General features: G+C 42.4%; 1 long non-coding RNA gene across 1 annotated transcript; it reads left to right on the plus strand.

Moving 5' to 3' along the window:
• Window positions 1-7,713: 7,713 nt before the first annotated feature.
• Window positions 7,714-34,011, plus strand: LOC134947752 (uncharacterized). Its single transcript, XR_010182747.1, has 3 exons — window positions 7,714-7,805; window positions 29,991-30,061; window positions 33,934-34,011. It is a non-coding gene; the product is annotated as an uncharacterized LOC134947752 (long non-coding RNA).
• Window positions 34,012-72,089: the final 38,078 nt, after the last annotated feature.

Raw genomic sequence — 72,089 nt, forward strand, 5'->3', positions numbered from 1 at the left:
TGGGTCATTTTACTGAACTTTTGCTTTTTTGCTTTTACACGCTCTCTACTATGACACTGGCGGACGACGTTGATGGCATTTCATCGCCTCAGCCATGATTATTGGCAGCAGCTTCAGCACTAGGTGGAAGTGGATCTAGATCTTTCCCTATTTTACCCTACACATTTTTGTTCTACATTTTTTAATGTGTGGAATTATATGCCAGTAATATTATTATATCAATAGCAATGGCCTACTGCACTGTACTACTATATACTGCTCACAACAATGCAGCACAGATATGGATACTTGAAGTGACACAGAGCTGCAAGATACAGCAATGGCCTACTGTTCTGCACAACTATATACTGTTGGTCACCAAAATGCTGCACTATACTACTATATATACTGCTCACAACAATGCAGCACAGATATGGATACTTGAAGTGACACGGAGCTGCAAGATACAGCAATGGCCTACTGTTCTGTACTACTATATATACTGGTGGTCACCAAAATGCTGCACTGTACTACTATATATACTGGTGGTCACCAAAATGCTGCACTGTACTACTATATATACTGATGGTCCCCAAAATGCTGCATTGTACTACTATATATACTGCTCACAACAATGCAGCACAGATATGGATACTTGAAGTGACACGGAGCTTCAAGATACAGCAATGGCCTACTGTACAACTATATACTGTTGGTCACCAAAATGCTGCACTGTACTACTATATATATACTGATCACAACAATGCAGCACAGATATGGATACTTGAAGTGACACGGAGCTGCAAGATACAGCAATAGCCTACTGTACTGTACAACTATACACTGTTGGTCACCAAAATGCTGCACTGTACTACTATATATACTGGTGGTCACCAAAATCCTGCACTGTACTACTATATAGACTGGTGGTCACCAAAATGCTTCACTGCACTACTATATATACTGCTCACAACAATGCAGCACATATATGGATACTTGAACTGACACGGAGCTGCAAGATATAGCAATGGCCTACTGTACTGTACAACTATATACTGGTGGTCACCAAAATGCTGCACTGTACTACTATATATACTGCTCACAACAATGCAGCATATATATGGATACTTGAAGTGACACGGAGCTGCAAGATACAGCAATGGCCTACTGTACTGTACAACTATATACTGTTGGTCATCAAAATGCTGCACTATACTACTATATATACTGCTCACAATAATGCAGCACAGATATGGATACTTGAAGTGACACCGCGGAGCTGCAAGATACAGCAGTGGCCTACTGTACTTTACAACTATATACTGTTGGTCACCAAAATGCTGCACCGTACTACTATATATACTGGTGGTCACCAAAATACTGCACTGTACTACTATATATACTGCTCACAACAATGCAGCACAGATATGGATACTTGAAGCGACACGGAGCTGCAAGATACAGCAATGGCCTACTGTACTGTACAACTATATACTGTTGGTCACCAAAATGCTGCACTGTACTACTATAATTATATACTGGTGGTCCCCACAAAGCAGCACATTGAGCACAGATATTTGCAGCACACTGAGCACAGATATGGAGCTTTTCAGGCAGATAACGTAGATATTTGCAGCACACTGAGCACAGATATGGAGCGTTTTCAGGCAGAGAACCTAGATATTTGCAGCACACTGAGCACAGATATTTGCAGCACACTGAGCACAGATATTTGCAGCACACTGAGCACAGATATGGAGCTTTTCAGGCAGAGAACATAGCCACGTCCTCTCCGGTCAATCTCCAATGCATGAGTGAAAATGGCGGCGATGCGCGGCTCTTTATATGGAATACAAATCTCGCGAGAATACAACAGCAGGATGATGACGTTCGGCCTCGTTCGGGTTAACCGAACAAGGCGGGAAGATTCGAGGCTGCCTCGAACCCGTTTAAAATAGGTGAAGTTCGGGGGGGGGGTTTCGGATCTCAACGAACCGAACCCGCTCATGTCTACTTAAAAATAAGCTTTCCCTATACCATATATCAGTCCTCTGTGAATGGTTCCTGCAGGTCAGTGATGCTCTCCATCCATATGTGACACTATGACGTGTGTTTTCATATAGGTGTAGAAAACCATGGAGGTATATGGGGAATGGGGCCTACCAATTTTCTCATTCTCAGGCCCCACAATTTCTGATGGCAGACCTATACATATGTACATGCAACTCTGTTCCAATATTTATAAAAATGTGATGAGCATACAATTATAGTATAAACAAATATATTTACTGTATAAATAGATACTTGAAACTATAATTGTGTCTGAGGAGATCTTCATTCACTTTCAAAATAATGGTTGTGAAATACTGATTTACAGGACTTTTTTAACAATCTCTTGCATTCTTCAGATGCAACCTAACATCCTTTATCAATGCAAATTTGACTGTGTAACACATTTTTGGATGAAATTGTTTCTAAAACACCAACAGTTTACTCATAATAATGTAGACTTCATCTGACTTCAGGCTACTTGAAATGTGCATAGACCACAATCATAAACATATGTGAAATTGATATGAACTCCTAATAAATACTCCCATGGGTGTTATGGAGCTGGTGGAGTTACACTAAAAATAATTATTTGATCTGATCATCACGTCCAGGCAACCAGACATAACTCGGGCTTACGGTTATTTGGTCGACAAAACTTAGGTCAACAGTCATTAGGTCAACCACTATTGGTCAACATGCTTTAGGTCAACATGGTCAAAAGGTCAACATGGTCATTAGGTCGACATAAACAAGGTCGACATGGAAAAGGTTTGACAAGAGTTTTCCATATTTTTTGAACTTTTTCATATTTTGCGATCCACATGGTCTACGATTGGGAACAGTAACCCATGTCGACCTTTTCCCATGTCGACCTTGTTCAGTCAACCTAATGACCATGTTGAACTTTTGAACATGTTGACCTAATGCATGTCGACCAATAGTGGTTGACCTAATGACTGACGACCTAAATCTTGTCGACCGAATGACCCATACCCCATAACTGGTAGGTAAAACCAGTAGCATAACTACCATAGGTGCCGGGGATATGGCTGCTATGGGGCCAAGGCTGTCACAGGGGCCCGGGGCACACCGCACCCCTGCACCAAGTAATTCATGCTGCAGCACTTTGTTCTCCTCTCCTGAGGCTCTGCCTGTGTATATTTGTAGCAGAGCATAGTGAGGAGGAGCCCTGGCTGGAAGGAATAGCGGTGACACCAGAGCCAGTAAAGATGTAGCAGTGGTCGGGAGGCAGTCAGCTTTTTCTTGTGCAGTTACCGGGTGTCTGGCTGCTAGGTGCCATGCAGCTTTTTCCCCAGAACCGGCCACAGTAGTCTTGGGCCAGGGCATGGCCTTGCAAGTGGTGCACGTGGATGTTCCTTCCCTGAACTCCTAGCGTGGCTCCCCATTTGCCGCCACATGCCTGTTGATACTCACCGTATCGGAAGGATAAGGGCCGCAGAGTTAGGAGACATAGCCTGCACCCCTGCAGTTTGCAGCTTTTACGTCCCTGAAAACTGCGGCCTCAACTTACCACCACAAACCAGAGGGGGTACTTGCTCAGGTGCGGTGCCTCCCACTTGCCCTTATCAGTGCCCAGAGACCATACCCTTTAATAGCAGATGAGTCCCCCTGATCCTCTACACCAGCTTTCTGATGCAGACTACTCAGCAGAAGTGGCACTATCCCCATCTGCCAGTAGTAGCCTGCAGGTAGATCTTCTATTAGCCCAGTCACTCAGGCATGTCCTGGCTGTGGTTAGTGCCTTCCTCTCCCAACTCCCTGGCAGAGCCTCCTCTTTGGCAATATTTTACCCGCTGGCCCACTTCCAAATACGCTTACTGTGCAAATGCCTGCTGTCACCTGGGTTGGGATTGCACCCCTGTATTCTGCTGTAGTGGGCCTCTGTGGTGAGGGATTTTTGGCAGGCCCCTGTCCTCTGTTCCATTCTGTTTTTGAAAGTGCTCCCCAGTTATATTTTTAAATTGTGGCCCCAGACTCTGCCTGACCCTGGGCCTTGCCAACTCTATACCCACTGATCCAGTGCTTCCTGTTAGGCTTTGTGTCTCTGCTGAGAGGTCTTACTGTACCCGATAAAGCCTGGTGCCTGTTGCCGGCAGTATCACTCCCATACTTTGGTGTACAGTATGACCATGTTCCACTCCTTGCATAGCCTCAGTAATAATATGTGACATTGGGCCTAAGTCAGTGAGGATCAGCAGTGGCTTCTAGCTTTGTGAAGGAGGAGGGCTACTGCTGGCAATGCTGCCGGGTGTCTCCCTCCTTGTCCCCTTCACCACCTGGGCACCGGCATCTGTTCACAGACGCTGGGACCCGGCGCATGTGCAGTAGCAGTGACGGTACTGCGCATGTGCAAAACCACGGCTTCTATGGACTGCATCGGCTGCAGCTCATAGATACTGGCTAGGGCTGATAAGGCAGGGAGCTGGCTGCCCTATTGCAGTTTAGCCTGGCAGACTGCCTTTTATGTCTGTGACTGACAGATAGGACTTCCAATAGTAAGTCACTGCCAGTCACAGTGAGGCCAGTGCAGTCTCACAGACTGCATCTGGCTTAAGTGACAGTGAGCTGGGTGGTGGATTTCATCTGGGGCGGGCTGCAGGCCTGCAGGCCATAGGTAAAAATCGCATATATATATATACATATATATTAGTATAACTGACACCCCACTCTCCATACTTTCTAGTCCTGCACGCTACTCTATCAGAACCCTCACCCTCTGCTTTCCAGCTCCTCCCCCTTCATTCTTGCAGAGTGCTGTGGGGGGCCTTTCAAAATTTTGCTATGGGGCCCACAAAGATCTAGTTACGCCCTTGGGTAAGGCCTTCAGTTTCTCTGTGCCTTGAGGTCTACATTTATTTTTTCCAATATTTTTGTACTAAACTTGGTAGGCATTATTACTCTAGAACACAGGTTCTCAAACTCGGTCTTCAGGACCCCACACAGTGCATGTTTTGCAGGTCTCCTCACGAATCACAAGTGAAATAATTAGTTCCACTGGTGGACCTTTTAAAATGTGTCTGTGAGTAATTAATACACCTCTGCACCTGCTGGGTTACCTGCAAAACATGCACTGTGGGGGTCCTGAGGACCGAGTTTGAGAACCTCTGCTCTAGAACCACACAGTAATGTTCCTTGATATAAAAACATTTAAACTCTTCTTGCTCACAATCTCGGATACAATGTTGTGAACAACCTTTAAATGTAACATCATAGATTACAAAGATAACAATAGATCATTTTAGGTTTCTCAGTCAATTACAGCATTAGTTATTGGAAATTACTCTATTGAGTAAAACATATCCTTGTGTTTCTTTTTGGGGTTGTTTTTTTTTTTTTTATAAACTCGTCAGCTTTTTGCAGCAAGCATCTTGACAATCCATAAGAGATGCTGTGAAGTTTCTTACCTTTCAATTAAATATCAAGTGTGAGATTTCAAGGAGAAGAACTATCTTTGTAATCTGGCAGCCAACATAGGGGGTACTCCTTTTTTTGCGATTGAATCTAAACACCAAAGTTCTATGATAAATATGAACTTGTGTTCATACAGACATAGACATACTAGTAGAATTTCTATACTGCCTATCAAAACTTAAATAGTCATGATGAATTTGTTTTTAATGACATCCTGTCACTGTTAATGATGCAAATGCAGTTGTTTGTACACTGCTATGTAATATGTGCTACTAGCTGTTATCCCCTGCATTGGCTTGTGTTTTTTTCCTCTCTGTTTTCTCATGTGTCTCCCATTCCCTGTGCCTGCCATACACTGGCCCCTTGTTTTCTTACTTTACTGCCCTCTGTATCTTTTTCACTCTTGCTCTTTATTGCCACTTAAACTCCTTCTCTCCTGCCTATTGTTGCTCCTCAGTCTCTTTTTCTTTTGCTCCTCAGTCTCTTTCTCTACTTCCCCTCACTGGCCCTCAGTGTCTTTATCACCTGACTTTCAATGTTTTTCCTTCTGCCTCTCTGTTCTATCCTGACCCTCATTGCCCCTTAGTTCCTTTCTCTCCTTCCACTAGTTGAAATGCAGTGTCTTTCTGAGAAAGTTTCTTTTCTGCCCATGAGAGTCTTTCCCTCATGCCCCTCATTGCCTTTCTATCCTGCCCTTCTGTAATGTCCTCCCTTGGAGAGAAGCAAAGTGACAGATGGTTGCAGTGAATAGAATAGGATGTTTATTGTGGGGAATACAGGTGGCAGAGGAGTGCAGATTAATTTGTGGTACAGATTAACACTTGACAAAGCAGGACCGGGTTAAGCATGGTGGAGGCCCCGGGCAATGAAGTTGTGGGGGCCCCCACTACAGTAGATGACAGATCCCTGAGCCCACCATTACACACACACACACACACACACACACACACACACACACACACACACACACACACACACACACAGACCCATGCTGCACACAACACACACACACACATGCACAAACATACATCCATGCAGCAGACAACACACACACACAACAAAAACACAGATGTACTCACACACACACATGCGCGCATGCTACCTGTCTGTCCAGTGGTGCAGCGAATGCCGGAGTCAGGGCCCCCACACCCAGGAGCTTAGTAGTCCCCCCCCTGATGAGGTGTTCCTTGCACAGCATTTAATAGTCTTGCAGGAGACTGCATTGAAATACCGCAAGACTATGAAATGCTGTGCAAGGAACACCTCCTCGGCGGCTCTGTTAATGAACAGCTGAGCTGAGCCGCCGGGAGGTGGGAGACTACCACGCTCCGCCCCTCCCTTAATCCGGCACTGTTCACGAGAGCAGGAATACTTGATGATACAGATGAACACTGACAAAGCAGAATTTACAAGAGCAGATTGTTATGCAGAGACTTGAAAATACAGTTGGACACTGGAGAGCCTGGATATGAGCTTACCAAGATACACAGTGGGTGGGCAACAGTCTTCTCTAGGATAAGCAGGCACAGGAATCAAAAACTGACATAGAAGCATACTCCATTGCTTAGTAATAAACATGGGAGGTAATAAGACTTGATGGATCCAGAAACATGTGTGCAGGCATAAAAAGAACCAGTAACATTCTCACATGTCAGAACAGAAAATATTAATGACCCAGCAATGACTGCTGATCCCAAACAGATGCTAGCACACAGATGTAGTCCATACTTGCTAATTAAGTAATCATTCACCAGGCACCAGATCTCCTAGAAGGTCTAAAGAGCAGCAGCTCTGACAGGAACCTGAACTGGAACACATTTCAGAATGATTTGCTGACCCCTGATTGTGAGAAAACATATAGCAGGAACACACTAAAAAAACAGACACTACTAACCCCCTTACTGCACCTCAATCTCTTTCTGTCCTTCTTCTTATTGACCATCAGTGTCTTTTTCTCCTGCCCTTTAGTGTAATTTTCTCCTCAATTTCATCATTTTACACTCCTGACCCATGTTGTTCCTCAGTGTCTTCCTCTACTTTCCATCATTGCCTCCAATGTTTTACTCTCATGATCCTCATTGTTTCTTAGTGTCTTTCTTTACAGCCCCTTGTTGCTCCTAAGTCTCCTTCTTTCCTGCCCCTGCTGACCCCCAGAATATGTATCTCCTGCCCCTCTTTTTCTTCATCCTCTTTTTCTCTTCTACATACTTTTAACTCTAGTCCTCCTCTGTGGGCAGATCATCTTCAGATGCCATGGCACCAGTGACTAGTCAACAGCATAGCATCAATGGCCAGGCGGATGCATGTCTATGCCAACAAGGAACACACACATGCAGCAGTAGGTAGGTGACAGCGTGCATTTTCAGAAGCTCAGCATCAAGTATACATTCTATTCATGGAAGGTCCATCATGCTCGAGCATGCATCATGATTAATTCATTTTTTATCCAAGGTAATCTTTATTATAAACATTAATAAAGCTATATTGTAGTAATTCAGGTAAATTGGTATTTCTGATTTGTTAATGTTTAGCTAATGGAGTTCAGTGTTTGTTTTAGAAATAGGAAAAGGTGTATTGTACAATGGTATATATTTTTTTTTCCTTGTGATCATGTATCTTAGCTACTGTATTGATATCTTTGGAGATGGAATACCTAATGTAAATAACATAGTGGAATTGATATGTGGTCATTGCTACACAATAGCTTCTTAATCCATTCTCCAAGTCGCAGGTGTTGTGGATATTGGGGGTCATTCTGAGTTGATTGTAGCTGTGCTAGCCCACCCCGCATGTCAGTGCTGCACTCCCCCCCCTCGCAGAAATGCAAAAGCATCGCACAACGGTGATGCTTTTGCAATTGAGGAGTAACTCCCAGCCAGTGCAGCTCCTGCGGCTGGCTGGGAAAACCTCTTCTCTGCCCGGGTCGCAGCGGCTGCGTGTGACATCACGCAGCCGCCGCAGCCTGCCCCCTCCCCAATGGTCCGGCCATGCCTGCGTTGGCTGGACCTCTCCCCCTAAACGGCATCTTAACGCCGCCGTCCAGCCGGCTCCCGCCCAGCGACCGCCTCTGCCTGTCAATCAGGCAGAGGCGATCGCTAGGCAACGACGGCCTTCGGGCATCTGGCATGCGCTGGCGCACTGCAGGGCCAGCGCATGCGCAGTACTGACCCGATCGTACTGTTGCTATAAACTGCAACGTGTGATTGGGTCAGAATGACCCCCATTGTGTAATAATTTTGGTAATTTCTGTAGTCATGGAATAGAATTGGATAATTATACAGTATTACTATATATTGTAGAGATAATATGTCTTCGATCCTAATGGGCTTATATATATTGTTTTGTAGTTTAATAGTTTTCATAATACATTGTGCATAAATGGATATTATGTAATGGAGATATGGCCGGCTACAGAGTAAGCCAACCAAGATGGGGTCAAGCATGCACCTCCTCCCTCCAAGCCATGTGCTTACACTTTCCCACGATACATTAACTTTAAGTCTGAATCTGTACATTGGTCTTTATTACTTCTCTGTTTCATAGATTATGATGGGATTCTATAGGTGTTTAGATTAGGGGTGTGCACTTTTCATGTTTTGTGTTTTGGTTTTAGAGCTGCATCTTTCTTCGTGTTTTGGATCTGGATTGGTTTTCCCAATACCACCCTTGCGGGTTGTGATTTTGGTTTTGGATCTGTATTTTTTGGGAACAAAGCATAAAAACAGCTAAAATCACAGAATGATTTTTTTTTTGTTCCTATGCTATTATTAACCTCAATAACATAAATTTTTCACTCTTTTCCTGTTTATTCGGAACACCTCACAGTATTGTTTTTAGGCCAAAAGGTTGCATCGAGGTAGCTGGATGACTATGCTTAGCGACACAAGTGGGCGACATAAACACGTGGCTCATCTAGGAGTGGCACTGCAGTGTCAGACAGGATGGCAGTTTGAAAAACTAGGCCACAAATATTACATAATGCAAAGAAAAAAAAGAGGTGCAAGATGGAATTGTCCTTGGGACCTCACACCCACCCTCAGAGCCGGCCCTAACCAATATGATGCCCTAGGCAAGATTTTTGCTGGTGCCCCCTTGCACCACCACTAGTTCCGCCTCTGATCCTGCAACCCTTTCCCAGCACCATCACCCCCCACCCATAGCAGTCCTTTTTTTTTTTTTTTCATTTTCCTACCCCCTGTAATTTAAATAAGAACAGTGTGCACATTCAGTGCACAGCCCAAAAATGTATGTGTTTTTGCTGGCAAGGGGCATGCCCGCACAATTGTACCCCCAATTCAAATTATGCCTCACAGTAGTGCAATTTTATTCACAATTTATCATGCGATAGTGTCCCTTATTCACATTACATCACACAGTAGTACCACTTTACCTTATATATGTTACTCCTCACAGTAGTGCCCCTCATTCACATAACATCATACTGAATTGCTCCTTATTCACATTACACCACACCATATTGCTCTTTATTCTCATGACACCACACCATATTGCTCCTTATTCACTTTACACCGCACCATATTGCTCTTTATTCACATCAGACCACACAGCACCTTATACACATAATGCCACACACTGGTAATGCATTTATACACATAATACCACACAGTAATGCCCCTTACACATATGACACACATTATTAATGTCCTTATAAACATAATGCGCCTTACACATTATGCCAACCCTTATTAATGCCCTTATACACATAATTTCCCTTACACATATGCCGTACATTCTTAATGCCCTTATACACATAATGACACACATAATGTCCCTTACACATATGCCGCACATTATTTTTGCCCTTATACACATAATGACACATATAGTTCCTGGCTTGAGTCAACTGGCAGCTCTGCTAACGTCGGGTGCCTATTTTTTATGAAAATGCATCTTATTTACATTGTTATGTGGCTAGGATGCACAAGCAGTTTTAGCTGATTAAAATGATATGTGGCATGCCTATATACTGTGTGCGACTGTAGCTGTATCTGCATACGAAATGCTACACACAGAATATAGGCATGCTGCATATCATTTTAATCAGCAGAAGCTGCTTGTGCCCCTAGGCATACCAGATGCCCTAGGCAATTGCCTAGTTTGCCTATGCCTAAGGCCGGCTCTGCCCACCCTTACGTTGTATAAACAGGACACACACATTTTAACAAACTAACTATTTCAGCACTAGGGTCTGCCAAATGGCTGTGGCTGAAATGATTGGTTCGTTTGGACCCCACAAAACAAGCTGGCAATGCTCCAAAGAGCATATAATGCAAAGAAAAGAGGTGCAAGCTTGAATTGTCCTTGGGCCCTCACACCCACCCTTATGTTGTATGAACAGAACACACACACTTTAACAAACCAGTCATTTCAGCGCCAGGGTCTGCCACAAGACTGTGCTGCAGGTGACATATAAGGGAGGATGTTCCTAGGTGGTTTACATCCTTACCGCTACTTATTACACCTTTACATAAGGTACATTTGGCAAGACAGTAGTTGTCCGGATTTGGATAGAAATTATTCCGCACCGAAGAGGTGGATTTTTTCATCCCACAGACAACAACTGTCTTCCCTGGTGCTTGATTTAAACAAACCACATCACCATCAGAATCCTCCTTGTCAACTTCCTCCTCAGTGCCAGCTACACCCATATCCTCATCCTGGTGTATTTCAACAGTGACATTTTCAATTTGAATATCAGAAACTGGACTGTGGGTGCTCCTTCCAGCACTTGCAGAGAGCGTGCAAATGGTGTCCGTTTAGTGTTGGGAAGGTCAGGCATCGCAACCGCCAACACACTTGGACTCACTTGGACTCTCCTTGGGGATTTGTGATACCATCTTAGAATGCACAGTTCTTTGCTGTGCTTTTGCCAGCTTAACTGTTTTAATTTTTCTAGCAGGAGGATGAGGGCTTCCATCGTCATGTGAAGCTGAACCACTAGTCATGAACATAGGCCAGGGCCTTAGCCATTCCTTGCCACTCTTTTGGGGTCATTTTACTGAACTTTGGCTTTTTGGATTTTACATGCCTTCTACTATGACATTGGGCATTGGCCATGGCAGATGACGTTGATGGCATTTCATCGTCTATGTCATGACTAGTGGCAGCAGTTTTATCCTCCAAATTTTTATTCTCCATTCTTTTTCTGGAGTTATATAACAATATGCAGCACAGGAGAGCGTACATCTACACCACACAGGGCAAACCCTGTAAAAACTATTTGGATTAAATATTAATAACCCCTTTATTTGGAGTAAATAATATACAGCACAGGACAGCACCACTGGACTTATACGGCAGTACCGCTGGAATTTTACAGCTGTACCAGTGAACTTATACGGCTGTACCACTGGACTTATACGGCAGTACCTCTAGACTTATACTGCTGTACTGCTGGACTTTTACGCCAGTACCACTGGACTTATATGGCTGTACCACTGGACTTATATGGCTGTACCGCTGGACTTATGTGTCTGTACCACTGAACTTATGCGGCTGTACTGCTGGACTAGACAAGACACCACCAATGGACTAATGCAGCACAAGGCATCACCACTAGACTGGACTTATACAGCAGCACCACTGGACTTATGGCAGCACAGGACACCACCACTGGACTGATGCAGCACAAGACACCACCACTGGACTGATGCAGCACAAGACAGTACCACTGGAATGATACAAAAGAGCAGGTCACCACCCCATGCGCCACACCACTTTCCCGCACAAACACTGAGGACACACTTCCTCTCGCTACACTCTCCAGGACTGGAGTGAAGATGATGGGGCGGGAGGCACAAAATATACAAATGCCGGATCTCGCAAGAATTCGACACCAGGATGATGACGTTTTGCTTCATACTGGGAACCAAGTCTGGTGGGAAAACCCAAACCGGATTGGGGGTGTTCTGTGGGGTTTGGGTTTCCAAAATCCGAACCCGCTCATCTCCAGTTTAGATAAGGTATATGTAAATGAATCGATTGTTATTTGTCAATCTGTTATACTGTATGTTGAATAGTTACTTAAATGGTTAAATATATGCAATGTTGTACTATACATTTGTACTATGTGAAGTTTGATTATACAGGAATTGCACACACATACACACATAAAACATACTGTATTAGACATATTGTATTGTATTTTATGTTGTAATATTACCATATTTTATATAACTACATATATGTCATTATTTTTGAATACTGATTATTGAAAAAATATATTTTTAATGAGAATTATGTCTTGCGTGCTATACATTCCAGATACAGGTTGAGTATCTCTTATCCAAAATGCTTGGGACCAGAGGTATTTTGGATATCAGATTTTTCCGTATTTTGGAATAATTGTGTACCATAATGAGATATCATGGCGATGGGACCTAAATCTAAGCACAGAATGCATTTATGTTACATATACACCTTATACAGACAGCCTGATGGTCATTTTAGCCAATATTTTTTATAACTTTGTGCATTAAACAAAGTGTGTGTATATTCACACAATTCATTTATGTTTCATATACACCTTATACACACAGCCTGATGGTCATTTAATACAATATTTTTAATAACTTTGTGTATTAAACAAAGTTTGTGTACATTGAGTCATCAAAAAACAAAGGTTTCACTATCTCACTCTCACTCAAAAAAGTCCGTATTTCGGAATATTCCGTATTTCGGAATATTTGGATATGGGATACTCAACCTGTACTGTAAGAAAAGAATATTCCCTGCAGTATTTGTACAGGTATATTTCCATGTTACAGTATAACCTTGTAAGTTCGTTATCAATGGTTTAAGGGTACAGATGTGTCCACATTCACCTATACTCTAGGCAAGTTCGGGTCCTTTTAACTTAGCCGTGGCAAGTATCCTTTTTCTTCAAATTTGTGTCTTATTCGCACTGCTGAAACAACAAGAATTTACAACTTTGTACGAGTTAGTCATACCAAAAGTCACAACCTAGCATCTCTGTTACACTATAAGCGTCTTTCTACAGTATGTGACTATGAAGTGACAAATATTTAGGGAGAAAGTACACTGTGTTACCCTTTTTGGAGTGTATCACTCACACAAAATGTCTTGTGCCATATAGCGTAAAGACACTTGGTGTATGAGAACATATCTGTACATAATTAGTTATTAATGACAATGACATTAGTAAATGATCATTATAGAATATTTGTTCAAAATTATGATATTAATTAGAGATGAGCGGCTTCGGTTCTCTGAGAACCGAACCCTACCGAACTCCAAGTGTCAAACACGTGTCTGAGCCAGGCTCAGTTGTTCCCGCCTGACTCGGAAAACCCGAACGAGGCAAAACGTCATCATCCCACTGTCGGATTCTTGCGAGATTCGGATTCCATATAAAGAGCCGCTTGTTGCCGCCATTTTCACTTGTGCATTGTAGAGGGTACAGAGAGGACGTGGCTACGTTCTCTCAGTGTCAAATCTCAGTATCAGTGCTCAGTATCAGTGCTTTTGTGCTGCTCAGTAATACTAGAACAGTGTCTCTCTTGTACTGCATCTTGCTGCTGTAGGGTGCTCTGGTAGTAGTGTCCTGTGACTGCATCGGTCATCATCATTCCAGTCACAGTGGTATCTGCGGGGTGACAACTCCATAGTGCTTTTGTGCTGCTCAGTAATACTAACCAATCTGTCTAAAATTAATTAAACAAAAGAGAGCGCATAGAGAATATATACCAATTTATTATTGGATAAAACACTTAAAATGTATTTATACTAATGATTTAAAACATGAATGAATGAAACCGCACAAAAGGAAACCACTGAACTAACAATGATATAAGCTTGTAATCCCAAATGATTGTGGGAAAGAAAACGTTCTCAATGTAGCTGAGAGAGGTAATGCTCAATGTCCCACCATGCAGGTGATAACTAATGAGCAAGACAATAGAACCGTAGCAGGTCCACTTGATCCTCTTGAAAAATAAGTAACATATGTAGCAATGCAGTAAGAATGTAACCGATTGCTCCCACAGCAAGTGGGTAGGCTACAACCCCCCGCCGCTATCCGACAGTGTGGTATCTCACCGCTGCAGATGAAGAGAGTGGTGGTCCGCTTCCAGAGCTCCTGGGCAATGCGGTGACACGGGCGCGGCGGTCAGATGCGGACAGCGTCCCAGCAAGGGAGAAGGGGGGGAACCCACACCACGGCTGGAGCTGGTAACTGGAGGTGGTGGTAAAGTGCTGGATCAGCGCTGCGGCTGTAAAGTGCAGTAGTCAGGGCTCACAGAGATGCGGTTAACGTCCCTTATCCTTAACGTGTTTCTCCGACGTAGGGCAAGTCGGTTTCATCAGTGTCTCTCTTGTGCTGTATCTTGCTGTTGTAGGGTGCTGTGGTAGTAGTGTCCTGTGACTGCATCGGTCATCATCATTCCAGTCACAGTGGTATCTGGGGAGTGACAATTCCAGAGTGCTTTTGTGCTGCTCAATAATACTAGTACAGTGTCTTATGCTGCATCGTTCTGCTCAGTGTCAGTTCTCCGTAGTATCATCAGTGCTCAGTATCATCAGTGCTCAGTATCACTGCTCATTGTCTTGTGGTGCTCAGTATTACTACATTACTAATACTAGTACAGTGTCTTGTGCTAATCGTGCTGCTCAGTGTCAGTTCTCAGTAGTATCATCATTGCTCAGTATCATCAGTGCTCAGGATCATCAGTGCTCAGTATCACTGCTCATTGTCCTGTGGGCTCAGTATTACTACATTACTAATACTAGTACAGTGTCTTGTGCTAATCGTGCTGCTCATTGGGGGTCATTCCGAGTTGTTCACTCGCTAGCTGCTTTTAGCAGCATGGCACATGCTAGGCCGCCGCCCTCTGGGAGTGTATCTTAGCTTAGCAGAATTGCGAACGAAAGATTAGCAGAATTGCTACTAAATGATTCTTTGCAGTTTCTGAGTAGCTCCGGACCTACTCACAGATTGCGATCAGCTCAGTCCGTTTAGTTCCTGGTTTGATGTCAAAAACATGCCCTACGTTCGGCCAGCCACTCCCGCATTTCTCCAGACACTCCCGCGTTTTTCCCTGACACGCCTGCGGTTTTTTGCAAACGCCGGGAAAAAGCTGAGTTACCACCCAGAAATGCCCCTTTCCTATCAATCATTTACCGATCAGCAGTGCGACTGAAAAGCGCCGCAAAATCCACAGCAAATCTGCTAAGTTTTTAGTTAAATAACTAAGCGCATGCGCAGTTTGCAACAAATCGCAGTATAGCGAAAATAGGCAACGAGTGAACAACTCAGAAATGACCCCCTGTGTCAGTTCTCCAAAGTATCATCAGTGCTCAGTTTCATCAGTGCTCAGTATCATCTGTGCTCAGTATCATCAGTGCTCAGTATCACTGCTCATCATCTTGTGGTGCTCAGTAATACTACGTTACTAATACTAGTACAGTGTCTTGTGCTAATCGTGCTGATCAGTGTCAGTTCTCCACAGTATCATCAGTGCTCAGTATCATCAGTGCTCAGTATCACTGCTCATTGTCTTGTGGTGCTCAGTAATACTACATTACTAATACTAGTACAGTGTCTTGTGCTAATCGTGCTGCTCAGTGTCAGTTCTTCATAGTATCATCAGTGCTCAGTATTATCAGTGCTCAGTGTCATCAGTGGTCAGTATAATCAGTGCTCAGTATCACTGCTCATTGTCTTGTGGTGCTCAGTAATACTACATTACTAATACTAGTACAGTGTCTTGTGCTAATCATGCTGCTCAGTGTCAGTTCTCTGTAGTATCATCAGTGCTCAGTATCATCTGTGCTCAGTATCATTGCTCATTGTCTTGTGTTGCTCAGCAATAGTACATTACTAATACTAGTACAGTGTTTTGTGCTAATCGTGCTGCTCATTGTCAGTTCTCCGTAGTATCATCAGTGCTCAGTATCACTGCTCATTGTCTTGTGGTGCTCACTAATACTACATTACTAATACTAGTACAGTGTCTTGGGCTAATTGTGCTGCTCAGTGTCAGTTCTCCGTAGTATCATCAGTGCTCAGTATCATCAGTGCTCAGTATTACTGCTCATTGTCTTGTGGTGCTCACTAATACTACATTACTAATACTAGTACAGTGTCTTATGCTAATTGTGCTGCTCAGTGTCAGTTCTCCGTAGTATCATCAGTGCTCAGTATCATCAGTGCTCAGTATTACTGCTCATTGTCTTGTGGTGCTCACTAATACTACATTACTAATACTAGTACAGTGTCTTGTGCTAATCATGCTGCTCAGTGTCAGTTCTCCGTAGTATCATCAGTGCTCAGTATCATCAGTGCTCAGTATCACTGTTCATTGTCTTGTGGTGCTTAGTAATACTACATTACTAATACTAGTACAGTGTCTTGTGCTAATCATGCTGCTCAGTGTCAGTTCTCCGTACTATCAGTACTCAGTATCATCAATGCTCAGTATCATCAGTGCTCAGTATCACTGCTCATTGTCTTGTGGTGCTCAGTAAGGGTGCTGTGATAGTGTCCTGTCACTGTGCATAGGTCATCATCATTCCAGTCACAGAGGTATCTAGTATCTATCTAGTGGTATCTAATTCCAGACATTACTGCCGTCTAATTCCAGATATATTACTGGCATATAATTACACACATTAAGAAATGGAGAACAAAAATTTGGAGGGTAAAATAGGGAAAGATCAAGATCCACTTCCACCTAGTGCTGAAGCTGCTGCCACTAGTCATAGCAGAGACGATTCAATGCCATCAATGTCATCTGCCAAGGCCAATGCCCAATGTCATATTAGAGAGCATGTAAAATCCAAAAAGCAAAAGTTCAGTAAAATGACCTAAAATCTAAATTAAAATCATCTGAGGAGAAGCGTAAACTTGCCAATATGCCATTTACGACACGGAGTGGCATGGAACGGCTAAGGCCCTCTCCTATGTTCCTCATGACTAGTGGTTCAGCTTCACATGAGGATGGAAGCACTCATCCTCCCGCTAGAAAAATTAAAAGAGTTAAGCTGGCAAAATCACAGCAAAGAACTGTGCGTTCTTCTAAATCACAAATCCCCAAGGAGAGTCCAATTGTGTCGGTTGCGATGCCTGACCTTCCCAACACTGGACGGGAAGAGGTGGCTCCTTCCACAATTTGCATGCCCCCTGCAAGTGCTGGAAGGAGCACCCACAGTCCAGTTCCTGATATTCAAATTGAAGATGTCACTGTTGAAGTACACCAGGATGAGGATATGGGTGTTGCTAGCGCTGAGGAGGAAATAGACAAGGAGGATTCTGATGGTGAGGTGGTTTGTTTAAGTCAAGCACCCGGGGAGACACCTGTTGTCCGTGGGATGAATAAGGTCATTGACATGCCTGGTCATATTAAAAAAAATATCACCTCTTCGGTGTGGAATTATTCCAACAGAAATGGGGACAACAGGTGTCAAGCCGTGTGTTGCCTTTGTCAAGCTGTAATAAGTAGGGGTAAGGATGTTAACCACCTAGGAACATCCTCTCTTATACGTCACCTGGAGTGCACTCATCAGAAGTCATTGACACGTTCAAAAAATTTGGGTAACAGCGGAAGCAGTCCACTGACAACTAAATCCCTTCTTCCTCTTGTACCCAAGCTCCTGCAAACCACCCCACCAACTCCCTCAATGTCAATTTCCTCCTTAGACAGGAACGCCAATAGTCCTGCAGGCCATGTCACTGGCAAGTCTGATGAGTCCTCTCCTAACTGGGATTCCTCAGATGGATCCTTGAGTGGAACATCTACTGCTGCTGTTGCTGCTGGCGCTGCTGTTGTTGCTGCTGGGAGTCGATTGTCATCCCAAAGGGGATGTCAGAAGACCACTTGTACTACTTCCAGTAAGCAATTGACTGTCCAACAGTCCTTTGCGAGGAAGTTGAAATATCACAGCAGTCATCCTGTTGCAAAGCAGATAACTCAGGCCTTGACAATTATGTTGGTGTTAGACGTGCATCTGGTATCCACCATTAGTTCACAGAGAATTAGAGAATTGCTAGAGGTAGTGTATCCCCGGTACAAAATCCCATCTATGTTCCATTTCTCTAGACAGGCGATACCGAGAATGTACACAGACGTCAGAAAAAGTGTCCTCAGTTTCCTAAAAAATGCAATTGCACCCACTGTCCACTTAACCACGGACATGTGGACAAGTGGAGCAGGGCAGACTAAGGACTATATGACTGTGACAGCCCACTAGGTAGATGTATTGCCTCCCGCAGCAACAACAGCGGCGGCACCAGTAGAAGCATCTCGCAAATGCCAACTCGTTCCTAGGCAGGCTACGCTTTGTATCACCACTTTCCATAAGAGGCACACAGCTGACAACCTCTTACGGAAACTGAAGGAACATCATCGCAGAATCGCTTACCCCAATTGGACTCTCCTGGGGATTTGTGATATCGGACAACACCACCAATATTGTGCGTGCATTACATGTGGGCAAATTCCAGCATGTCCAATGTTTTGCACATACAATTAATTTAGTGGTGCAGAATTTTTTGGAAAATGAAAGAGGCATGCAGGAGATGCTGTCTGTGGCCCAAAAATTGCTGGCCACTCTCGGCATTCAACCACCGCGTGCCGAAGACTGGAGCACCAGCAAACACTCCTGAACATGCCCTGCCATCAGCTGAAGCAAGAGGTGGTAACGAGGTGGAATTCAACCCTCTATATGCTTCAGAGGATGGAGGAGAAGCAAAAGGCCATTCAAGCCTATACATCTGCCTATGATATAGGTAAAGGAGGGGGAATGCACCTGACTCAAGCGCAGTGGAGAATGATTTCCATGTTGTGCAAGGTTCTCCAACCCTTTGAACTTGCCACACGTGAAGTGAGTTCAGACACTGCCAGCCTAAGTCAGGTCATTCCCCTCATCAGGCTTTTGCAGAAGCAGCTGGAAAGATTGAAGGAGGAGCTAAAACTGAGCTATTCCGCTAGGCATGTGGGACTTGTGGATGGAGCCCTTTATTCGCTTAACCAGGATTCATGGGTGGTCAATCTGTTGAAATCAGAGCACTACATTTTGGCCACCGTGCTCGATCCTAGGTTTAAAGCCTTCATTGTATCTCTCTTTCTGGCAGACACAAGTCTGCAGATGTTCAAAGACCTGCTGGTGAGACAATTGTCAAATTAAGCGGAACGTGACCCGCCAACAGCTCCTCCTTCATTTTCTACCACCACTGGAGCTGCCAGGGAAGGGATAAAATTTCCAAAACCACCCGCTGGCGGTGATGCAGGGCAGTCAGGAGCAAGTGCTGACATCTGGTCTGGACTGAAGGACCTGCCAACGATTACTGACATGTCTACTGTCACTGCATATGATTCTGTCACCATTGAAAGAATGGTGGAGGATTATATGAGTGACAGCATCCAAGTAGGCATGTCAGACAGTCCGTACCGATACTGGCAGGAAAAAGAGGCAATTTGGAGGCCCTTGCACAAACTGGCTTTATTTTACCTAAGTTGCCCCCCCCCCCCCCCCTCCAGTGTGTACTCCGAAAGAGTGTTTAGTTAAGCCGGTCACCTTGTCAGCGATCGGCGTAGGAGGTTACTTCCAGAATATGTGGAAAAGATGATGTTCATCAAAATTAATTATAAATTCCTCCATGGATGGTGGATTCCAGTGGGGACGAATTAATACTCTGTGAGGAGGAGGATGTACACAGTGAAAGGGGTGAGGAATCGGAGGATGATGATGAGGTCGACATCTTGCCTCTGTAGATCCAGTTTGTGCAAGGAGAGATTGATTGTTTCTTTTTTGATGGGGGCCCCAACTAACCAGTCATTTCAGCCACAGTCGTGTGGCAGACCCTGTGGCTGAAAAGATGTGTTTCTTAAAGTGTGCATGTCCTGTTTATACAACATAAGGGTGGGTGGGAGGGCCCAAGGACAATTCCATCTTGCACCTCTTTTTTTATTTATCTTTGCATCATGTGCTGTTTGGGGACTACTTTTTAAGTGCCATCCTGTTTGACACTGCAGTGCCAGGTGTTTGTGCCGCCCACTTGGGTCGCTTAGCTTAGTCATCCAGCGACCTTGGTGCAAATTTTATGACTAAAAATAATATTGTGAGGTGTGAGGTGTTCAGAATAGACTGGAAATGAGTGGAAATTATGGTTATTGAGGTTAATAATATTATAGGATCAAAATTACCCCCTAATTCTATGATTTTAGCTGTTTTTGAGGTTTTTTTAAAAAAAAAAACACCTGAATCCAAAATGCATCTGAATCCAACAAAAATCCAAAAGGGTGGTTTTGCACAAACGCGTTTGAATCCAAAACCAAAATACAAAACACGAAAAATGCCTGCTGCACATCTGTAATATTAATAGTGGTAAGGAAGACATTAAGCATATAGAAGGATATTGGGGCTAATTCAGAGTTGATCGCAGCAGCAAATTTGTTAGCAGTTGGGCAAAACCAATGTGGTCATTCCGAGTTGTTCGCTCGCTAGCAGTTATTAGCAGCCGTGCAAATGCTATGCCGCCACCCATTGGGAGTGTATTTTAGGTAAACAGAAGTGCGAACGAAAGTATTGCAGAGCGGCTACAAAAAATGTTTGTGCAGTTTCTGAGTAGCTCAGAACCGACTCAGTGTTTGCGATCACTTCAGACTATTCAGATCCTGTTTTGATGTCACAAACATGCCCTGCGTTAGCCAAGCCATGCCTGTGTTTTTCCTGGCACGCCTGCATTTTAACGAACACTCCCTGGAAACGGTCAGTTGACACCCAGAAATGCCGAGTTCATGTCAATCACTCTGCGGTCAGCAGTGCGACTGAAACGCTTCACTAGACCCTGTGTGAAACTACATCGGCCGTTGTAATAGTACGTCCCACGTGCGCATTGCGCCGCATACGCATGCGCAGAAGTGCAGGTTTTTTGCCTCATCGCAGTACAGCGAACGAATGCAGCTAGTGATCAACTCAGAATGACCCCCCATGTGCACTGCAGGGGGGAGGGGGGCAGATATTACATGTGCAGAGAGAGTAAGATATGAGTAAGGTGTGTTCAAACTGAAATCTAAATTGCAGTGTAAAAATAAAGCTGGCAGTATTTACTCTGCACAGAAACAAAATAACTAGAGATGTGCACCGGATATTTTTTGTGTTTTGTGTTTTGGTTTTGGATTCGGTTCCGCGGCCGTGTTTTGGATCTGACGCGTTTTGGCAAAATCTCCCTTAAAATTTTTTGTTGGATTTCGGGTGTTTTTTTTCAAAAACCCCTCAAAAACAGCTTAAATCATAGAATTTTGGGGTAATTTTGATCCTATAGTATTATTAACCTCAATAACCATAATTTCCACTCATTTCCAGTCTATTCTGAACACCTCACACCTCACAATACTATTTTTAGTCCTAAAATTTGCACCAAAGTTGCTGGATGACTAAGCTAAGCGACTCAAGAGGGCGGCACAAACACCTGGCCCATCTAGGAGTGGCACTGCAGTGTCAGACAGGATGGCACTTAAAACATTTGGCCCCAAACAGCACATGATGCAAAGAAAAGAGAAAAAGAGGTGCACTGTGGTTGCTGGATGGCTAAGCTAAGTGACACAAACACCTCAATATCACAGGAATTATTTGTTCTAATCAATGGTATTATTGGTCCAAATCACTGGAAGAAAATGACAAAATCACAGGAATTATTCATTCTAATCAATGGAATTATTGGTCCAAATCACTGGAAGAAAATGACAAAATCATAGGAATTATTCGTTCTAATCAATGGTATTATTGGTCCAAATCACTGGAAGAAAATGACAAAATCACTGGAATCATTTGGCAAGATCACTGTAATTAATGATTAATTATAAATCACTGATATTAATTGGTAAAATCTCGCTATCGCCTGCCTAGTGAAGTGGAACCTAGATGGCATTTGGTACCAGGGACACACTACCTCAAGAAATTCTCTAAGTCCCTGTGAACTAACAGTGGATACCGGACACACGTCTAACACCAACACAGCTGCCAAGGCCTGAGTTATCCGCTTTGCAACAGGATGACTGCTGTGATATTTCATCTTCCTCGCAAAGGACTGTTGGACAATCAATTGCTTACTGGAAGTAGTACAAGTGGTCTTCCGACTTCCCCTCTGGGATGACGATCGACTCCCAGCAGCAACAACAGCAGCACCAGCAGCAGTAGGCGTTACACTCAAGGATCCATCGTTGGAATCCCAGTTAGGAGAGGACTCATCAGACTTGCCAGTGACATGGCCTGCAGGACTATTGGTGTTCCTGTCTAAGGAGGAAATTGACACTGAGGGAGATGGTGGTGTGGTTTGCAGGAGCTTGGGTACAAGAGGAAGGGATTTAGTTGTCAGTGGACTGCTTCCGCTGTCACCCAAAGTTTTGGAACTTGTCAATCACTTCTGATGAATGCGCTCCAGGTGACGTATAAGGGAGGATGTTCCTAGGGGGTTAACGTCCTTGCCCCTACTTATTACAGCTTGACAAAGGCCACACGGCTTGACACCTGTTGTCCGCATTTCTGTTAAAATAATTCCACACCGAAGAGGTGATTTTTTTGTAATATGACCAGGCATGTCAATGGCCGTACTCATCCCATGGACAACACGTGTCTCCCCGGGTGCCTGACTTAAACAAACCACCTCACCATCAGAATCCTCCTTGTCAATTTCCTCCTCAGCGCCAGCAACACCCATATCCTCATCCTTCAACAGTGACATCTTCAATTTGACTATCAGGAACTGGACTGTGGGTGCTCCTTCCAGCACTTGCAGGGGGTGTGCAAATGGTGGAAGGAGCCACCTCTTCCCGTCCAATGTTGGGAAGGTCAGGCATCGCAACCGCCGACACAATTAGACTCTCCTTGGGGATTTGTGATTTAGAAGAACGCACAGTTCTTTGCTGTGCTTTTGCCATCTTAACTCTTTTCAGTTTTCTAGCGGGAGGATGAGTGCTTCCATCCTCATGTGAAGCTGAACCACTAGCCACGAACATAGGCCAGGGCCTTAGCCGTTCCTTGCCACTCCGTGTCGTAAATGGCATATTGGCAAGTTTACGCTTCTCCTCAGACGCTTTTAATTTAGATTTTTGGGTCATTTTACTGAACTTTAGTTTTTTGGATTTTACATGCTCTCTACTATGACATTGGGCATTGGCCTTGGCAGACAACGTTGATGGCATTGAATCGTCTCTGTCATGACTAGTGGAAGCAGCTTCAGCACTAGGTGAAAGTGGATCTTGATCTTTCCCTATTTCACCCTCTACATTTTTGTTCTCCATTTTTTAATGTGTGGAATTATATGCCAGTAATATTATTATATCAATAGCAATGGCCTACTGTACTGTACTGTACAACTATATACTGTTGGTCACCAAAATGCTGCATTGTACTACTATATATACTGCTCACAACAATGCAGCACAGATATGGATACTTGCAGTGACACGGAGCTGCAAGATACAACAATGGACTACTGTACTGTACAACTATATACTGTTGGTCACAAAAATGATGCACTGTACTACTATATATACTGCTCACAACAATGCAGCACAGATATGGACACTTGCAGTGACACGGAGCTGCAAGATACAGCAATGGACTACTGTACTGTACAACTATATACTGTTGGTCACCAAAATGCTGCACTGTACTACTATATATACTGCTCACAACAATGCAGCACAGATATGGATGGATACTTGCAGTGACACGGAGCTGCAAGATACAGCAATGGACTACTGTACTGTACAACTATATACTGTTGGTCAGTAAAATGCTGCACTTTACTACTATATATACTGCTCACAACAATGCAGCACAGATATGGATGGAAACTTGCAGTGACACGGAGCTGCAAGAAACAGCAATGGACTACTGTACTGTACAACTATATACTGTTGGTCACCAAAATGCTACACTGTTCTACTTTATATAATATATATATATATATATATATATATACTGGTCACACAACAATGCAGCAGATATTGAGCACTGATGATCAGGATACTGTCTAGAACTGAGTCTGACACGGAGCTGCAAGATACAGCAATGGCCTACTGTACTGTACTATAATTATATACTGGTGGTCCCCACAATGCAGCACACTGATCAGATATTTGCAGCACACTGAGCACAGATATGGATCTTTTCAGGCAGAGAACGTAGATATTTGCAGCACACTGAGCACAGATATGGATGGATACTTGCAGTGACACGGAGCTGCAAGATACAGCAATGGACTACTGTACTGTACAACTATATACTGTTGGTCACCAAAAATGCTGCACTGTACTACTATATATACTGCTCACAACAATGCAGCACAGATATGGATGGAAACTTGCAGTGACACGGAGCTGCAAGAAACATCAATGGACTACTGTACTGTACAACTATATACTGTTGGTCACCAAAATGCTACACTGTTCTACTTTATATAATATATATATATATATATATATATACTGGTCACACAACAATGCAGCAGATATTGAGCACTGATGATCAGGATACTGTCTAGAACTGAGTCTGACACGGAGCTGCAAGATACAGCAATGGCCTACTGTACTGTACTATAATTATATACTGGTGGTCCCCACAATGCAGCACACTGATCAGATATTTGCAGCACACTGAGCACAGATATGGATCTTTTCAGGCAGAGAACGTAGATATTTGCAGCACACTGAGCACAGATATGGATGGATACTTGTAGTGACACGGAGCTGCAAGATACAGCAATGGACTACTGTACTGTACAACTATATACTGTTGGTCACCAAAAATGCTGCACTGTACTACTATATATACTGCTCACAACAATGCAGCACAGATATGGATGGAAACTTGCAGTGACATGGAGCTGCAAGAAACAGCAATGGACTACTGTACTGTACAACTATATACTGTTGGTCACCAAAATGCTACACTGTTCTACTTTATATAATAAATATATATATATATATATATATATATATTTATATATATATACTGGTCACACAACAATGCAGCAGATATTGAGCACTTATGATCAGGATACTGTCTAGAACTGAGTCTGACACGGAGCTGCAAGATACAGCAATGGCCTACTGCACTGTACTATAATTATATACTGGTGTTTCCCACAATGCAGCACACTGATCAGATATTTGCAGCACACTGAGCACAGATATGGAGCTTTTCAGGCAGAGAACGTAGATATTTGCAGCACACTGAGCACAGATATGGAGCGTTTTCAGGCAGAGAACGTAGATATTTGCAGCACACTGAGCACATATATTTGCAGCACACTGAGCACAGATATTTGCAGCACACTGAGCACAGATATGGAGCTTTTCAGGGAGAGAACGTATCCACGTCCTCTCTGTTCAATCTCCAATGCACGAGTGAAAATGACGGCGATGTGCGGCTCTTTATATGGAATACGAATCTTGCGAGAATCCGACAGCGGGATGATGACGTTCGGCCTCGTTCGGGTTAACCGAGCAAGGCGGGAAGATCCGAGGCTGCCTCGGACCCGTGTAAAATAGGTGAAGTTCGGGGGGGTTCGGATCTCAACGAACCGAACCCGCTCATCTCTGAAAATAACCGACCCAAATCTAACTCTCTCTGCAAATGTTATATCTGCCACACCTGCAGTGCACATGGGAGGTAATTCAGAGTAGATCGCAGCATCAAATTTTTTTGCAGTTGGGCAAAACCATGGGGGTAATTGGTAATTTAGAGTTGATTGCAGCAGCAAATTTGTCAGCAGTTGGGAAAAACCATGTGCACTGCAGGTGTGGCAGATATAACATTTGCAGAGAGATTTAGATTTGGGTGGGTTATTTTGTTTCTGTGCAGGGTAAATACTTTTTTACACTCCAATTTAGATTTCAGTTTGTACACATCCCACCCAAATCTAACTCTCTCTGCACATGTTATATCTGCCCCCCCTGAAGTGCACATGGTTTTGCCCAACTGCTAACAAATTTTCAGCAGTGATCAGGTCTGAATTACCCTCATGGTTTTGCCCAACTGCTAACAAATTTACTGCTGTGTTCAACTCTGAATTACCCACCTTGTTCAATAGCATTATCTGGTTTGGGGCTATTTCTGAGTGGGGAGGAAATCAGGAAATAAAGGCCCTCATTCCGAGTTGTTCGCTCGCAAGCTGCTTTTAGCAGATTTACTCACGCTAAGCCGCCGCCTACTGGGAGTGAATCTTAGCTTCTTAAAATTGCGAACGACGTATTCGCAATATTGCGATTATACCTCTCTTAGCAGTTTCTGAGTAGCTCCAGACTTACTCGGCATCTGCGATCAGTTCAGTGCTTGTCGTTCCTGGTTTGACGTCACAAACACACCCAGCGTTCGCCCAGACACTCCTCCGTTTCTCCAGCCACTCCCGCGTTTTTCCCAGAAACGGTAGCGTTTTTCCGCACACACCCATAAAACGGCCAGTTTCCGCCCAGTAACACCCACTTCCTGTCAATCACACTACGATCACCAGAACGATGAAAAAGCCGTGAGTAAAATTCCTACCTGCATAGCAAATTTACTTGGCGCAGTCGCACTGCGGACATAGCGCATGCGCACTAAGCGGAAAATCGCTGCGATGCGAAAAAAAATTACCGAGCGAACAACTCGGAATGACCCCCAAAGTGCAGATTTGCACCTTGGCAAAATCATGTTGAACTACAGTTGGGGGCAGGTTTAAAATACTCAGATTTTGTGTTGGGAGTGAAGTGTTGTAGCTGAACTGTACATGACAGTATAAAAATTATGCTGTGCAACATTTGTGGGCTATATTTAAAACCATGCCGTATTTGCCCAGTATGCAAAAAACATAAATTTACAGTAGTTAAACGCCTCGCATAACAACATAGTGAGGATTTACTGTTTTATCGCTTTGTTACCAACTGAGTCAGTTCTATGTCTATATTGTGGGAACTGTAAAGCCGCAGACCTTTTTGTCAATTACAGTATGTGTGCAAAGCAAATCATTTATCCAAATGTAATGAAGTAGAAAAAAGTATACTTTTAAGTGTTCGCATTAATCTAGACTGTCTGTAAGCCCATATTCATGTATTTTATAAGTACACTTTTAAGATTGTTTAAATGCTCTCCCTGATTTTTTCTAGTAATTATAATATAACTGAGTTCAAACTGAACACAATGCATTCCTTGTAACACTTAATCCATGTTCTCTTTGCCAAATTACTGTAGCTGAAGCTATACCAAATACAAAATGGCCATACAGAAAAAAACATTTGTGTGTATTGATTGTTCAGTATTCTTTTGATGTGGTTCAGTATGGTTTACCAATGGTTGGGATGCCAGACGTCAGTATACCGACAACGGCATGCTGGTCATCATTATGCCGGATAGCTGCACTCCCCACAGGTTCTATTCCCACTCTATGGGGGAGATTCAAATGTTTGAAAAGTTAGTTGGGAGTCTGTTTTTTCTTAACTAATAGGAAAAAACAGACTCCCAACTGACTTTTCAAACATTTGAATCTCCCCCAATGGGTGTCATAGACACCAACAAGTGGGAATGACCCTTGTGAGGTGGGATTACAGCTATCGGTATTGTCAGCAGTCGGGATTCCGGCATCGGTATCCTGACCGCCGGAATCCCGACTGTCAGCAAATTAACCGCATCCCATTTGATGTTTCTTCAATTTCCATCTGTAAGTAATTTTGTGTGAGATCTATTGTAAAGTGGTGTCCTGACAAAGTTGTCCCCAGTCTTTGGTAGTGGATACTGTACCAGACATAGTGCTGGATTAATCATTATTGTACAGACTTGACATACAGTATATGAATGTTTTCAATTTTCCTGTTCATCAGCACTATAAGTGTGGCCCATTAAATCCATTCTCTGGGTGACAGATATCCTGAATCTTTCTTCCTCTGCTCTGCCTTAACTCTTGGTTAAATTGTATATGGTATATTCCAAGCTTTGTAAAAATTTCACAGTATCTTTTTTATGTGGTATACTACGATGCTAGTTTTCAGTTCTTTGAGATTTCAGATCTCATTTTAAACATTTGATTTATCTCTGAATAGTAGTATACTTATTTGATACTGTAGATGTTGACTTCTGCAATGTTTTAATAGACTGACAGTTAACTTTATTTTTCTTTAGTCGCTCGCAGTGAAGCAAAATCAGTCTGCTATTTTGTATTACATATGTATTTACTTTCTATTTTTTTTTCCACGTCACTTTAAATTTTATTAGAGGAAACACATTTTCTCCAGTACAGTATCTGTAAACTGAGGTTCTTTATGGCATGGAATTTCAACAAATCATGTGTAATACACCCCTACTGTAATAACAAACAAAAAAAAACCACCATTTTATTTTTGATAATAGCATGTACAGCATTAAAAAAATTAAATCCCCCCAAAAATGAGCAATGACATATTATAAAACACGATTTAGATCCAATACGTTTTGTTGAGCCATGTCCACCTATTCTGGTAATCCAACATTTGTCCACTTCAACGAAAATGCATGTTCTGTTTATGAGTGTCATGAAAGCTTTATGACAGTGTCATGGACAAGTTTCAAAAGCTTCATGCGATTCATGCATATTGCGAAGTGAAGCACATCTCTTGCTCCTAGCATGGGCTGGTGTAAGTGAGATAGTAATGAAGACAGACACGGCACCAGCCTAAAATCTTTGGATTGAACTGGTATCCACTTGCATAGGCACATACCCCCATATTAATCGAATGGCTACCCACATCAGCATAATGTGGTAAATCTAGCTGCTGTGGCTTCCTACACTTTGTGTGTATCTTAGACCAGATACACATCTAAATGACCAGCAAGCTTGCTGATGGTCGAGATGAATTTCCTTTGTCCCATACCATCAGAGACTGCCGTTGCACACTGGGTGATTTAATGAACCACAGAATGAGCTCTCATTCCGTCCTTCATTACACTGCAGTGGGTCACACACAATATCTTCTGACTGGCCATGCTGAACAGCTGAACGGCTGAAGATACTGTATGCATGATTTGTAATTCCAATATGACAAATTGTGCCAAAATTGTTCTAGTATGTACCCATCTTAAGAGTCAGCACCATTGTGTCTAAGTAATAATTGATGGAATCTATAGTTTTCTGTTTGTACCATATTTCCTATACATGGCACTTAAAATAAAAATATATGTATACTTTTTTCACACATACTATAAGCAAAAACCCAGTAAATGTAGCTAGTTTAAGATTAAAGATAACACAAATGTTTCCCTTTGTACATATCTGAGAAATATTCAATACTGGTTAATGGAAAACTTAGTTCTCTGCATTGTTAAAATCCATTGCATTTATGCCATTTGTAAAAGTTTGGTTCCCTTTTGTCAGTTCTAGGGCCTTGGTAAGCAGGATCACAAGAAAATAAATCCATTTGCATTATAAACTAAACAAAAAAAGAAGTAATTCAAAGTGCATAAATAGATGTGTACTAATGTCTAACTAAAGATTATGCTTGTTTAGTAAATGTATCCTCTCTCTTGTTCACCAGGGTGCCGATGTATACAGTTTAATGGATTCATTCATGTTTGTACAATAGAGACAGCAAAAAACATCTGCATAGTAAGCTTTACTAAAGATATATTCCATTCACTAAAGTTTCATTACTTAATAATTAAATAAAAATTTACAGTACTTAGCTTCCAAAACAGCAATCACATATTTTAAGATACAACTATTATGTTAGCCTGTCTTTCATTGTATATGGTAAATAATATGATATACAAAAATTTTATATAGTAGTTGCAAGCATTCCGCAGAAATACTGTATACTTGTGAATTGGAGAAGATATACACCTGTATGCAGCATTTAGAAGGCAGGTAGTCAGTTTCTGTGACATATTATTGTTCTCTACAGTTAGATTGCCAAGACATTGGGGGTCATTCTGACCTGAACGCTCGATGCTGTTCATCGCAGCACAGCGATCAGGTCAGAAATGCGCATGTAAGAAAAAACAAAACAATTTGTGTTTCCTAATGCACACTGAGAAATAATACTACACAATTATCAGATAATACGGAGATCTTATTTGCGTATATCTCAGATATAGGGTTAAGCCCCCAGGCCGTTCGGCAAGGCGTCTCCGTCACTGGAGGTCCCTAATACTAGGTATGGGTCCGGGGTGCAGGACCCCATCACGTCGGCACAGGTTGGCTACCCCAGGTCAGCACACAGGTGAAAGTTAATAAGGGTTAATAAGAAGCACATAAGTGCTTACACAGAATTACCCCTCCCTTTTAGCACCTGAGTGAGTTAGGGGTGTCTCCAGGTAAGCTGGCTCTCAGATTCTGTAGGAGCCATTATCATGCGGCCTTACATTGGGCATTCAGACCCAGACATACAGTATATGTAATTATTTATGGGGTGGGTGTGGGGTGCGGTGGCCCCTGTGTCGGTATGGCTGGGCGGCTTCAGGTCGGCACACCCTAACACTTTATTAACACTTATAATTTTCCCTATCACTTTGTATATATTTTTGTATTTTAATCACACTTCACTTATATAGAACTTATGTGCTTCTTATTAACCCTCAGTAACTTTCACCTGTGTGCTGACCTGGGGTAGCCGACCTGTGCCGACGTGATGGGGTCCTGCACCCTTGACCCATACCTAGTATTAGGGACCCCCAGTGACGGAGATGCCTTGCCGAACGGCCTGGGGGCTTAACCCTATATCTGCAGATATACGCAACAAAGATCTCCTTATTATCTGATTATTATGTAGTATTATTTCTCACTCAGTGTGCATTAGGGAACACAAATTGTTTTTTCTTTCACAGAATTACCCCTCCCTTTTAGCACCTGAGTGACATCACAATCTGATTGAGCAGCTTGCCATTTTGTGCATTGTATTTAGAGAGGCATGGATGGGTCAGCATTAGGAGGGATTGCTGACTCCAGAGTGCCATTGGAGAAGTTAGGGGTGTCTCCAGGTAAACTGGCTCTCAGATTCTGTAGGAGCCATTATCATGTGGCCTTACACTGGGCATTCAGACCAAGACATATATGTAATTATTTATGTGGTGGGTGTGGGGTGCGGTGGCCCCTGTGTCGGTATGGCTGGGCGGCTTCAGGTCGGCACACCCTAACACTTTATTAACACTTATGATTTTCCCTATCACTTTGTATATATTTTTGTATTTTAATCACACTTCACTTATATAGCACTTATGTGCTTCTTATTAACCCTTATTAACTTTCACCTGTGTGCTGACCTGGGGTAGTCGACCTGTGCCGACGTGATGGGATCCTGCACCCCAGACCCATACCTAGTATTAGGGACCCCCAGTGACGGAGACACCTTACTGAACGGCCTGGGGGCTTAACCCTATATCTGCAGATATACGCAACTAAGATCTCTGTATAATCTGATTATTATGTAGTATTATTTCTCACTCAGTGTGCATTAGGGAACACAAATAGTTTTTTCTTACACAGAATTACCCCTCCCTTTTAGCACCTGAGTGACATCACAATCTGATTGAGCAGCTTGCCATTTTGTGCAGAAATGCGCATTTGTTGGTGCCACAGTGCGCTGGCACATGCGAGACAGCTGACGGCTGTCATTGCCTAGTGATCGCCTCTGCCTGATTGACAAGTAATATGTCAGATATAATTATATAAATACAAACCCTATGATCAAGTTACCACCAGTATTATAATTAACTAATAGTGTCTCAAAATGTTCCATCAGTATTGAAAGATCCCAGTGTTGTGGTAGTATTAAATGTATTGACAGAAATGTACTGTATCAGCAGTAGTAGCAGTAGTGTTCATCTGTAATTTGCAAAGAACAAATAGTAGTGCTCATTATTGTGCCATACATATTGCCCAGTAATGTACCAGTAGTAGTACTATTGTTGATTACTAGTAAGTTGTTTAGTAGTAGCTCCCAGTAATAAGGACTGGAGCAACTACTTCCTCTGTGCAGCAAGAGCATTGGGAATAAGATATTTGGGGAATAGCAATCCACTTTGGGGATAGCAGCTGTCTACTCAAATGGAGACTCACTTACTCTGAGCCAATTACAGCTTACTTCAGTGCACATACTTTGTTGTGTTGGAATACTGACACAATGACCATTGTGATATGAGCATTACAGTGCTTTGCAACAGTAGTTATTTTCTAACAATTTTTTTTACTAAACAATGTTAGATTTTAAACAATAAATACAACATATATATGAATCTTTGTTGTGTGGGACATAAATCATCTAATATATTTCTAAGTTTGCAATGGACTCAAGATACAAGGATATTATGCTTTAGGGATGAAATCAAAATGTCAACAATAACAATGTCAATATTCATAATGTTTACACCACAGTGTTGACAGTTAAGATGTTGTTAAAATGTCAACAGACAGCATGTCAACATTCATAGAATGTTGACAGGGGAAATGTCAACATTGACAGAATGTTGACATTAAGGTTAGGCTGCTGGTGCGAGAGTTAGGGATTGGTTGCTGAGCTAAGGTTAGGGTAAACTGTCATCTGGTGGAGATTAGAGTTAGACATTAGATTTGCCTTATGCTGCTCTCAGGCCATGCTCCTGCTCTAAGCCATTAGGACATTAAAGTGAGGAACATGTGATACCTCATCCACCAGTGACACAAGGTATGCACTCTGCATATATAGTGGCATATATGCAAAATATTGAAATGCAAAAGAATGTAATTGAAAATAAAGATAGCCAGAGGGTCCCTTTATTTCCCCAGTATTGTATTATAGTACTGTATCATGTTGTTCTAATTTTGATCATGTAAAGCATTTGTGTAAATCCATGGGAGCAGAGCCGGATTTAGACCTCATGGGGCCCTGTGCAAGATATTGGTTTGGGGCCCCCCTCCCTCAAACAATCCATGGCACTATATTTTCCATAATACCCTAAATCCTAACCAAACTGCTACACCAACCCTAACTCCCTATCTGTAATACCCTGACCCAAACACCTAAACTAACCCTAATACCTTAACCCAAACTGTTATACCAACTGTAATACCCTATACACCTTCCACCACACAGTAGCACTATCTATATATGTTATTCCACACATAAAATAAAAATATATGTATACTTTTTTCACACCTACTATAAGCAAAAACCCAATAAATGTAGCTAGTTTAAGATTAAAGATAACACAAATGTTTCCCTTTGCACACATCTGAGAAATATTCAATACTGTATCAAAAAGGGTTAATGGAAAACTTAGTTCTCTGCATTGTTAAAATCCATTGCATTTATGCCATTTGTAAAAGTTTGGTTCCCTTTTGTCAGTTCTAGGGCCTTGGTAAGCAGGATCACAAGAAAATAAATCCATTTGCATTATAAACTTAACAAAAAAAGAAGTAATTCAAAGTGCATAAATAGATGTGTACTAATGTCTAACTAAAAATTATGCTTGTTTAGTAAATGTATCCTCTCTCTTGTTCACCAGGGTACTGATGTATACAGTTTAATGGATTCATTCATGTTTGTACAATAGAGACAGCAAAAAAACATCTGCAAAGTAAGCTTTACAAAAGATATATTCCATTCACTAAAGTTTCATTACTTAATAATTAAATAAAAATATACAGTACATTGCTTCCAAAACAGCAATCACATATTTTAAGATACAACTGTTATGTTAGCCTGTCTTTCATTGTATATGGTAAATAATATGATACAGAAAAATGTTATATAGTAGTTGCAGCATTTAGAAGGCAGGTAGTCAGTTTCTGTGACATATTATTGTTCTCTACAGTTAGATTGGCAAGACATTGTGGGTAATTCTGACCTGAACGCTCGATGCTGTTCATTGCAGCATAGCGATCTGGTCAGAAATGCGCATGTGCCGGCGCCACAGTGCGCTGGCACATGCGAGACAGCAGACGGCTGTCGTTGCCAAGCGATCGCCTCTGCCTGATTGACAGGCAGAGGTGGTCGCTGGGCGGGAGGGGGCGGCACAACGGTATTTGGTGGCATTTTGTGGGCGTGGTCTGGCCAACGCAGGCATGGCCGGACCGTGCAGGGGGCGGGCAGCGACGATTAACGAGTATATACTCTTTTATGTGTGGGACATAAATCATCTAATATATTTCTAAGTTTGCAATGGACTCAAGATACAAGGATATTATGCTTTAGGGATTTAATCAAAATGTCAACAATAACAATGTCAATATTCATCTAGGAGTGGTACTGCAGTGGCAGACAGGATGGCAGATTTAAAAAATAGTCCCCAAACAGCACATGATGCAAAGAAAAAAAGAGGTGCACCAAGGTCGCTGGATGGTTAAGCTAAGCGACCCAAGTAGCCGACACAAACAACTGGCCCATCTAGGAGTGGCACTGCAGTGTCAGACAGGATGGCACTTCAAAAAATAGTCCCCAAACAGCACATGATGAAAAGAAAAAAAGAGGTGCACTAAGGTCGCTGGATGGATAGTATACTTGACGACACAGAGGTAGGTAGAGCAGTGGACTACTGTACCGTACTGCTATATATTATATACTGGTGGTCAGCAAAATTATGCACTGTCCTCCTACTACTGCGCACAACAACTAAAATGCACCACAGGTATGGATGGATAGTATACTTGACGACACAGAGGTAGGTAGAGCAGTGGACTACTGTACCGTACTGCTATATATTATATACTGGTGTTCAGCAAAATGATGCACTGTCCTCCTACTACTGCGCACAACAACTAAAATGCACCACAGGTATGGATGGATAGTATACTTGATGACACAGAGGTAGGTAGAGCAGTGGACTACTGTACCGTACTGCTATATATTATATACTGGTGGTCAGCAAAATTATGTACTGTCCTCCTACTACTGCGCACAACAACTAAAATGCACCACAGGTATGGATGGATAGTATACTTGACGACACAGAGGTAGGTAGAGCAGTGGACTACTGTACCGTACTGATATAATACTGGTGGTCACTGGTCAGCAAAACTCTGCACTGTCCTCCTACTATATACTACAATGCAGCACAGATATGGAGCGTTTTTCAGGCAGAGAACGTATAGTACTGGTGGTCACATGGTCAGCAAAACTCTGCACTGTCCTCCTACTGTTTAATACTGGTGGTCCCCAGTCCCCACGATAAAGCACAATGAGCACAGATTTTTGCAGCACACTGAGCACAGATATGGAGCATTTTTCAGGCAGAGAACGTAGATATTTTCAGCACACTGAGCACAAATATTTGCAAGCAAAATGAGCACAGATATTTGCAGCACACTGAGCACAGTTATTTGCAGCACACAGAAAACAACTGAGAGAACGCTGCACACGTCCTCTCCCTATCATCTCCAATGCACGAGTGAAAATGGCGGCAACGCGCGGCTCCTTATATAGAATACAAATCTTGCGAAAATCCGACAGTGGGATGATGACGTTCGGGCGCGCTCGGGTTAACCGAGCAAGGCGGGAGGATCCGAGTCTGCCTCGTACCCGTGTAAAATGGGTGAAGTTCGGGGGGGGGGGGGTTCGGTTTCCGAGAAACCGAACCCTCTCATCTCTAATATATAGTGGCATATATGCAAAATATTGAAATGCAAAAGAATGTAATTGAAAATAAAGAGAGCTAGAGAATCCCTTTATTTCCCCATTATTGTATTATAGTACTGTTTCATGTTGCTCTAATTTTGATCATGTATAGCATTTCTGTAAATCGATGGGAGCAGAGCCGGTTTTAGACCTCATGGGGCCCTGTGCAAGATATTGGTTTGGGGCCCCCCTCCCTCAAACAATCCATGGCACTATATTTTCCATAATACCCTAAACCCTAACCAAAACTGCTACACCAACCCTAACTTAATACCCTGACCCAAACACCTAAACTAACCCTAATACCTTAACCCAAACTGTTATACAAACTGTAATACCCTATACACCTTCCACCACACAGTAGCACTATCTATATATGTTATTCCACACAGTAGAGCTCCATATGCACCTTACACCACACAGTAATGCTCTTTCTACAACTTCCACCGCACAGTAGAGCGCCTTAAACACATGACATCACATAGTAGTGCTCCTTATACACATTACGCCACAGAATAGTACTCCTTATACACATTCTGCCACACAGTAGTACTCTTTATACACCATATGATGCACTAATACATGTTACATTACACAGTAGTACTGCTTAAATACCTTGCACCAAACCTTAGTACTCCTTATACACATTACTGTATACCACACAGTGAAGCTCCTTATACATGTTACGCCACACAGTAGTACTTCTTAAACACCTTCCACCACACATTAGTACTCCTTATACACATTATGCCACACATTAAGCTCCTTATACACATTACGCCACACAGTAGTGCTCATTATACACGTTACACCACATAGTTGTGCTTCTTAAACACCTGCCACTACACTGTAGAGCTCCTTATACATGTTAAGCCACATAGTTGAGCTCCTTATACATGTTATGCCACACAGTTGAGCTTCTTGTACACATTATGCAACACAGTAATACTCCCTAAATACTATCCACCACCTTGTAGTACTCCTTCTATATGTTACACAACACAGTAGAGCTCCTTATACATAAGCCACACAGTAGTACTCCTTATACACGTTATGCCACACCACACAGTAGATCTCCTTCTACACCTTGTCCAACAGAGAAGTTCTCCTTATACACATGTACAGTACCATATTAGTGCATAGCTTCTGCTTCCGCGTAAGTAGTACCATTGTAGGATTCGTCCACATCTGAATTATGCCAAGTATGCACCAAGGAACCAAACAAAAAAACGGCATTACTCTATCATACTACTTCCAGCTCACCAGAACAGGCTTAAGCTCATCTTCAATCCTTGACAAAGGCATCCGTGCTGAAACGCGTTGGGAACTTGCTAATTCACACCACAATCATTCACAGCTCCCCTTCCCCGGCCGGAGAAGGGAACACAGCGGTATTCACTACACACAGAGCGCTCACGTGACATCGCATGTGACGCGCGAACCAGGAAGTAGCAGAACGGGACCCGTGGACGGAGGAGACCGGCGGCTGCCGGAGAAGCGCGCGGACCAAAGGAGACCGAGGACACTGACAAAGAGGACCGAGGCCTGAGGTTGTGGAAGGAAGAGACGCGGTCACCGGCGGCAGGCAGAGACCTGCCCCCGGCGGTAAGTGTGTGACACACATCCCACGACCCCACAACTCAGCGCCGCACATGAGAGGGGACTGACAGGCGGGACGCCGCACTGGTCATACCCCCCAAACATTCAATCAGGACACAGCTTCAGAGGGCACATAGGCACCCACCACACCTATGGTAAAGGTGACCCGCAGGGTACACCTGATATTTACCTGAGCTGGGGTTCATTTTTGTATACCATTAGTAAGGTATACCTTGCAAAGAGTAGTCTGCAGGACACACCTGACAGTGGTGAAGGAACGGTGGGATAAGGAACCATTATATCATTACAAGGAGGTTGCTGACCTGTAATATATATTCAAATACCACAATAAAGTGAATGACTAGAAACCACCATTAGATTGATCATTGCTGCAAACCCACATTCATACACAAACAGTTTAACACATCTACATATCTATAGCCATATCCCATTCCGCAACACTCCCTTTCTCCCCTTCTCATTTTCCCCTAATGAGCGCGCTGACCATTCCAAGTTATATATTCCAGTAAAGGAGGTAGGACGCCTCCAGGTTCAGCAGCACTCGTTAGCATCCTTTCCTCTTGTGAGCGCAGCCTCCATCCAAATTTATAAGCTCATCTTCTGACAAGAGGACTATAGTAAATGTACCTGGAAATATTAATATTCACATGAAAAATATTTCTCAATTCCACATTAAAAATGTGGATTGTGATAAATATGCCCCTCAGTAGCAGAAAATGGTGCTTACATGCCATGCTTATGTTCAGTTTTGTTACATTAAGTGGAATTAGTCCTTTGCCCATCCACACCAATTCTAATTGCAGCTAGTGTACCAGTCATGCGGTAAGAGAGCAGAGGCATACCTGCAGGGAGGGTGAATAGGAACACATGTGTAAAGGGGCAGAAGCACAGATGGGGAGGGGGAAGAGGTTTAGATGGGAAGGGGGCAGAGGTACAGTTGGGAAGGGGCAGAGGCACAGATGTGGAGGGGGAAGAGGTACAGTTGGGAAGGGGCAGAGGCACAGATGTGGAGGGGGAAGAGGTATGGATGTAAAGAGGGCTCAGACATATATGGGCAGTGGGAGAGACTGCAGGGAAAAGGGAGTACAGTATCTCTGTGGTGTGTTCAGCAGCTACAGAGCCAGCCTTCTTCTGTATGTGTGGTGCCAAAAGAAAGCAGGAAGGAGAGGAGAATAGGAAAGTTGGGGGTGGGGTTACTGCAGAGCCAAGGAAGGAAATATGCAAGAAAAGTGTACCAGCGCTTTCTGCTATGAACCAAATGATAAATGTCTGAACGGTTTGTGAGCCAAGGACTGAAACTGACCTAGTGGGGGTGCCTGAGTTGGGAACTTGTCTGTGAGAAAGGATTCCCAGGGCATGTTCCTTCATTAAATCTGACCATGCACTAAGGATTCCTGCGTGTGTGGCCAGGTTCATTAGAGCAAAAAGGCCCCCTCCATCTGCCCAGGCAGCATACAGGTGTACCACCTAAACCTCCCTGATAATGGCCCTTTCGGTGTCAGCTGGGCCAGGCCCTTCTCATAGTTATTGCGCAATGCAGTAGCCTGACACACTGACAGCAGAAGGCAGACTGCGAAACCTTACCAGCTTTCAGGTATATGTATAGATAGCTCATCAGGAGTCCTAGCACACCCTGCCCGTCTGATACAGCCCCTCACCAGCCATGGGATTCTTGGGATGCACAGGGCCCTCTGTGCATGCCTAGGTTGCCTGCCAGTAAAAATGCAGCATTGGATGGGAGATTGTTCCAAAACATATTTCTTTTGTGTTTAATCTTAATTATTTAACCCCACACAAATGTATAATTATGCATATAAATGCACTCTCTTCTATTTTTGTATATTTTAATTGGTCTATATTGACTATAAAATAAAAAAGGTCAATTTCAATGTTAAAAAAATGCTCATTTATATAATTGTACTGTAAATTATACAAATATTTTTCAAATTAGAAAATAGAAAATAATAGATTTCAATGTAAAGTGCTAGCGCAGAACTATTTATGAGGGAGGAAAGAACATTTTTTATTTACTTTTTCATTATTATTATTATTATTATTATTATTATTATTATTATTATTATTATTTTACAAATGTTTTAGTGCGTACAGCATTTTGGTCATCTTCTGATATCATTTGGATGTGTAGTGTGGGGAGAACCAAAGAGCTAAGGGCAGATTTATCAACAAGTGATATTCTTGTTATCACTCATTTCAAATGATGACTGGTGCTCTAGCCAATCAGATCCTAATTGTCATTTTTCAGACACATGACAGTTAAGAGTTCATTGGCTGGAGCACCATTTATCTTGCATAATGAATGATAACAAGAATATCATCAACACTAAGGATCATTTCATGCAGCTGAAGCACATTAGACCTGCAAATATCATTATAATGTGACCATGCATAGGTATAGTCCTACAGAAATGTCAATTTTGCAGCCATAGGGTAGACCTGCCTGGACAGTAGACACACCTTGCTGCTTGGGGCACGATGCACATCACAATACATTATACTGTACATCAAAACAAGACTTTATGGAACCAACTGTATATGTAAGATTGAAAGGGTCAAAAGTGTATAGAAATCACTTTTTGGAGTCTTGCAGAGTTTTCTCATGTATGCAAATTAAACTTAAAAATGTATGACCAAAAGGTTATGGAAGACCTGATTTTAACCAGAAGCAAAATCCAAGTGAGCATCATGTACTAAATAGTATAAATACAATGTACCAAACACAGGAACAACAATGCAGTTCATTATACTGTACTGTATTACACAAATCTTATATATTTTATATAGACAGTAAAGAGGCCACAATATCCCATTATTTGCATGATATAACCTACAGTAAAAATATGGAAACATGTAAAGTATTTTAACACAAAACATGGGACATGTGACATTTTATTATTCCAGAGATACACACAATGAAAAACCCAGATCATTTTATTACAGAAACATTTTATACCTTTAAGTGCATGAAGTAGGCATATAGTAGTTATACAATTGTAAATGTATTTCACTGTGGATACTTATCAGTCAGCCAATTATGCTGTTTTCAGTTAATTCAAATGTATTGTTACTGTGCCATCATCTTCATCATTTTCCGCCACATTATCTCTGTAATCATTTTATGCATACTCTTTGTCCTCCACATTTAGAACAGTACTATTTGCAGTGATCTTGTGAAAAGCTGCAGTATTTAAAAAGAGAAAATGAAAAATATGAATTGAGGATGATTTTTTGAGAGGTGTTAGACTTTCATATGTGGACCTGTATCATGCTGTAAAATTCAGCCTGTCCAAATACTGAAGCAAAAATTTGAAACACTAAACAAAAGCTCTGTCAGCTTGACAAATTTTTGGACACATTGGACATTTTGCTAAACAAACTTGCAGAAAGTTTCCATACGTGAAATCTGAACTGTGCAAACATAACAAAGATATATATATTTTTGTTTTTTGTTTTTTTCACCATTGCCCTTTTTTAACCATGCTTGCTTATTACTCTTTTTCTACAGAAGAAATACAAGTAATGTATTGCACAACAACATAGCTGATAGACTGCTAAACAAGTTAAGGAATTATAGACAGTGCTCTAAAAGGTCTACTTAATAAGCCCTAGAAAGCTTATCTTTAAGTAAAAAATATTGTTAGATGGATTTTTATAGTTAGGCTTAGGCTGAGATTAGGGTTAGGGGTAAAGTTAGGCTTGGACTGTAAATAGGGTTATGGGTAGGGTTAGGGTTAGGCTCTGATTAAGGTTAGTGGTAGGGTTAGGGATAGGGTTAGTCTTAAGATACAATTAGGGTTAAGCTTAGGCTGTTATTAGGGTTACAGTTTAAAAAAAATGCTACTTTAAATCTCACCAAAAATGTACCAATTTTCTCATATCAAAACTTATTACATTTGACCCAAATGTTTAGACTTGATCAATAAATAGATTATTTAATCATGATCACACTTCGATTCTATTTGCTGTTCCTGATAAAGGCCCTCATTCCGAGTTGTTTGCTCGCAAGCTGCTTTTAGCAGCTTTACACACGCTAAGCTGCCTCCTACTGGGAGTGAATCTTAGCTTCTTAAAATTGCGAACGAAAGATTCGCAATATTGCGAAAAGACATCTCTGTGCAGTTTCTGAGTAGCTCGAGACTTACTCTGCCAGTGCGATCAGTTCAGTGCTTGTCGTTCCTGGTTTGACGTCACAAACACACCCAGCGTTCGTCCAGACACTCCTCCGTTTCTCCAGCCACTCCCGCGTTTTTCCCAGAAACTGTAGCGTTTTTTCCCACACGCCCATAAAACGGCCTGTTTCCGCCCAGAAACACCCACTTCCTGTCAATCACATTACGATCACCAGAACGAAGAAAAAGCCGTGAGTAAAATTCCTAACTGCATAGCAAATTTACTTGGCGCAGTCGCAGTGCGAACATTGCGCATGCGCACTAAGCGGAAAATCGCTGCGATGCGAAGAAATTTACAGAGCGAACAACTCGGAATGACCCCCAAAGTCACTATTAGGCTTTTAAACAGATAGAGGTATAACATAATGCATACCCACAGGATATTTAAAATTATTGGGTTAAACACAGTAGGACTCATATAGAGATTAATGCATTTGTACCCAAACATAATAGGAGAAAAAGGGGTGCATAAAGAAAAATGCATCCACCGTTACATCACTAACAAATTGGCAAAGTTTATTGCAGGAATAACAAGTGCTTATACTTATGTATACACCAGAGGTTCCAAAATGCAGTCCTCAAGGCACCTTAGTAGTCCCGCTTTTTAGTATATCGATGCTTGGCCACAGATGATTGAATTAGTACCTCAGTCAATTTGATTTAACCATCTGTGCTGACCCAAGAATATACTTAAACAGTTAGGGTGCCTTAATGTCCATGTTTGGGAACCTCTGGTATACACACTTATGTAAGGATAACATAGAATTTGTGCAGAAATACAGATGCACTGTTGCCGCAGACATGCCACACAGCACCTCTTGGTGTGCCAGGTCTCATGCGACTCTGCTAGACCTCTTTTTAATGTATTTTTTACCCGAAAATGCATTTTAGTGGTTAGTTGAATGAGGACACACCTGTTTGACTTACTGTAACTGTTTTTTCCATATATGCAAAGGTCACACTACCCAATTTTAAACTATATATATATAAACTATATGTAATATACACAAGAGAAAACAGTGTCTTAACAGCTATAAATAAATTGCAACAAACACAAATACAAAATAAGATTCAAATATATTCTTCCTTTTTTTAAATTAAACTGGTTTTCTTCTCTACTACAGCAGTCCAAAAGGAAACATTGATTAAATAATGTGCATTAATGGACGCACTAACTTTTTAAGAACTCTAAGATGTTCTGCTTCTCCAAGTGTAAAGATATGCGAGTGTGTTGTATGTCAAAATCTACTTACAAAGTTATGCACACACAAAATAACATACTGTATGTCATAGCTGCCTACCCTCCCTCATTCTGCAGGAGACTCCCTGAAATAGTAGCAATCTCCCTGATTCCCTGAAAAGACCAGCAATCTCCCTGATTGCACCTTATCCCCATTATGTAGCTGTTAAATTCTTGTGGGAAAAAAGAAATTGGAGAACTATACATTCAAATGGGATCATCAGTGCCATTTCCCTGCATTGGTTATAAGGCACAATGGCCAAAATGTGTTAAGTCTTAAAAAGCGATAAAGTGGAGATGGATAAAGAGTGAAAAAATGACCAGCTAAACTGCCATGTAACATGCTGTGTTTGATAAATGACAGGAGCTGATTGGCTGGTTATTTATCACTCTTTATCTGTCTCCATTTTATCTCTTGTTAAAGCTTAATACATTTGGGCCAATGATCCCTACTACATGCATTTTAAATAAGGATTCTCATGGCCACTTACAGTATATGGAACCTCTTATAAAACACAATATATGAACAAATCCTGCAAAATATCAATGTATTTTCTTACACAAGTAGATATTACTAACTTTGGGGCTCATTTACATTTGGATGGAAGTCATTTTTATGACATACCTCTCAGATGTAGCTGATAGGTGTTACTTCCACAATCTCCCTGAAATGCTTTTTCAAAAGTAGGCAAGTATGCTGTGTGTACATGTGACTTTATATGATCTGATAATGTCAATTATTATATTAAAACACAAAGCTATACCACTAGACTCTCTATTACCGTTGAGCCGCTATGGCCGCTAGACTAATTACACACACTACGTACTAAGTACGCTATTTGCGTACTGAGTACCGTATTGATACGCACTTAGCGTATCAGACGCTGTGCCATGGGTACAACGCACATGCAGCACGTACGAACACAAATTCACGCTACGTACTAAGTACGCTATTTGCGCACTAAGTACCGTATTGATACGCACTTAGCGTATCAGACGCCGTGCCGTGGGTACAACGTACACGCGGCACCTACGCACACAGATTGATATACTGTAAACCTTATTAATAACACAATTCAATAGTATGGTTACACCTTATTAAAGCTTATGCACCTTATACTAATTAATACACTATAAAACCCTTTGCAGGAAAGTGAAAACACAACACCGGTTTGTGGTAAACCACTGGGCTCTAACACCACAGTGGATTATTCAAAGAAAAGAGTAAACAGATACAATTTATACACTACAGACTAACAAGGAAATCTAAACAGAATAACTGAGAATAATGGCTACAGAGAATGTACATATGTGAGAATGTTTCGCAAGCGCAACCCGAATCCGGTCCTCCGCTTATCAGGTAGATAGCGTTCAGAGTCTTTGATAGTGACCTGGCCTGCTGCTCGCTCTTTATTCAGTAGCTCAAGACATAATACAATAGACACTGTGTGCTCTTCTTCCATTGGTTAGGGGGTGGGACATGTCCTGCACTGGGGACCATTGGTTATTTCAAGAAGTGGGCGATGGCTAGGACTTGGGATGTGGAGTTCCCACCCCTTGATCAGTTTAAACCCATCACATTAAACATAAATCTGGCATTATTAATATCTTAATGAGGTAAGTTTTAACAATGTTCTTATTCCCACCAGATTAATGTTCACGTGACTCTGAACAATATGATCTCACACATGATATTACTATCTATCTCAATCTTCAAGATATTCATATATCCACATATTCATATATATATATATATATATATATATATATATATACACACATATATATATACATATACATATACATACACACACACTCCTGCTATTACAATTTGTTAGGAATTATATATTTATTCACACACATATATATATATATATATATATATAATATATATATATAATATATATATATATATATATATATATATATATATATAATGAATACCTCTATCTCCATGGATTTTGGACTAGGAATGTTAGTATCCTAAATTCCTATCTGTCTGGTTTTGTTGTGGTTAGCTATTGTTTCTGATCTTTCAAACATACTCTGCTCCTGGGCATTGTTCACCCTTGTTTGTCCCTTAATTTCAGGTGAGACAATGACCTAACAGAAGGTCTAGAGAGCATGGGGTCAATTTTTGCAGATGATACCAAATTGTGTAAGGCTATAAATACAGAGGAGGATGCCGAGTCTCTTCAGAATGACTTAGTTAAATTAGAAGCATGGGCAGCCAAATGGAGAACGCGCTTCAACACAGACAAGTGTAAGGTAATGCACTGTGGTAACAAGAACAAAAATTACACCTACCTACTAAGTGGGGTAAAATTAGGGGATTCTGTACTGGAAAAGGACTTAGGTGTCCTCATAGATAGCAAGCTAAGCAGCAGTACCCAAAGTAGGACTGCAGCAAAGAAGGCTAATAAGATATTAGCATGCATAAAACGGGGTATTGATGCTAGGGACGAGAGTATTATTCTCCCATTATATAAATCACTAGTGAGGCCACATCTTGAATACTGTGTACAATTCTGGGCACCGTACTACAAAAAGGATATCCTGGAGCTTGAAAAGGTACAGAGGAGGGCGACCAAACTAATTAAGGGCATGGAGACGATGGAATACAAGGAAAGGCTTGAAAGACTAGGCATGTTTACATTGGAAAAGCGGAGACTAAGAGGGGATATGATCAACATCTACAAATATATAAGGGGACAATACACAGAGCTTGTGCGGGACCTGTTTTTGGTTAGATCAACACAGAGGACTCGTGGACACTCGCTCAGGTTAGAGGAGAGGAGATTCCGCACAATACGGCGTAAAGGCTTTTTCACGGTAAGGACAATACGTGTTTGGAATTCCCTGCCCGAGGGAGTTGTAAAGGCGGAATCTGTCAACACCTTTAAGAATGGGTTAGATAAATTCCTAATGGATAAGGATATCCAGGGGTATGGTGCATAGTCATGCATTATAGTTACTATAAATAGGGATAAAATGCAACGGCTGACAGCAGCATCAGTCAGAAATTTTAGTCAAATCATCATGCATAGGAGGACCACAAAAAGGTTGAACTCGATGGACAATTGTCTTTTTTCAACCTCAGATACTATGTTACTATGTTACAACTCAGCACTCATTATTCTGGAGAGAAACCTGGCACTCTTCATAAACAAAGGTGTATGCCCTCTTCATAGAATCTCAAAGCTTAGTGTAAATAAGGCCATTGTATCTCAGTCTGTGGGAAATTTATGTGTGACTGGGTTCCATTCTCGTTCCCTCCACATTCGTAATATATTTTAAATACAATTTATATCTATATTCTACTTCTGCACATAACTATACGCAGGAACATGCAATTTTTCTCTAACCAACACCAGTATGTTTCCCTTAAAATACCCTACAGCTGGATACTAGACATCACCTTCTAACCTTAGTCTGACCCTTCCTATCATGCAAAGGAAAATCCCTCTGTCCAGGAACTGTTTAAACTAATAATACTCGCTGACATGGTCTAGGGAAACTATATCTAAAATGTACGCTATATGGGTTAAATATGCAATGTTCTAATAACACGCTACACGCTCACAAACTCCGCCGTAAATACCCATATCATGCGCACGATCGCCGGAGCGATCTTACGCAAATTGCGGATATGTGCACGTACGGCGGACTGAGTGCACGAGCAGCGGGCACGTGCATGGGGTTAGTACAAGGCATATGCATTATGATATTTTTCGACTTTGACAGTCCACCCTTTGGCAGTCAACAATAACTGCCACTATCTGAACATTTAAACAGAAAAATATACACTACAATATCTATAAATGATTGGATGGTAAGAGGAGTGGAGTAGGCGGGAAATGTATGGCCTAGTGGGATAGTAAAAGCATGTATGTATGAAATCCATGTCTGAGGGGCATGTATCATCGTGCCGCACATGTTCTAGATAAGCTTCAAGGTATTGCAAAGTATACATTAATTCCTTCTTATCCCGTATTAAGGGTCTGTAAGTGGGCCAACAAACACTAAAGAGCTCTTTTCGGCTTCTTGTTCCAACAAATGGGGTGCACATTTAGTTGATGATACATGGAGGGGGAACATATGTGAATGCTACTATGTGGATATCACCTGTCGACTATGTGTGATACTACCTGAAGATTGTAGAGATGAAGATAAGACACGTATCACAAATACATTCACATAACATTTTGTGCGATCATCCTTGGGTGTTGATTGAAGACTTGTCCGTATGGGTGTATCCTTGCTGTGGGTGTTAATTAAAGTCTCTAGAGTGTCCATAAAAGTCTTTAGAGTGTCCATTAAAGTCTTTAGAATGTCCATTAAAGTCTTTTGAATGTCCATTAAAGTCTTTTCCCGGATGGTTGTATCTTTGGTTTCTGTGTTCGTCAAAAGTCTTGTCTGGATGGATGTATTTTCGCTAAGGGAAAACAAAGGAGAAACGGGTGAAAGAAACGGACCGTGGAAACACGTCTTATCACATCATTGTCTCTATTGAAGGGTCATAAATTAAATCAGTTGTTGTAACAATGCCCCCGCTCCTCAAACTCATCACTTTGGTACTGCGCTTGCGCCGCGTTAAAAATCAAACACATCTAAATATCAAACCAATCATTACGACGACTCCCAGGATACAAAGGATAAACTTTCCTACACTCACGATAACATTTTGAGCCCATTCTCCTAAACCTGAGAACCAATTGCGTGGGTTCAACCATGAGATCCAGCCGGTCAGTTCATTACTCACAGCAGTAAGGGTAAGGTTGTGTCTCCTTCGGAACTCCCATTTCAATTGCAAGATATCGTCCATCTTTTGATCTATGACCTTGGTGGGGTCATCAGTGCTGTTTGTAATGTACGTGCAACACTTCACACCATACTGAGTTACTAGGGTGACACAATACCCGCCTGTCACCGCTGTGATGTAATTGAGAACCATCCTGTGCTGGATCAGTTCCGTTTTGTAAGCTTGCAATTCCCTCCCAGTATACCTGAAGGTGTCATCATACATCTCGGTGATCTTATCTATCAGGTTTGCTAGCGCATGAATATACCTAAAATTTTTAATTCCTCTGGCAGTACGGGTGATATCTAATGCAAGTAGGAATTGAATCCCGGTGGATTCGTGGATCAAATCAGAGGCTGCGTGCTCTGTCCTATCTATAAGGTGTCTTTTGACGATGTGTTCGTAGTGAGTGTGAGTGTAAAGAGCTTGAGCATTGCGGTGAATGTCTTTCATCTTATTATGGGTTATGGTCATTACTTCCGGCAACACTCTTCCAATGTAACACAATCCCTCTAAGTTTGGGGCAAGCCACTTATACGCCTTCCTCCCGCATATGAAATATGCATCATCGGGGAGAACATATGGGACAGAATATGACATTACCATATTGCAAACCTTCCAAGTGAAAAATCCTATCCCTAACTCTCTCATCTGTTCAGTACACGTATCAGGCTGTACGATATGCTCACAGTACCCTGGAGATACTTCTCCAACCCGCATGGTCCTACTTCCTAGAGTATACCTGTACCGAAAATACCTTCCACTGTTGGCTATTTGGCGTATAAGTTCAGGGTCTACAGGCATTCTGTCAGCTCAGTGTGAAAATGCCATGGTTTGGTTATTCCATGTCACTTACCAATTTCCCGGCTTTCGGGAATTGTAAATGTTGAAACATACTAAGGACCTATCCACATGATATTGGTGGAGCTTCAAACTAGGAGGCCTAGAAATATTAAATTTCTTGTCCACCGGTCTCCCACCCCTTAATTCAAGTACCTCCTCTATTGTTAAAGGGTACGGTACTAGTCCTGGCTTGCTCTGACCTTGAGGTACTTGTGAGCACACCCAGCATTCTGTTTGGTTTAAAACCTTACCAACTAATGAGTGATAGTCACTCAATGGATGACGGTCCATGTTGATATTAAGGCTGGACTGACATCTCTGGATGCACCCGTCCTCAACTATGTTTTCACAATTTCTACAGATACAATTTTCTTCAGCCAATAACCCTTCACAATGTCTCCTAGTTTCATGACTACTAGATTGTTTTCTGATACTCGCCTTTGCTCGATGGTTGTGTTGCTCTTGGAATTCTACTAATCCGTCCTTGTCATCAGAACCCATTCCAGATCCTTTCTCGACCTCACTGGTACTCTCACCGAAATAGACTGCTCTGGTCAACAACAGGGTCAACAGGAAAACCCGGAACGCAGTCTCTTGGGGTAAGTCCATCTTGCAGGAGGAGAAAAAGAGTGGTAATGGGAGGTAAAGAAAATAATAGAAAGGAAAGAAAACTGGTGCGACAACCGCCTCTGGTCTTGTAGTTCTCTGTGCTCAGATGCCGTGACAACAGTCCTGCCTCTCAACCTTCCCGGAACAGGCACTCCAGTGATACGGTTTCCTCTACACTCTGCTCTTTGTCACAGGCTTTCTCTGGGTCAGCGACCTTCTTACAGTGGGACGAGTGGACCCAAGTCTCTCTTTCGGCAACCTTCAATGCTGTCGTGCTGGTTAGTAAGACTTGGTACGGTCCTTCCCACCGGTCAATAAGGCAACCTGAGCGTGGAAAATTTCGAATCATTACATAATCCCCAGGTTCAATGTCATGACAATTACTGTCTGGCAGGTCAGGAATCACCAGCTTTAGATTGCTGTTTTGATTCCTCAACTGCTTGCTCATCTTAACCAAATACTTTACAGTCACTTCATTATTGCATTTCAAATCATCCTGGGGGTCAATCATTACATGGGGTTGTCGACCAAAAAGAATCTCAAAGGGTGATAGGTTAAGGGGGGACCTGGGAGTGGTTCTGATGCTGTATAATACAAGTGGCAAAGCTTCTGGCCACAACAATCCAGTTTCAGCCATCACTTTGCTCAGCTTGTTCTTAATAGTGCTGTTTACTCTTTCCACTTTCGCACTCGCCTGTGGGCGGTACGGAGTATGCAGCTTACTATTAATTCCCATTAATTTGCACATAACCTGAAAGACTTCACCTGTAAAATGGGTACCCCTATCACTTTCAATTATAATAGGGATACCATATCTGCACACAAATTCCTGCACAATTTTCTTTGCAGTAAACACAGCAGTATTTGTGGCAGTGGGGAACGCTTCTACCCAATTTGAAAAAACATCAATACAAACCAACACATACTTTAAATTTCTGCTGGGTGGCAACTGTATGAAATCAATTTGTATTACCTGAAAAGGGCCATCTGTTGGCGGGATATGGGATGGTTCTGTTGGTATTGACATTCCAATATTCTTCCTCAAGCAGGTAAGGCATGTCATTGCTCTCTTACCCGCATGAGAAGAGAATCCTGGCGCACACCAGTAGGCTCTTACCAACTTGCACATACCCTCTTTGCCCAGATGAGTCAGACCATATGCCGCCTCAGCTAAACTTGGAAGGCATGCTCTGGGAGCTACTGGCTTACCCTGTCCATCTGTCCAGAGTCCTGAGGACTCCTGGCCATATCCTTTTGACCTCCAGACTGCCTTTTCCAGTGGAGAACACAAATTTAGCATTTCACTTAACTTTTGTGTGTTGACGGTATTGAATACCATCAGTTGTGTGATGTCTGTCTGTATGGGGGTGCTGGCTGCTGATTTAGCAGTTTTGTCTGCCCGGCTGTTACTAAGTGACACTGGGTCTTGGTTGTAAGTGTGGGCTTTACACTTGATAACAGCCACTCTGTCAGGTTCCTGTATCGCTGCTAGAAGTCTTTTGATGTGGGTCGCATGCGCCATGGGTGTGCCAGCTGCCGTCATGAAATTTCTGAGGCACCATAGGGCCTCGAAATCATGCACTACTCCAAAGGCATACCTAGAATCCGTGTAGATATTGGCTGACTTACCCTTAGCCAATTCACACGCTCTGGTTAGGGCGACCAGCTCAGCAACTTGTGCTGAGTGAGGTGGGCCCAGGGGTTCCGCTTCTATGGTACCTTTGTCATCTACGACTGCGTATCCAGTACACAAGTCTCCCGAGTCCGTCTGTCTGTGGCAACTACCGTCAGTGTAAAAAGTAAAATCTACGCCTTCCAGTGGGTTGTCACTAATGTCAGGTCTTGCAGTGAAAGTTTGGTTCAAATATTCCATACAATCATGTGTGTCAGTGTCTTTACTAAATCCTCCTTCACCATCACTCTCATCCCCCACCCTTTGTGCCTGTCCAGGCACACCTGGGAGATACGTTGCAGGATTTAGTGCGCTGCATCTCCTTATGGTGATGTTTACAGGGGCCATTAGTGCTAATTCCCACCTTGTAAACCGTGCTGATGAGACGTGTCTGGTTTGGGCAGAATTCAGTAAGGCTGACTCATCTGTATGCGAAATCCGATCTGGTTTGTTTGATGAGACCATCTCTTGTAAAGGTAAAGCTAGTATGGAGAACCCTGGGATCCAGTTTTGGCAATACGCACACATTCCTAGGAAAGTGCGGATCTGTTGCTGGGTTTGTGGCAGAGTCATGTCGCGAATCGCCTGTATTCTATCAGCGGTGAGGTGTCTGAGTCCTTGTGTTAAGCAATGTCCAAAATATTTTACCTTGGTCTGGCATTACTGCAACTTGTCCTTTGAAACCTTGTGTCCTGTATTAGAAAGGTGAAACAGAAGCTGTTTCGTGTCTTTCAAGGACGATTTGAGTGAATCAGAACACAGCAGTAAGTCATCTACATACTGTATTAATACTGATCCGCTCTCAGGTTGAAAGGATTGTAAACAGTCATGCAAAGCCTGGGAGAAAATACTTGGGCTGTCAATGAAACCTTGGGGTAAGCGAGTCCAGGTGTATTGTACTCCTCTGTATGTAAATGCAAACAAGTATTGGCTGTCAGGGTGCAGAGGGACTGAGAAGAAGGCGGAGCAGAGGTCAATAACTGTGAAAAATTTTGCAGTAGGAGGAATTTGCATGAGGATGACAGCTGGATTTGGCACTATGGGGAATTGGCTCTCAACTATTTTGTTTATTCCCCTTAGATCCTGCGCTAGCCTGTAACCCCTCCCCCCACTCATTTTCACAGGGAAGATGGGACTATTGGCAGTGCTGGACGTCCTAACTAGGATGCCCTGTTGCAGCAAGCGCTTTATGACCGGGTACACTCCTAACTCCACCTCTGGCTTCAGAGGATACTGTGGGATTTTTGGAGCTATCCTACCATTTTTTACTTGAACTACTACAGGAGCTACATTTGCCATCAATCCAGTGTCTTGTCCATCTTTGGTCCAGAGGGACTCCGGTATCTGGGAGATCATTTCCTCTACCTTGGATGGATACCTGTCTATAACAGCAGTGTGTGACATTAACCTTTGTGGGGAGTCTAACATATCCTGCACTTCCTGACCGTGTTTCTCAGGTATATCTAAGAAAACACCTTCAGGAGTACAATATATGACACACCCCATCTTGCAAAGTAAATCTCTCCCAAGTAGATTAGTCGGAGCCGATGCAGCTAGCAAAAAGGAGTGCTTGGTCTGCAAATGCCCTATCGTAATCTCTGCTGGTTTACTTAAAGTGTAGTGTTGTACTATTCCTGTTACTCCCATTGCTGAAATTGTTTTACCCGTGATTTTCATACCTACCATTGAATTTAACACTGACTTGGCCGCCCCCGTATCTACAAGGAAAGGTAGTGATCTACCAGCTACATCAATTGTGACCTCAGGTTCACTTCCAAGGCTCACAATTAATTTCACTGGCTGTAGACTACAGGTGTGGCCCCACCCCTATTGTGTGTGGTGACCCTCCCGCAGCGCGCTGGCAGCTACAATATGTGAGGGGGGTAACTGAGAATTTTCAGAGACCTGCCAGCCTCTCTTTGGTGGGTACCTCTTTGTTTCCCCTGCATGCGGTTCATAACTTCTCCTCTGCGGTCCCTGATCCCAATTTTGTGTGTATTATATTATGGGTCATGTTCTGGTCTAGGGGGTCGATATATCTTATGTGTGCTTTTAGATCTGCAATTCCGTGCAATATGTCCTTCCTTATGGCAGTTATAACATTTCACTACATACGACTTACCATCAGGGGTCTGGGGTTTCAGCTGATGTGGCCTCGTTGTATTGGCCTGTATACTTACTGTCATCAGCTTATCCCCCTGTGACTCCCTGTGTTTAATGATGTTCCGATCGTGCTCAATAGCGGACTCTCTTAAGGCAGCCACCGAGATACCTCTCCAGTTAGGTTGAGTGGTTTGTACCCTGGTTCTCAACGCTTCCTTTAACCCGTCCATTAATACGGACACAGCTACCTCCCTATGATGTACGTTATCCTTAATGTCTTCGATCCCAGTATATCTAGCCATTTCCTGCAGTGCTCGATGGAAATATTCAGATGCAGTTTCACCTTCTTTTTGTCTAATAGAAAAGATTTTATTCCATTTGACAACAGTAGTGAAATATACTCCTAGTTGCAGATTGATCTGTTTTACATTCTCCTGATTGTATTCATCAGTGATAAGTACTTCTGCGTCTAACTTACAGTCAGCAATGAATTTCATGGGGTCAATATTGGAGGGTAAACATGCCCTTAGCACTGTCCACCAATCTTTGTTATTGGGTTCGGTGTCGTTACCTAATTCTCTAATAAACCTCTGGCATCCGACTAGATCTTTTCTGGGATCGGGAAATTCAGACATAATTGTTCTCAACTCTGCCCGGGACCAGGGACAATGCATAGCAATGTTTCTGATGGGAGTGACTCCCTGTGTGTCAGTCTTCCCATTGGGGACTGCGATCACCCTGACAGGATTTAGTTCAATTACATCATTTTGTGTTGACTCTACAATGTGAGGTGCAATTGTTTCTGCATAATGTACAGTACCGTACTTACCTGTGGACACGACCTCACCTGTCCCTCCACTAGGGGCCTTTGCTACTGCTCTTACTGGTTGGGCCGTGCCCACTTGAGTATCTTGTATGGTGGCTGCTAGAGAGAGTGCCGATATCGTGCTGGGCTCATCTTCTTGGTCGCAGTCCTGAGGGAAGTTTAAGATGGGATACAACTTGCACGGGTTAGCATTAGCATTCATATATTTATCTACTTTACTCTTATCATATACCAGTATGCCATTCTCTGTAGCCACTTTCTCCCCTGTAATGTACGGTGGTGGTGGTGCAGTTGCAATCAGTTTCCTGCTAGGGTTGGAACCAGCTGTTTGAGCTAATCCCCTCTGCGTATCACTCTCTTGTTGCCATAAATGTAAACAGTTTGCATGTCTGATCCTTTCTTTTCGGGATTTTAAAAGACATATCCTAATCCTTAAATTCTGCAACACCTCTGGATTAAAACTGCCCACTTTAGGGAATGGTTCCCTATCTCCCGCAGTCATACGTTCCCATTCATTGCATAAAACCTCTGTGTGAGATCTATATTTCTCACACATTATGTACCTCGCTGACCCTTTAGGCCACGGAATTTCAACCTGAACCCTGGTTGATCGCCCCTTATTTGAGCAACTGGCCCCCATATTTGCAGGTATTGCTCTCTTGGCTAATCCTGCAAAAACCAAAATACTCAATATAAGGCAACGGTGAAAGTTCAACGAGTGCTCTCACCCACTCTCGCCCACGTTGGCCATTACACCTACACACTGTCCGCAGCGCTGGTCGTACCCAACCTAGGGCCCTGTGTAACCTCTATTTACTGGAAATCTCTGGGAGTGACTTACCCTAACCAGTAAATATTAGTCGTTGGAGATTTCCTGAGTGACCAGTGAAACTCCCTTAAAATAAAAAAAACTGTTACACAAATCACGTTGCGTGTACAATTAGCGTCTATGATCCCGCGATTTTACGCAAATGGCGTAATGGGTATCAAGTTGAACTAACTATTGCACACACTAACGCGCGGTACAATCGCACTGCGTATAAGTAACTGTTACTTATCCGCCATACGACCAACGGAATCGATTGTTTAGGCTGCGAAACCTCAGCCGGAGCGTATCCTCAAAACGGGCCTATATGGGTATCTCGCCAACCCCCGGGGCTGCGATATCTCTCTGCTGACCTCTCAGGCCGCAGTGTTCAGAGCTTCACTGACCTGATGGTCTGTGGTAAACTTGCTACCTTGCTCCTTTGTACTCTTATCAATGTTAACGTGAGCAAGCCAATCTCACGCCACCAAGTGTTCACTCCACCGGTGTACTCTCCTACGGGATCCCGAATTCCCTGGGTCCAAAACCTTTATTGTTTGCACACTCACACTCGTTCAATCATATATACCTTTTGGTTTTTCTGTACAGAAAATTAACTTTCATTCAGGAAAACAGAATAACTCTAGAGGTGATACAGTAAGTAAGGTGTTTAAACTAAATATTGGACACTGATCAATTTGTGCTATTATCGCGTGGCTACCGTATCGCCTAACCTGAAACAATGCTATTGTGAGATTTGTATTTAGTGAGCGTACCTGTACGCATGTTGCGTAAAATACTCCACGTGTATAGGCCTTTACGTTGCGTACTCAGTCTCGAACGTTTTCCGAAACACGTGTACAAAGGCTGTATACGTCCGCAGTAATACAAATACCACACTTCTATAAATGTAAACGATATTTTACTATAATCGCTTACCAAACACCACACAGTATCTCCTGTATAAAATTTTATAACTAGGCCAGGCTGCGTGTGTGTTTTACACGTACTTCCTTAAATATTACTCTATATTTTTAACTAAATAGCAACAAATTTCTCAGCACGGGTCAAAATGGATCTAATAATCAATGCTAATGGCAACAAGCGAGTAGATATGCAAAATACACAAATAAAATACAGGTGTGTGCGTGTGTTGCGTGTGTTGCGTGCGCAGTTGGCACCACACAGAAATTTCACAGATTTTAAAAATAGCTTTACGTTCTTACCTTTCGGATCCCACCAGCATCCCTACAAACCATGCGGAGCAGACGCTTATCTAATCAGCACCAGTGTATCCAACTGACCAAGAGAAGGCTAACAGGGGATACCTTTATACCTTCCCGCCCTTTGCTGATAGATAAAGTCTGCCTTGTCCTGCTAGGCTGCGGATATGAGGAGGACCGGATGAGCTCTCCAATTGATAATGTCAATTATTATCTTAAAACACAAAGCTATACCACTAGACTCTCTATTACCGTGGAGATGCTATGGCCGCTAGACTAATTACACACACTACATACTAAGTACGCTATTTGCGTACTGAGTACTGTATTGATACGCACTTAGCGTATAAGAGGCTGTGCCGTGGGTACAACGCACACGCGGCACGTATGCACACAGATTCACGCTACATAATAAGTACGCTATTTGCACACTAAGTACCGTATTGATACGCACTTAGCGTATCAGACGCCGTGCCGTGGGTACAACGTACATGCGGCACGTATGCACACAGATTGATATACTGTAAACCTTATTAATAACACAATTCAATAGTATGGTTACACCTTATTAAAGCTTATGCACCTTATACCAATTAATACACTATAAAACCCTTTGCAGGAAAGTGAAAACACAACACCGGTTTGTGGTAAACCACTGGGTTCTAACACCACAGTGGATTATTCAGAGAAAAGAGTAAACAGATACAATTTATACACTACAGACTAACAAGGAAATCTAAACAGAATAACTGAGAATAATGGCTACAGAGAATGTACATACGTGAGAATGTTTCGCAAGCGCAACCCGAATCCGATCCTCCGCTTATCAGGTAGATAGCGTTCAGAGTCTTTGATAGTGACCTGGCCTGCTGCTCGCTCTTTATTCAGTAGCTCAAGACATAATACAATAGACACTGTGTGCTCTTCTTCCATTGGTTAGGGGGTGGGACATGTCCTGCACTGGGGACCATTGGTTAGTTCAAGAAGTGGGCGATGGCTAGGACTTGGGATGTGGAGTTCCCGCCCCTTGATCAGTTTAAATCCATCACATTAAACATAAATCTGGTATTATTAATATCTTAATGAGGTAAGTTTTAACAATGTTCTTATTCCCATCAGATTAATGTTCACGTGACTCTGAACAATATGATCTCACGCATGATGTTATTGTCTATCTCAATCTTCAAGATATTCATATATCCACATATATATATATATATATATATATATATATACACATATATATATATATATATATACATACACACACACTACTGCTATTACAATTTGTTAGGAATTATATATTTATTCACATATATATATATATATATATATATATATATATAATATATATATAAATGAATACCTCTATCTCCATGGATTTTGGACTAGGAATGTTAGTATCCTAAATTCCTAACTGTCTGGTTTTGTTGTGGTTAGCTATTGTTTCTGATCTTCCAAACATACTCTGCTCCTGGGCATTGTTCACCCTTGTTTGTCCCTTAATTTCAGGTGAGACAATGACAACTCAGCACTTATTATTCTGGAGAGAAACCTAGCCCTCTTCATAAACAAAGGTGTATGCCCTCTTCATAGAATCTCAAAGCTTAGTGTAAATAAGGCCATTGTATCTCAGTCTGTGGGAAATTTATGTGTGACTGGGTTCCATTCTCGTTCCCTCCACATTCGTAATATATTTTAAATACAATTTATATCTATATTCTACTTCTGCACATAACTATACGCAGGAACATGCAATTTTTCTCTAACCAACACCAGTATGTTTCCCTTAAAATACCCTACAGCTGGATACTAGACATCACCTTCTAACCTTAGTCTGACCCTTCCTATCATGCAAAGGCGAATCCCTCTGTCCAGGAACTGTTTAAACTAATAATACTCGCTGACATGGTCTAGGGGAACTATATCTAAAATGTACGCTATATGGGTTAAATATGCAATGTTCTAATAACACGCTACACGCTCACAAACTCCGCCGTAAATACCCATATCATGCGCACGATCACCAGAGCGATCTTACGCAAATTGCGGATATGTGCACGTACGGCGGACTGAGTGCACGAGCAGCGGGCATTTGCATGGGGTTAGTACAAGGCATATGCATTATGATATTTTTCGACTTTGACAGATCCCCAGTCTGAGTGTTACATGGTGGAGGTATCACCTATAAATGGTTCTCTCTTTCTGCCATGATAACCAAGTAAAACTATATAATTAATAAAGTACTAGAATACTATGTTATACAAATATAAAACAATATATACAAGATTAAAGGCAAAGTCTTGACCTCAAATGTAAGTGATTTAAGACAAATGTAAGTTTTACTACTTTTAAAACAGACCTTAAATTTATGCCTTCTGTCCAAATATTACTGTAGACACAGGTTCTATTCCCACTCTATGGGTGTCGTGGACACCCACGAGTGGGAATAGTCCTGTGTCCCCTGCTGGCATTCTGGTGGTCGGAATCCTGACGTCGGTATGCTGACCGCCAAGATCCTGACTGCTGGGATCATAACTATATCCTATATACTGTCTATATATATATATATATATATATATATATATATATATATATATATATAGTGTTACCTGTGCCAGCTCTAAAATTGAACATTAGTATTCAAGTGGATTTTGCAAGGGCACTAGTTAATATAGTATTGTTTATATCTGTTTGTCGCAGTTTTTAGTTTTGGAAATAACTTTGCCATTTTTACAAACCTCACTTACCACCTGTTTTTTCTCCAATGTAATTTGCAGTGTGGACATGAAATAAAATGTATAAGTACATGGGACTAGTAGCATTTATTTGATGTTTAAATTGAATACACAAAGCGTTGTGATGTAAATCAAAGACTTACTGAGTTCAGATATTGATGAAAAAAGCTTGTTAAAAGCAGAATGACTTCATTGCCTGTTTCATCATCCTCTTCCTACAGATAGATATGAACCAAAGTTTGAAATATCCTCAGTAATGAAAGCAACAGAGAAGAAAATACTTCTGCAATGATTCATATTGAAAAGTCTGCACAAATTCTACTCTATTTCCCTAGTACCACACAACCCATAAACTGTAAATTATGTTAACAACTAGATATAGTAGCTATAGTGTGATATATGATAAAAAGCAGTGAAGTATATTGTGCATAATAATTACAAAATGAATAAATAAACACCCACAAAATTGGGAATAGTCATGTGTGCAATGTAATATTATTAAAGAAAGGACCAAACACCTTTTTGAAGGTACTGTATTGTATTGCTTGGGATCCCAATTGAAAATATTGCCTGAAAAGCAAAAGCAGTGAGAACAGTTTCTAAATTTTCCCTGCATGTAGTAACACAAAGTATGTTATAACTAGAGACCGTATCAGATGAAGTCATGGTAGACACGTTACTAATTGTAGGAAGTTCTTTTAGGCCCCACCAGATGTCATAAGATTTTGCTTACTGATATTCATCACCCACCAGTGGGTCTTCTAGGAAAATTGAGCTTTATCCTGGTAGCAGCAGTTGCTGGAGAAACTGAAGGAGGAGATGTTACATGTCGCCTTAGCTGACAATTTGTTCACCAATTGCTCTTTGCATCTCTTCAGATTTGTGTCTGTTGGATAAAAATCTACTATGTATGACTTAAACCTAGGGTCAAGTATGGGTGCCAAAATATAGTGATCTTTTTTCAAGTGACTGACAGCCCTTGGATCCTGGTGAAGCAAAAGAAGAGCTTGATCTACTAGTCCAACATGCTTAGGGGTCTATTCAATTCAAGTTGGAATTGCCGTCAAGTCAGAAAGATGGCACTGTCTTTTACTTTACTTTTTTAAGTCAAATCTGGATTCAACCTATTCAAGTCAAGTGCCATTTTCCAACTTGTCGGAAAACACGTGGTCATCAGATTAGCTGTGGATCCACATGTTTTGACGAATTTGTGGCCATTGTAGACAAGTTGGTTTTTTTTAAGTTAGATCGGCATTGTCGAAACTTGATAAACCTGTCCGAAATGCCCAGAAATTGAATAGTGCAGTGTCGGATCCTCTCCATCGGAGAATATACAACACCAGTTGAATAAACCCATTAATGGGATCACTTTGTTTTAGCTCCTTCATCAGTTTCTCCAGTGCTTTTCTAAGAGTCTTATAAGAGGAATTACATGACTCAAGCTGGCAGTGTCTGCATTAACTTAACATGTGGCAACTTCAAAGGGTTTGAGAACTTAGCACAACATGGAAAGTATTCTCCACTGTGTTTGAGTAAGGTACATTCTTCCCCTTGCTCTATGTCATAGATCATTCTGTAGCCTTGGTTGGCCTTTTGCTGTACCACCATCTGCAGAAGCATATAAAGGGTAAAATTCCACCTAGTTACTACCTCTAGCTTCAGCTGATGGCAGGAAAAATTCAACAGCACATGCTGGATGTCAAAATTGTCCCAACATTTTCTGTGCCACAGATAGTCACTCCTGAACTCCCGAGTCATTTTTTAAAGAAATTTGCATCATCAAATTAATTGTGTGATCAAAACAGAGTACATGATGGAATTCACCCATCTGTGATGATCTCACAATATTGGTTGCATTGTCTGAAATCACAAATCCACAGGAGAGTCCAAGGGGGGTAAGCCATTTTGCAAAGATGTCTAAGAGGTTGTTAGCAGTATGCATCTTGGTGAAACTGGTGATACACAGAGTAGCCTGCCTCTGAATGAGCTGGCATTTGTTAGATGCTGCTACTGTTGGTGCTGGTGAAGGTGGTACATCTACCATTGGGCTGTCACAGTCATGTAATCTTTAGTTTGCCCTGTTCCACTTATCTTCATATCAGTGATTAAGTGTATGGTGGATACAATGGCATTCCAAAGGACAATAAGTACAGTAAGTTTTTCTTAATGTGCTTATATATACTAGGAATTGCTTTTCTAGTGTAGTGGAATCTAGATGGTATTTGGTAGCAGGGACACAGGACCTCAATTAACTGTCTAAAACCCACTGCATTAATGGTGGATACTGGATGCACATATAATACTACCATAGCTGCTAAGGCATCAGTAATCCATTGTGCAACTGGGTGACTGCTGTCATACTTGCTCCCCCTTGCAAATAATTGCTTAACAGTCAATTGTTTTGTTAAACTACTACAAATAATCTTTCTAGTCCCCTTCTGGGATGAAGATTTACTCACTGCAGCAATAGGAGTAGCACTCAAGGAGAGGTCATGCCATGCTTATGAAATTAGATGCAGGACTACTTCCGGTGATGACTGAGGATTTTGATCATGAAGGTGTTGGTGGTGGAGATTGCTGGCGCTTGGATCTAACAGAGAGAAGGAAGCTAGGTGACATTGGATTGGGAGCTAGGTGATGCTGAACTGGCTGTTGTTAAGTTTTTAGCCAAAGTTTCTGAATTTAAAAAAAAGATTTAATGAATGCACTGCAAGTGACTTAACCGGGAGGAGGTTCCTAGATGGATAAGGTCCCAACCTCTACTTACTATGACTTTATAGAGGGTACAGATTGCTTGACACTTGTCCAGATTTGGGTAGAAATAATTCCACACCAAAAAAGAAAAAAAAAAGAAAGAAATAGTTCCACACAGAAGAGGTGGATCTATTTGTCTTTTGCCCAGGCATAACAATGTTTTTTTCATATCATGGGTAATAACTGCTTCCACTGATACCTGATTTATACAAACAGCATCCTCATCAACATCCTTTTTAGTGCCAGCTATACAAATATACTCCTCATCCTGGGGCACTTCCACAGAAGCAGCCTCAATTTCTATGTCAGCATGTTGACTTGTGCTGCTCATCCCCACATTTTCAGAGGGCACACAAATGATAGAAGGAGAACAGTATTGGAAAGGTCAGGTTCACACATGGCACCTGCGGACACACTTCCTTAGGGATTTGTGATATTTCTGAGCACACAGTTGGTTCTCTGCCTTAGCAAGTTTCATTTTTTTGACACGTCTATAAAGAGAAGGGCTTACATCATCATAAGAGGCAGAACCACCAATCATAAATAAAAGGACAAGGCGTTTGTCTTTCCTTGACACTTCATGTGGTGAATGGCATATTTTATATTTCTCTGCAGCTAACTTTACTTTTGATGTTTTTTTCATTACCACTGTAACATGAATTTGCTTCTTTGATTTTACATACCCTGACTTAAGCCCTTTTTTAAGCTTTTATTTTTTTTATCATTGGGGTCGCATCCATAGTTTGACACAACACCACTGGATGGACACAGCATGGATAGAGCACCCCTGGAGAACAAAGCAGCCCCAGCTCCTTGATGAACAACACTGCAGCATCCCTGGATGGATACAGCATGGGGAGGGAACCCCTAAGCATCCCCTGCCCTGGATGGATAACACAGTACCCCTGGATGACCACAGCATGGACACATCTGCACTATAGAAGCTCCACAGCTGGAGTGAAATGGCACAGATTACCGAGTACCTTTATAGAATCCAAAACCTGCAAGAATTTGACAGCAGGAGGATGATGTTGTGCCTCATTTTGGGACCCGAGTCAGGCAGGAAAACCCAAGCTGGACTAAGATCCTGGCTCGGATGGCTAAGTTTGGGTTGGTCTCATTCCCGGAGAACTGGACTCACTCATCTCTAGTGATAACATCCATCTTCCGTTGGCTATTTACTGAAAATAGTGTCTGCGTATTATTTAAGAAGAACATATGCCTTTACATTCTGTGGACCTGACTCAGAGTTGCACATAAAGAGGCTGCAATTGCAGCTGAATTCTGTGTTTAGACACCCAAACAATTGTCATAATTCAATTGTTGTTTGGACGCATATGCATATCACGCATATCGCACCCAAACACACAGGGTTATAGCTGTGTAAAATGCCCAAACCCATCTAAAGTTCTGCTTTGCATGTCAAAACTTCTGTTATTAAATTGCTCTATTTTGCACCCCCTAGTGGTAGCCGTGGGGTAACACAATTAAACTGGCCCCTGTTTGTATAAAGGGTTTAAAGCATTAGATCTAAATTTCACTGCACACTTCCTATGGTTAAAGTATACATATAATGTAGAAGTTTTTGGTATATATTTAATTAAAGGCTATAGATGGAATACCCTACTCTTTAACACCAATTAAAATATTATTTTAAGTTTCACTGGTAATTTTGTTTGCTACTCAATTGTGAGTTCTAATTTAAGAGCCAAGAAAATATTGCATGCTCTAAGTTATACTAAAATATTTGTTGACTTACATATGTAAGTACAGCATAAGAGACTAAAACAAAGTTGACCATCTATGTTTCCCATAAGTTATTATTATTATTATTATTATTATTATTATTATTATTATTATTACATTTTATTTATAAGGTACCACAAGTGTTTGGCAGCGCTGTACAAAGGGCATACAATAGATCACTACAGGGAGACATAACTTAACATTACAGTAAAAATAGCAAAAATTGAGTACAGGTAACAACGAGCACCACAATCTCAATACACAATACAGCTTAGATGTAAGCAAAGAGGGAGTAATCAGCGTACTACTAGGGTCAGGCGGCCATAGCTATAGATGAGCCTTTACCAGCAGGAGAATATGTGGGTAAAGATGGTCGCTGAGTAGGAGAGAGCAGTAAGTGAAATGTGAGAAGAGTGCTTTGACAACAAGAGGGAAGAGGGCCCTGCTCTGATGAGCTAACAATCTAGTGGGAAAGGAAGACATACAGATGACATGAAGTGCAAGCAAGCGGGAGGTAGCCTGATGGCAGGATGTAAGCAAAGCAGCAGTGATCAAGGCATATGGCAGGGGGTTGGAGAAGAAGCCTCAGGACTAGGTTATGCAACAGAAGGGTATGCTTCGATGAATAGGTCTACTGTACAGTATATCCATTTTAAACACATAGTCAGAATCGCAGCAGAGTACACGGTAAATTAGGGTTTTTATATAATCTAATAAAAGAAGGGTATCATCTTAATTCAAAACAGAGTATGCTTAGTGGACCTGCTATGAAAGGACAGTGACTTCATACAAAATGTGTATAACTGTCTCAGGACTAGTACTGTATTCTTTGTTTTCCTGCAGTAACTTCTAATTTATTTATTTGATTTGCGTATAGCATGCATTGTACACTGCCATGCATTCAGCATCATATTATTTTTGTTCTTGTTGTGTGAACTTATTGGACTTAATTTATGTATGCCACTGCTTCCTGGCGAGTTGGAGGGGAAAATTTTTAATTGGCACTCAAAGTCACTGTAATGCATACTGGGCTGTACACTGACTGCGAGTGACAATTTAGGATTTCACCTCCAACCCAATGCGTTGCAATTGAAGCCCATTCTGAGTAAGCTCCACCTAGTGGCCTGATAACAGCTTAGTTTGACCTTTTACGTAAGCTCTACTAAACACCAAGGGTATGTATTACCACATGTACACCATTTTAGAATCCTCATGTTCGCTTTAAGTGGTGCAGCTATTTTCTCACCTTTATAGCAACAACAATGGCAATAATTCTGACTTATGTTTGCTACCATTAGGTATGACAGTTCATAACTCAGTTATATTGTGGGTCAATAGTTAGTATATTGTGTATACTGTAGCAGATTCACATGAATGTATTGCATGTTGTTTGCATACATTGCCATGTCTCATACTGTATATATTATACAGTATCGACTTTCATTTCACGAATCCTATTACCACAATACATATCAATTTTCAGATTTCCACAACTAAATTGGATATATTGAAAAGTAGGAGTGGTTATGCTGTCTGTCAATTTAAACTCGGTCTACATGGACGTTTATAGAGAGGCCAGAAGGATCTGTACATATAGAGCAGTGATGTGCGGTGAGGAGAGGCCCATTTTAGTTGTTTGGACCAGTCTGGTAGGGCCATCATTTATGCATCAGATGTTGTTTGTTAATTAATCACTCTGTGTGTGGCATTTCCCAACATAACCATAAAGAGCAGGGTACCATGGGAGCAACCATCTGTTGAGCAGGGAGATAAGGAGAATGTGGCTGGGATACTTGATTTGTCATAGGGTAGAGAGTTCATACAATATGTGTTAGACACATAGTTCTTTTAAGTACATATTTTGTATAAATATGAAACGTCAACATTAAAAGCTGAATGCTTAAAGTCCAATATTTAGCAAATAAGTGCTAATTTTACTTGTCCATAATGCAGAAACTTGCTAACAGAACAGTCAATTTATGTATACTGTAATGTGTTTGATTTATATTCTAAGCTGAATAAAACTGTATAGTGGTCCAATTTATGGACCTAATTTATGTTTGGATGGAATTGCATACCCACAAGGTAACGGGATGTAGTTATGTGACCGACGGTCAGGATACCGCCGGTCACAATACCTCCCCCTACATTCCAACCGCTTACAATCCTGACAGTCGGCATGCCGACTAGCAGGGACTATTTCCACTCGTGGGTGTCCACAACACCTATAGGGTAGGAGTAGAACCTGCGCTTTCCACTAGAGATGAGCGCCGGAAATTTTTCGGGTTTTGTGTTTTGGTTTTGGGTTCGGTTCCGCGGCCGTGTTTTGGGTTCGACCGCGTTTTGGCAAAACCTAACCGAATTTTTTTTGTCGGACTCGGGTGTGTTTTGGATTCGGGTGTTTTTTTCCAAAAAACCTAAAAAACAGCTTACATCATAGAATTTGGGGGTCATTTTGATCCCAAAGTATTATTAACCTCAAAAACCATAATTTCCACTCATTTTCAGTCTATTCTGAATACCTCACACCTCACAATATTATTTTTAGTCCTAAAATTTGCACCGAGGTCGCTGGATGACTAAGCTAAGCGACCCTAGTGGCCGACACAAACACCTGGCCCATCTAGGAGTGGCACTGCAGTGTCACGCAGGATGTCCCTTCCAAAAAACCCTCCCCAAACAGCACATGAAGCAAAGAAAAAAAGAGGCGCAATGAGGAAGCTGTGTGAGTAAGATAAGCGACCCTAGTGGCCGACACAAACACCGGGCCCATCTAGGAGTGTCACTGCAGTGTCACGCAGGATGTCCCTTCCAAAAAACCCTCCCCAAACAGCACATGACGCAAAGAAAAAAAGAGGCGCAATGAGGTAGCTGTGTGAGTAAGATAAGCGACCCTAGTGGCCGACACAAACACCGGGCCCATCTAGGAGTGGCACTGCAGTGTCACGCAGGATGTCCCTTCCAAAAAACCCTCCCCAAACAGCACATGACGCAAAGAAAAAAAGAGGCGCAATGAGGTAGCTGTGTGAGTAAGATAAGCGACCCTAGTGGCCGACACAAACACCGGGCCCATCTAGGAGTGGCACTGCAGTGTCACGCAGGATGTCCCTTCCAAAAAACCCTCCCCAAACAGCACATGACGCAAAGAAAAAAAGAGGCGCAATGAGGTAGCTGTGTGAGTAAGATAAGCGACCCTAGTGGCCGACACAAACACCGGGCCCATCTAGGAGTGTCACTGCAGTGTCACGCAGGATGTCCCTTCCAAAAAACCCTCCCCAAACAGCACATGACGCAAAGAAAAAAAGAGGCGCAATGAGGTAGCTGTGTGAGTAAGATAAGCGACCCTAGTGGCCGACACAAACACCGGGCCCATCTAGGAGTGTCACTGCAGTGTCACGCAGGATGTCCCTTCCAAAAAACCCTCCCCAAACAGCACATGACGCAAAGAAAAAAAGAGGCGCAATGAGGTAGCTGTGTGAGTAAGATAAGCGACCCTAGTGGCCGACACAAACACCGGGCCCATCTAGGAGTGGCACTGCAGTGTCACGCAGGATGTCCCTTCCAAAAAACCCTCCCCAAACAGCACATGACGCAAAGAAAAAAAGAGGCGCAATGAGGTAGCTGTGTGAGTAAGATAAGCGACCCTAGTGGCCGACACAAACACCGGGCCCATCTAGGAGTGTCACTGCAGTGTCACGCAGGATGTCCCTTCCAAAAAACCCTCCCCAAACAGCACATGACGCAAAGAAAAATTAAAGAAAAAAGAGGTGCAAGATGGAATTGTCCTTGGGCCCTCCCACCCACCCTTATGTTGTATAAACAGGACATGCACACTTTAACCAACCCATCATTTCAGTGACAGGGTCTGCCACACGACTGTGACTGATATGACGGGTTGGTTTGGACCCCCACCAAAAAAGAAGCAATTAATCTCTCCTTGCACAAACTGGCTCTACAGAGGCAAGATGTCCACCTCATCATCATCCTCCGATATATCACCGTGTACATCCCCCTCCTCACAGATTATCAATTCGTCCCCACTGGAATCCACCATCTCAGCTCCCTGTGTACTTTGTGGAGGCAATTGCTGCTGGTCAATGTCTCCGCGGAGGAATTGATTATAATTCATTTTAATGAACATCATCTTCTCCACATTTTCTGGATGTAACCTCGTACGCCGATTGCTGACAAGGTGAGCGGCGGCACTAAACACTCTTTCGGAGTACACACTTGTGGGAGGGCAACTTAGGTAGAATAAAGCCAGTTTGTGCAAGGGCCTCCAAATTGCCTCTTTTTCCTGCCAGTATAAGTACGGACTGTGTGACGTGCCTACTTGGATGCGGTCACTCATATAATCCTCCACCATTCTTTCAATGTTGAGAGAATCATATGCAGTGACAGTAGACGACATGTCCGTAATCGTTGTCAGGTCCTTCAGTCCGGACCAGATGTCAGCATCAGCAGTCGCTCCAGACTGCCCTGCATCACCGCCAGCGGGTGGGCTCGGAATTCAGAGCCTTTTCCTCGCACCCCCAGTTGCGGGAGAATGTGAAGGAGGAGATGTTGACAGGTCGCGTTCCGCTTGACTTGACAATTTTCTCACCAGCAGGTCTTTCAACCCCAGCAGACTTGTGTCTGCCGGAAAGAGAGATCCAAGGTAGGCTTTAAATCTAGGATCGAGCACGGTGGCCAAAATTTAGTGCTCTGATTTCAACAGATTGACCACCCGTGAATCCTTGTTAAGCGAATTAAGGGCTCCATCCACAAGTCCCACATGCCTAGCGGAATCGCTCCGTGTTAGCTCCTCCTTCAATGTCTCCAGCTTCTTCTGCAAAAGCCTGATGAGGGGAATGACCTGACTCAGACTGGCAGTGTCTGAACTGACTTCACGTGTGGCAAGTTCAAAGGGCATCAGAACCTTGCACAACGTTGAAATCATTCTCCACTGCGCTTGAGACAGGTGCATTCCACCTCCTATATCGTGCTCAATTGTATAGGCTTGAATGGCCTTTTGCTGCTCCTCCAACCTCTGAAGCATATAGAGGGTTGAATTCCACCTCGTTACCACTTCTTGCTTCAGATGATGGCAGGGCAGGTTCAGTAGTTTTTGGTGGTGCTCCAGTCTTCTGTACGTGGTGCCTGTACGCCGAAAGTGTCCCACAATTCTTCTGGCCACCGACAGCATCTCTTGCACGCCCCTGTCGTTTTTAAAAAAATTCTGCACCACCAAATTCAAGGTATGTGCAAAACATGGGACGTGCTGGAATTTGCCCATATTTAATGCACACACAATATTGCTGGCGTTGTCCGATGCCACAAATCCACAGGAGAGTCCAATTGGGGTAAGCCATTCCGCGATGATCTTCCTCAGTTGCCTTAAGAGGTTTTCAGCTGTGTGCGTATTCTGGAAACCGGTGATACAAAGCGTAGCCTGCCTAGGAAAGAGTTGGCATTTGCGAGATGCTGCTACTGGTGCCGCCGCTGCTGTTCTTGCGGCGGGAGTCCATACATCTACCCAGTGGGCTGTCACAGTCATATAGTCCTGACCCTGCCCTGCTCCACTTGTCCACATGTCCGTGGTTAAGTGGACATTGGGTACAACTGCATTTTTTAGGACACTGGTGAGTCTTTTTCTGACGTCCGTGTACATTCTCGGTATCGCCTGCCTAGAGAAGTGGAACCTAGATGGTATTTGGTAACGGGGGCACACTGCCTCAATAAATTGTCTAGTTCCCTGTGAACTAACGGCGGATACCGGACGCACGTCTAACACCAACATAGTTGTCAAGGCCTCAGTTATCCGCTTTGCAGCAGGATGACTGCTGTGATATTTCATCTTCCTCGCAAAGGACTGTTGAACAGTCAATTGCTTACTGGAAGTAGTACAAGTGGGCTTACGACTTCCCCTCTGGGATGACCATCGACTCCCAGCAGCAACAACAGCAGCGCCAGCAGCAGTAGGCGTTACACGCAAGGATGCATCTGAGGAATCCCAGGCAGGAGAGGACTCGTCAGAATTGCCAGTGACATGGCCTGCAGGACTATTGGCATTCCTGGGGAAGGAGGAAATTGACACTGAGGGAGTTGGTGGGGTGGTTTGCGTGAGCTTGGTTACAAGAGGAAGGGATTTACTGGTCAGTGGACTGCTTCCGCTGTCGCCCAAAGTTTTTGAACTTGTCACTGACTTATTATGAATGCGCTGCAGGTGACGTATAAGGGATGATGTTCCGAGGTGGTTAACGTCCTTACCCCTACTTATTACAGCTTGACAAAGGCAACACACGGCTTGACACCTGTTGTCCGCATTTCTGTTGAAATACTTCCACACCGAAGAGCTGATTTTTTTGGTATTTTCACCAGGCATGTCAGTGGCCATATTCCTCCCACGGACAACAGGTGTCTCCCCGGGTGCCTGACTTAAACAAACCACCTCACCATCAGAATCCTCCTGGTCAATTTCCTCCCCAGCGCCAGCAACACCCATATCCTCCTCATCCTGGTGTACTTCAACACTGACATCTTCAATCTGACTATCAGGAACTGGACTGCGGGTGCTCCTTCCAGCACTTGCAGGGGGCGTGCAAATGGTGGAAGGCGCATGCTCTTCACGTCCAGTGTTGGGAAGGTCAGGCATCGCAACCGACACAATTGGACTCTCCTTGTGGATTTGGGATTTCGAAGAACGCACAGTTCTTTGCGGTGCTTTTGCCAGCTTGAGTCTTTTCAGTTTTCTAGCGAGAGGCTGAGTGCTTCCATCCTCATGTGAAGCTGAACCACTAGCCATGACCATAGGCCAGGGCCTCAGCCGTTCCTTGCCACTCCGTGTGGTAAATGGCATATTGGCAAGTTTACGCTTCTCCTCCGACAATTTTATTTTAGGTTTTGGAGTCCTTTTTTTACTGATATTTGGTGTTTTGGATTTGACATGCTCTGTACTATGACATTGGGCATCGGCCTTGGCAGACGACGTTGCTGGCATTTCATCGTCTCGGCCATGACTAGTGGCAGCAGCTTCAGCACGAGGTGGAAGTGGATCTTGATCTTTCCCTAATTTTGGAACCTCAACATTTTTGTTCTCCATATTTTAATAGGCACAACTAAAAGGCACCTCAGGTAAACAATGGAGATGGATGGATACTAGTATACAATTATGGATGGACTGCCGAGTGCCGACACAGAGGTAGCTACAGCCGTGGACTACCATACTGTACTGTGTCTGCTGCTAATATAGACTGGTTGATAATGAGATGTAGTATGTATAAAGAAGAAAGAAAAAAAAAACCACGGGTAGGTGGTATACAATTATGGATGGACTGCCGAGTGCCGACACAGAGGTAGCTACAGCCATGGACTACCGTACTGTACTGTGTCTGCTGCTAATATAGACTGGATGATAATGAGATGTAGTATGTATAAAGAAGAAAGAAAAAAAAAACCACGGGTAGGTGGTATACAATTATGGATGGACTGCCGAGTGCCAACACAGAGGTAGCTACAGCCATGGACTACCGTACTGTACTGTGTCTGCTGCTAATATAGACTGGTTGATAATGAGATGTAGTATGTATAAAGAAGAAAGAAAAAAAAACCACAGGTAGGTGGTATACAATTATGGATGGACTGCCGAGTGCCGACACAGAGGTAGCTACAGCCGTGGACTACCGTAATGTACTGTGTCTGCTGCTAATATAGACTGGATGATAATGAGATGTAGTATGTATAAAGAAGAAAGAAAAAAAAAACCACGGGTAGGTGGTATACAATTATGGATGGACTGCCGAGTGCCGACACAGAGGTAGCTACAGCCGTGGACTACCGTACTGTATTGTGTCTGCTGCTAATATAGACTGGTTGATAATGAGATGTAGTATGTATAAAGAAGAAAGAAAAAAAAAACACGGGTAGGTGGTATACAATTATGGATGGACTGCCGAGTGCCGACACAGAGGTAGCTACAGCCGTGAACTACCGTACTGTGTCTGCTGCTAATATAGACTGGTTGATAATGAGATGTAGTATGTATAAAGAAGAAAGAAAAAAAAAACCACGGGTAGGTGGTATACAATTATGAATGGACTGCCGAGTGCCGACACAGAGGTAGCTACAGCCGTGGACTACCGTACTGTACTGTGTCTGCTGCTAATATAGACTGGTTGATAATGAGATGTAGTATGTATAAAGAAGAAAGAAAAAAAAAACCACGGGTAGGTGGTATACAATTATGGATGGACTGCCGAGTGCCGACACAGAGGTAGCTACAGCCGTGGACTACCGTACTGTACTGTGTCTGCTGCTAATATAGACTGGATGATAATGAGATGTAGTATGTATAAAGAAGAAAGAAAAAAAAAACACGGGTAGGTGGTATACAATTATGGATGGACTGCCGAGTGCCGACACAGAGGTAGCTACAGCCGTGAACTACCGTACTATGTCTGCTGCTAATATAGACTGGTTGATAATGAGATGTAGTATGTATAAAGAAGAAAGAAAAAAAAAACCCACGGGTAGGTGGTATACAATTATGGATGGACTGCCGAGTGCCGACACAGAGGTAGCTACAGCCGTGGACTACCGTACTGTACTGTGTCTGCTGCTAATATAGACTCGTTGATAATGAGATGTAGTATGTATAAAGAAGAAAGAAAAGAAAAACCACGGGTAGGTGGTATACAATTATGGATGGACTGCCGAGTGCCGACACAGAGATAGCTACAGCCGTGGACTACCGTACTGTACTGTGTCTGCTGCTAATATAGACTGGATGATAATGAGATGTAGTATGTATAAAGAAGAAAGAAAAAAAAAACCACGGGTAGGTGGTATACAATTATGGATGGACTGCCGAGTGCCGACACAGAGGTAGCTACAGCCATGGACT

This window comes from Pseudophryne corroboree, chromosome 8 (assembly GCF_028390025.1).
Source record: "Pseudophryne corroboree isolate aPseCor3 chromosome 8, aPseCor3.hap2, whole genome shotgun sequence".
Lineage (NCBI taxonomy): Eukaryota > Metazoa > Chordata > Amphibia > Anura > Myobatrachidae > Pseudophryne > Pseudophryne corroboree.